Source organism: Apodemus sylvaticus, chromosome 9, assembly GCF_947179515.1.
Source record: "Apodemus sylvaticus chromosome 9, mApoSyl1.1, whole genome shotgun sequence".
Taxonomy (NCBI): domain Eukaryota; kingdom Metazoa; phylum Chordata; class Mammalia; order Rodentia; family Muridae; genus Apodemus; species Apodemus sylvaticus.
Genome location: NC_067480.1, coordinates 84,699,827 through 84,771,915, shown reverse-complemented (window position 1 = coordinate 84,771,915; position 72,089 = coordinate 84,699,827). Strand labels below are relative to the sequence as shown.

Sequence of the window (72,089 nt, the reverse complement as noted above, 5' to 3'; positions counted from 1 at the left end):
TAAATGCATATAACTACTTTTTCATAAAGTAAATTTACCCAAGTTTTAAAGAGGGAATCCTCCAACTTTTTCTTCATGGCACTATTTTTCACAATGAAAACAAGGTCACTTTAGACATTTGGTCACGATCATCTTCGGATGTCAGTCCAGTCGAGTAAGGCTGAAGGTCTCCTTCATGCTAACTCTTCTGATAGCTTACTGATGACATGTTTTGCTCATTTTAAACTAAAATATAAATTTATAAATATATAAAATATAAAGGATGGTGGACTTATTCACACTATATTACTTAGGGTTTCATTGCTGTGAATAGATGCCATGACCATGCCAACTCTTATAAAGAAAACATAACATTGGGGCTGGCTTGCAGTTCAGAGGTATAGTCCATTATCATCACTGTGGGAAACATGGCGGCATGCAGGCACACGTGGTGCTGGAGAGGTAGCTGAGAGTTCTACATCTGGATCCAGAGGCAACAGCAGGAGAGAGCAAGCCACTGGGCCTGGCTTGAGCTTCTGAGACCTCAAAACCCACCCCCTAGTGACACACTTCCTCCAACAAGGCCACACCTCCAATAATGCCACTCACTGTGAATCTATTGTGGTTGTTTTCATTTGAACCACCATACTTTATTTTCTTTATTTCTACATATCATTATAAGTTGCAAAGAAAATTTTACTCTCTGAATTCCTGAACAAGTATGTTCCCCCTAGCAGGAAGTAATGCATAAATCCAGCTAAAAGTGAGCATATGTGTAATGGGACTGTTAGGAAGCCAGACAAGCATTTGCAGACTTGGAGGCCATTGAGAAAGAACCCCCTTTTTATAGTCAGCTTTGAACCTTACCTTCTATTTCCCTAGTAACCCAAGAAAGGGGAAAAAAATCACATTTTCTTCCTTAAGATGTAAATTATTTGTATGAAAATGTGGGAGTTTCAGGGCTTTCTGAGGCCCATTAAGAGAAAGCTACTTTCTCCCAATCAGAAGACTGGAATCTCTGGGTACACATAGGACACCCTAATCTGTCTGTGCTTGTCAATCATCTGGCCAGGAGACCACACCCATAAGAAATCTGATTCCCTTGGAGAAGTAGAGAAGGGAGGATGGCTCTCCCTCTAAGGAGATAGTGTACTTGTCCTTCATGGAAGGCTCTACCTTGGAAAAACATTTACAGAACTGCTCCCAAGCCACGCTGCTAAGCTTGCCGACTTTTATAACTCAGGAGAGACTGCGGCTGCTCCTCTTGCTCCTTCTTTTGCATCCTGGTCAGTCATCTAACACTATGGGCCCTTTCACTCTTTCCATGACACTTTGGGCTTCTACACAGGTCAAAGTGACAGGCTAAGCACAGCAGGCTTGTAGAGAAGGAAGCTGACACAAAATTAGTTACCTTCTGTTAGCTTTATTAGAGAGAGCCCTGGGACAACGAGGGGGTGGCATAGTTGATCATTAAAGTGGGAAAGCAATTAGAAGGGCTATAAATTCCCACTAGAGATAGCCATAAAGGGAGAGAAAGAACTTTCCATCCAAAAACCTAGAGAGAAACTTCTTTAGAAGAGATAGCATAAAATGGGAGAATGAAAGAGCTAGCTCCCATGTGCAGCAGGATGGGGACTGTCTTAGGGTTTTACTGCTGTGAAAAGACAATATGAACAAAGCAACTCTTACAAGGACACCCTTCATTTGGGTCTGGCTTACAGATCCAGAAGTTCAGTCCATTATCACCAAGGTAGGAGCATGGCAGCATCCAGGCAGGCATGGTGCAGGAGGAGCTGAGAGTTCTACCCCTTCATCTGAAGGCAGCTAGAAGACTGGCTTCCAGGCAGCTAGGACAAGCATCTTAAAGCCCACGCCCACAGTGACACACCTATTCCAATAAGGCCACACCTCCTATGAGTACCACTCCCTGGGCCACGCATATAAAAACTATCACAGGATCTGAAGGAAGAAGAATACACACACACACACATACACACACACTGAAAAATCTGACTTGTATAGCTTTTATACAGAGTGGAGGGAAATTCCATAGCGCACGATTATGAGCTGAGGAAAACCATTCCAGCTAAGACCAGATTCCAGCTAAGACCATTTATCTTGCAACTATGACATCATGGACCTGTCAGATGCCGAGGGAATGGCCTGATTTCTGGGAGAGAAGAGGTGGGTATTGGTGATCTAATTCCCTCTTCAGCCATCCAGCTGTTTTCCAACTTCCATCTTTAAACATGCATGCTTTTTTTTTTCTTATCTCATGTACTATATCCTGACTGTAGTTTCCCCTTCCTCCTTTCCCCCCTCCTCCTCTCTCCCCCAGATCCACTGCTCTTCTGCTTCCCTTCAGAAAATGGCAGGCTTCCCAGTGATATCAACAAAACATGGCATAGCAAGTTGTAATAAGACTAGGTATAAACCCTTATATGAAGGGTGGACTAGGCAACCCAGTAGAGAAAAAGGGGGAGGGTCCCAAAAAACAGGCAAAAGAGTCAGAGACAGCTCCTGCTCCCACTGTTAGGAGACCCAGAAGAACATTAAGCTACAAGACCTTATCATATATGCAGAGAACCTAGGTCAGACCCATACCGGCTTCCTGGTTGTAGGTTCAGTCTCTGTGAGTCCCTATAAGCCCTGGCTAGTACATTTTGTGAGCTATTTTCTTGTGGCCATTTCTTTGACCCCTCTAGCCAAATAACAAGGAAGGCCAAGGGAGGATGTTTAAATCTCACTCATAAGGGGAAATAAAATAGACATCAGCATTGGGAGGGAACTGGGAGAGAGAAGGGATGGGAAGAGAATGGTTCTGGAAGATCAGCTGTAGAGGGAGCTCAGGAGAGAGAACTGAAATCAGTTGCCATCAGGGGAGGCATCTCTAGAACATGCCAGAGCCACAGGACAAGGATGATCCAGAGAGTCTGTGGTGGTGACTCTAGCTGAGATTCCTAGCAGTGAGAGATATGGAACCTAAAGTGACCATCTCCTCTAGCCAGGCAGTGACTCTCAGTAGAGCAATAAGGACACCAACCCACCCACAAAACCTTCAACTGAAATTGTCTACAAGATGTGTAGTAACAATGACAAAGCAGAGACTTAAGGAAGAGCCAACCAATGCCTGCCCCAAACTGAGAACCATCACAAAAGCAAGAATCAATCCCTAACACTAATAATACTCTGTTATGCTAACAGACAGGAGTCTAGCCTAACTCTCCTCTGAGAGGCTCTACCCAGCAGCTGATGGAAACAGTTGCAGAGACCCACAGCCAAACATTAGATGGAGCTCAGGGAGTCTTGTACAAGAGTAAAGGGAAGGATTGAGGGGTGCAAAGGGGATAGGGACTCCACAGAAAGATCAACAGGGCCAACTAACCTTGAACTCTGAAGGCTCCCAGAGACTGAACCACTAATTAAAGAGTAAGCATGGGATAAACCTAGGCCTCCCACTTATATGTAGCAGATGTCCAGCTTGGGTTCCCCAACAACTGGAGCAGAACTATCCCTGACTCTGCTGCCTGCCTGTGGATCCTGTTCCCCTAACTGGGCCACCTTGCCTGGCTTCAGAGAGAGAGCATGAGTTTGGTCTTCGGTGAGCTGATGTGCCAAGGTGGGTTGATGCCCGGGGGCGGGGGGGGGGGTTACCCTTCCACAGAGGAGAAGGGGGCAAAGGGGAGGGGCTGCATGGGGGTTGGGGGGAGCAGGGAGGAGGCAGGTACTGTGATGGGGATGTAAACTGAGTAAATAAATAAACACGTAAATAAATAAGTAAATGGGGGAAAAAGAATAATTTCATTGACTTCTCCCCCCCCCCCCAGTTGTGTTTGATTTGATCCTTGGTCCCTGGACTATCCAGCCTCTGCTTCCTAACACTTCTGAGCAGTGCTAGGCAAGGGCTCTTGTCCTGACCCGCAGGACAGTCAACAGGATCCCAGGACCACCTAAGAGAGGACGAGAGACAAGAGACTCAAGAGACAGACAGCAAGACAGTATTCTGATCAAGCTGTCAAACTTTATTGATTTACACACCGCAATATAAAGGAAATCAAGCAGGATTAGGGAGGGGGTATGAGGGGGCAAACATTGTCTCCAGGGAACAGTCTCTCAGGGGCAAGCACTGTCTCTAAAAATTGTCTCTAGGAAGTAGTCTCTCAGAATTTTCTCTCAGAATCTCATGACAAAGCTGGCTTGGACTTCAAAGAAGCTGGCAACTAAAATGATCACAAGGAGGTGAAGTGGAAAGAGATTATTATAGTAACCTAACTGCAGGTGAGCTCTGTTTGTTCTAACCAACATGAGCCCTATATGTGCTGACCAACTTGATATTTGCAAACCTGAAAGCTAATATTTCTCCTTCCAAAGGCAGACTTGAGTATGTAAGATGGCCGAAAGGAGGATGTTGAGACTTAAATGAGAATGACTCCTGGCAGGCTCTCTCTTGTGGCATGGGTCTCAAGATGGACCAGCCATCAGTTGGCCGCTCTCACAAGTTCTGCACAACTTTCCAGTAATCTCTCCAAGTATTCTATCTCTCCACCACCACCCACCTGATGCCTCCTGTCCATGCCCACAGGCTCCTTCTTCCACAGGATTCCCCAAGCTTTGCCTAATGTTTGACTGTGGAACTTTTGGGGGAGAGTTGGGTGAGTTTTGAGGACTGCTTCTATTTCCTTGGGGTTTTTTAAATTGTTTACCTGACCTTGTTTTCAATTTGATAAGTGGTATCTATCAAGAAAATTGTCCATTTTTGTTTAGATTTTCCAGTTTTGTGGAATACAAATTTTTTAAGTATGATTTAATGGTTATTTGGATTTCCTCATTGTCTGTTGTTACATTCCCCTTTTTATTTGATTTTGTTTTGTTTTGTTTTTGGATGTTGTCTCTCTGCCTTTTAGTTAGTCTGGCTAAGGGTTTGTCTATCTTGTTGATTTTCTCAAAGAACCAGCTCTTGGTTTTGTTGATTCTTTGTATTGTTCTCTTTGTTTCTAATTGATTGATATCAACCCTGAGTTTGATTATTTCCTGCTATCTACTCCTCTTGGGTATGTTAGCCTCCTTTTTTTTCTAGAGTTTTCAGGTGTACTTTCAAAACTTTAGTATGGGAAATCTCCAATTTCTTTCTTTTTCACTCATTTTTTTTGATTGAATATAATCTTTATTACATTTCAAATGGTAAAACCTTTCTAGGTTTTCCCCCTCCTCGAAAAACCCCAACCCCTCACCCCCTGCCTCCAAGTATATGCCCCTCCACCTGATCCACTCCCACCTCCCTACCCTCGATTTCCCTCTGTTGGGGCCTCTCTTGAGCCTTTACCTGGCCAAGGACCACTCCTCCCACTGATGCCTGACAAGGACTTCCTCTGCCACATTTCTGGCTGGAACCATGGGTTGATGGTCCCTGGGAGTCCTAAGGCATCTGGGTGGCCGACATTGTTGTTCTTCCCACGGAGCTGTAGACTCCTTAAGCTCCTCCAGACCACCCTCCAACTCCTCCACTGGGGACCCCACACCCAGACCAATGGTTGGCTGCTGGCATCTGCCTGTGTGTGTGTAAGGCTCTGGCAGGGCCCCTCTGGAGACAACTATGGAATTCTCCTTTTGGTATGCACTTCTTGATGTCCATAATAGTGTCAGGGGTTTGGTGACTGTTTATAGGATGACAATTTCTTTATGAAGGCACTTAGTGCTGTACACTTTCGTCTTAGCACATCTTTCATGTGTCCCATAGGTTTGAGTATGTTATACAATCATTCTCATTGACCCTAGGAAGTCTTTAACGTCTTTCTTTATTTCTGCCTTGACCTAGTGGTCATTCAATAGAAAGTTGTTCAGTTTCCATTAGTTAGTAGGCTTTCTGTTGCTTCTGTTGCTATTGAAATCCAGATTTAACCCATGGTTATCTGATAGGATACAGAAGGTAATTTTGATTTTCTTACATCTGTTGAGACTTGCTTTGTGACCCACTGTATGGTCAACTTTGGAGAAAGTTCAGAGGGATGTGCTGAGGTGTATTCTTTTTGTGTTTGGGTGAAATGTTCTGTAGATATCTGGTAGGTCCACTTGGTTCATAACCTCTGTTGTCTCCATTATTTCTCTGTTTAGTTTTTGTCTGGATGACCTGACCATTTGTGGGACTGGAGTGTTGAAGTCTCCAGCTATTTTTACTACAAAGTCAGTTTTGTTCGGTAGTAGAATGGCTACACCACCTTGTTTCTTGGCTTCATTTGCTTGGAAAATCTTTTTCTAACCCTTTCCTCTGAGGTAATGTCTATCTTTGATGTTGAGTCATGATTCTTGTATATAACCGAAAGATGGATCCTGTTTTTATATCCATTCTGTTTTCCTGTGTCTTTGCATTGGGGAATTGAGACCATTGATATTGAGAGGTATTAATGGCCAATAATTGTTATTTCCTGTTATTTTGGTGGTAGTGGTGGTGGTAGTGTGTGTGTGTGTATCCCTTCTTTTGTTTTTGCTGGTGTGAGATTAGATAATTCCTATATTTTCATGATGTAGTTAACTACCTTGTGTAGGAGTTTTCTTCTAATACTTTACTGTTGCAATTTGACTTTGTCATGGAATATCTTGTTTTCTCTATCTATGGTGACCTCAGGTTTTACTGGGTATAGTAGTCTGTGCTGGTATCTATGGACTTTTAGAGTTTGCAAGACATCTGTTCAGACCCTTGTGGGTTTTAGACTCTGCTTTGAGGTGTAATGCTAATAGGTCTGCCTTTATATGTTACTTGGACTTTCTCCCTTACTGCTTTTAATATTATTTTTTGTTCTGTAATTTTTGTGTTTTTATTATTATATGGTGAGGGAACTTTCTTTTATGGTCCAATCTATATGGTTTTCTGTAATCATCTTGTAACTTTATTTTACAGACATAATGGTTAGAAAATTTTTCTTCTGTGATTTTGTTAAAAATATTTTCTAGGCCTTTGAGTTAGGACTCTTCTCCTTCATCTATTTCTATTGTTCTTAGGTTTGGTCTTTTCATGGTGTCTCAGATTCCTGGATGCTTTAGATTTAACATTTTTGTACTAATGCATCAATTTCTTCTATCATATCTTCTATGCCTGAGATTCTCTCTGTCATCTCTTATAGTCTGTTGATAATGACTGCATGTATAGTTCCTGTTCACTTCCTAGATTTTCATTCTTCAGGATTCCCTCAGTTAATGATTCTTTTATTGCTTCTTGAACAGTTTTACTCATTCCCTTAAACAGTTTGTTTGTAGGATTTTTTTCTATTGGATTTCTTAGATTTCTTTAAGAGAATTATTTGTTTCCTCTTTAAGGACCCCTATAATCTTCATAATGTTGATTTTAGGGCTATTTTCTCACACTTCAGCTGCGTTGGGATATCCAGGTGTTGCTGGAGTGGGCTCTCTGCACTCTGGTAGTGATATATTGCCCTGTCTGTTGTCAGTTGTGTTTTTACACTGCCATCTAATCATCTGCACTTGTGATAAACATAGGTCTAGGTGACTATGTTTCTCTTTTCGAATGGATATTTTCTTCCTTGGTTTCTGTTTCCTCTTTGATCTTTTGGTCTTTGTGATAGGTATTTCTTGCAGCTAGTGTAACCTCTGTTCCAGCATGGAGTCTCTCTCAGAGTTGGGGGCTGGAATTCTAGCAGCTAGTTGGTCTTTGGTCCAACAGGGAGGTAGGGGTCTCTGTTTTTCTAACTGCTCTGGCCTGCACTTGTTCTAGATGTCTTGGCCTACACCTGAGTTGTACATATCTGCCTGAGGTATATGAGGTAAATAAATGGCCATGAGTTGAAAAGGAGTGTCACTGGAGATTATGGGAAGTTATTGAGGGCAAGAGTATCTCTTATTTCTTCTAACTGGTGTGGCCTTCAACTGAGCAGCAGATATCTACTCATGTAGGGATGGGAGCATGTCAGAGGTGGGGTGGATGGTGGGAAGGAAGGGGTGTCAGTAGCTTAAGTCTTGGAGGTCCTAACTGAAGTCTTGGGAGGGCTCACAGGAGGTGGGGCCTTTGCCCATTCTGACTAGCGTGGCCTGTACCTGAGCATCCTGTACTTGCTTTTGATCCCCAATCCACAAAAGTGTGGCTATCTCTCTTTCTCTGTTCATCTCCCTCCTACTGGAAGTTGCTGGGAATTACACCTGGTGTGCCCTGTCATCTCTCTCAAATTCTTAAAAACATAAATTATCCTTGTATTTCCTTAAATCTCTTTCTATTTTCCTTTATTAACAAGACTAAGAACTCAAAGGGAATAAAAGAGCCAACAACTACTGCAGGACAATAATGGATTATTATAAACAGCTATTAATACATTTATATAGCTGGTGATAGAGCGCATCGGATGAAGGTGACATGGACAAGCCGGATAGCCTGAGTTCAGTCATTAGAACCCACATGATAGAAGAAGAGAAATGATTCCTTCAAGTTCTGACTTCCACCGGCGCGCTGTGGTATGCGTTCATATATGTTCACATATATACATGCATATACAAAAAACAAATATATATATATGTAGTAAAAGCATTTAAAAGCATTCATAAATATTTATGCTAAAATATATAATGTTTGTGGTACTATAACATATAAATAAAAGCCTTAAAGCTCTATGGATGCCAGGAACCCAAATAAATACTCAGAGAAGGAAGTACCTCAAAAAATTCTAGATGATTTTATTATGGGTTATTTCCTTTTCCTATTCTCTTTCAACATGTCCAATATACCTCTATTGATTTTTAAATCAAAGAAATGTTTAAAGGGAAAAATTAAGACTATTACCTTTCAGAGAAATTATTGAAGAAAAAGAAAGTTCATCAAAATTATTTAGCCATTTCCCTAGTGGGAAGGTCACTGCAGCCACCCAGCCTGGAAGTCCTCTGCTAACTGCCTCCGCTGTGCCGCACAGGTGGTTCTCATGAAAAATGATGGATGTCAAATACCCACTGATTTATATCTCCTCACTAGTGTCCAACTACATATAAATAACCTTCATTTTTCAAACTCCAGAGAAAAAGCTCATCATAACTAAAATAGATATATGAATTTGTATTGAACTTGACATTTTTATAGTACAAATTAACAATAATGATTTTCACACATTTTCTGACTTGAAGTGAAATAAGTGTTTTACCAATAATTAAATCGCTATGTAAATTGGTAGCAAACACTAAAGAATTTTTTAATTAATGCTTTATGAGTATTTGTTATATCAACATGCTTTTCAGCCTTCGTGATTTCCTTTGCAACTGCTATTAACTGTGCCCAGCTGGCAAACCTATTAAATGCATTTAATTTGGATAGGCATGGTTCTGAAAATCACGGCCTCTGATTTTCAAAAGTCAAACCAATTCTAACACAAGTAGGTTGCTCTCACCCACATGGAGGGCATGCTCTTTAGGACTGTGCAGATGCAGAGGATTGGAGAGCAGGATGATCCAGCTGATCCCATTGACGTGCACCACGCCCTGCCCTCTCTGACTGCAAAATAGGCATGTTCTGCATGGACCTTGCACATTTACGAAAACTTATATACTGACTCTTTAATCGGTTTAAATAATTTCCAAAGATGAAAATTACCCAAAATGCATTCTAAACGACAAGTTATTTGTTTAATTACAATAATGAAAGAAACCAGAAGCAATAGAAATGTCCAATGCCAATATAAAACTGAAGCATACGAAAAAAATGCACCAGCTAGATGTGTCTTGTGTAACCATTGGAATAGGAAGTGTGAAAACAACAAATCTACATATGATAAATAATTTATAAATCTACAAATATAGAAAGTGTGTACTTGAAAAGTGATAAATTAATGCCTTTGAGAGGATTTTTAATTTTCATTATACTAACGTGTGTGTGCATGTGCATGTGCGTGTGCGTGTGCGTGTGTGTGTGTGTGTGTGTGCACGTGTGCGTGTGCGTGTGTGTGTGTGTGTGTGTGTGTGTGTGCAGCACATGTAGAAAACAATTTGTGGGAGTCAGTTCTCTTTTCACCATCTGCATTCCAGTGATCAAATCCCAGGTCACCAGGCTTCGAAACAAGCTCTTTTACCAGCTTAGCCATCTTGCTGTCCTGCTTGGAGGGTTTTTTAGATGTTATTTTCAGGAAAAAAAAATGTTATAGATTACTTTTCATATACTTCCAACTTTAAAACATGTAATTTTATCCTAACACTATTTCTTGAATAACAAAAAGTAGATGCACCCTGTGCTTTGGTGAATAGTGAAGTATTAAACCAGCTGGGTGGATTTTCTAAAAGCTCCACTGATTTGTGGTTCACAATGATCATTCAGCAACACTTATAGACACACACAGAGAAAAAAATCTTCTCGTCATGTAAGTGCAATACTAGGAATTTTTGTAAAATATTCTTCAATGGAATGACTATTACAATTAATAAACATATTAACATATTTCCTTCACTTTCTGGATAATGGAAAGGAATTGTCCCTTTACCTGTTTCTTGGTGTGTGTGTGTGTGTGTGTGTGTGTGTGTGTGTTTAGTAAGATAAAATAGAAACTAATTTTAGAGGGAAGAAAATGAGCATCTCAGGTTATTTGGGTTCAATACAGAAAGAAATAGAACGAGAAATAAGCCATTATAGACACTGACATTCAATGTCACACTTGCACACTCGGATCTTGTTTTGCAAGGACCAAGAATGTGTGAATATTGTCCATTTGTTGGCTGATTTAGAAATACTGAGCTCACGACATCCCTAGTAGCTTCAACTTTTTAATTGGATGCTAAAAAAATAAAAATCACTTGCAGTCTTCAGAAAGTTCAATATTATAAGTAAAAAATAATAAGTGAGGAGCTTCAGAAAGCTATATTTATATTAAATAGAGAAGACTAAATTGGCTTGCCAGAGAGAGGAGAGTGAATTACCTTTCTCAGAGTACCATGTTCCCAATAAATGTGTTTCAAGTCAGAAATTGAAATACAAATCACATAACACCTTTGTCTGTATGTCTGTCTGCCTGCTTGCCTACCTGCCTGTCCGTCCGTCTGTCTGTCTGTCTTTCTCTCCAAAGTGGTACTACTCTCCATAGCTTTACAAAGGTCAAGAAAAAAATTCTTCTATATTTTCCATCTGAGCTTGTTATTTTTATAAATGTTTGTCATGGCCTTATTATTGCTAAAAAGGTATTTTGTTACATTTTAAAGCTGTACTGACTTTTGGAAGTCAGCATGATCACAAAAATAGCTTTCAAACTGAAGCATAAACTGACATTGAATTATCTAGTGTATCTATAACACAGCATCTAAGGTCTATCTCAGTGTAACACAACCTGTGAAGTGTATCTTATTATAACACAACCTGTGAGGTCTATCTCAGTGTAACATGACCTATTTCAGTGATCTATTTCAACATAATACAACCTGTGAGGCGTACCTCATCAGTAACACAACCTCAAAGTCTATCTCAGTGTAACACAACCTGCAGGGACTATTTCATAATAATACAATCTGTGAGATCTATCTCAGTATAACACAGCCTATGAGGTCTATCTCAGCACCTTCTTGCCCAGGATCCTGGAATGGAAGAGTAACTATCATTTTCCTCTTGGTTTGATTCATTTGTTTGACATCAATAAAAGTTGGAGGTTTGGTGGAAACTCATAGAGAGGGCTTGCCTGTACTGGCCTCTTTCCTGACACCGTATGTCCCACTCTGTTCCTTGCTGTCAGGGTTTAGGGATTAGGTGGCAGAGTAATCATGGTCCAGAGCCCTGTGAATTATCAGTCATCACAGGTAGACGTGGAAATCGAAGGCCAAAGATCCAGCAAAGCATAGAACATTGCTATGCTTGGAAGCACCTCCTAGGGCAAACTAAATCAAGTATCCATTGGCATATGAGGTGGGAGAGTAGAGAAAATGATCTTTACTGTTGACTTTGAGTCAGGAGATAGTTATTGGAAATGGGTGCTGCAGTAAAAACAAAATGTGGAGAGGTCATGGGAGCGCCATGGGAGTGTGCTTCGTGAACAGCCTCGACTTGCACTAGAGCAGTAACAAGGTGATGAGCAGTGACAGTTCGGTGTCATGTCCCTGCACGACACAGACCCAATTGGGCAATTCTGAGTCTTCTTTTTGCTAGAATCATATATTTAGTCACCCTAACAACTCTGTGCTCTACAACTAAGACTTCCATACACATCTTTTCTGGGTGTTTCATGAAGAGTACAGAAGGAAGGGCATGTTTTATTTTGTTTTGTTTTTTTACAAAATTTGACTCCATTCTTTTTCATTTTGTTTTAATTTATGGTTCTGTGTAAATTGAGGAGGCTGGTCACGTGTGTGTTTGTGCCTGCACAGGCCAGAAGAGGACATCTGATGCCCTGAAGCTGTAAATACAAAAGGTTGCGAACATCCAACATGGGAACCAAACTTTGGTTCTCTGCAGAATAGCAACAGAAATATTAAGAGCTGAGCAGGCTTCTCAGGTCATTCTTTATGGCCTCAATTCAGCTAAAATTTGAACAAGCCCACTTGTAATGTGATTTATTTTATGTCCCCGGCTCATTAAAGAATCCACACTGGCTAGTCAGCTGAATCTTTGAGAATGCTTTGCTGTTAGAACTGCTTGACCCTCTGACCTTTAGTGTCACTTGCCCCTTGAACTTCTGGGAATAGGAGAGAATAGAAAAGCCAGCAGAGGTTTTCAGCAGAAAAGTAGTGTAGTCACTAAGCAGTGTGCTACAAAACCCATCAAAGTAGCTGCCAGCCCCTCCTTTCAGACCCAGCTTACATACAGCCTTGGTAAGATGTCCCCACAGGAGCTGTCCAAATGATGTCTCCTGTCAAAATGGCAGCACCAAGACTCCTCAGCCTGAAGTCATTATAGGAGCTGTTTGTGGTGGTGCATCTCATTTCCTGTCTTTGTCTACAGTGTTCAAGAAATACCACCACAGGAGCTATCCACAGTAGCCACACTCCTCTCCAGCATCCCCAAGCAGCTCCACCAAAATGGCATCTCAGTCAAAGCTGCCTGTAGCTGGGAAGGACTTCTCATTTTAACTCATGGGCCTGATGTAGGGAAAAGGCCATCAATCCCTGAGCTTCCCACAAAAAACCACCAATCCCTGAGCTCCCCAAACTCAGGACTTGAATCTACCAATCCTCAATCTGAAAAGCTCTGCCCCATATGAAATCCTATATAAGCCCTACCCATTGTCCAATCCCCTGCTCCCAGGAGGAGAGGGCAGCTGTCCAAGGATTTGTCCCTCCAAACCCTGGACCCTCCAAAAAGTCTCTTAGATTTGGTGCCTGGTGTGACTCATCAGAAGAAGTCAAGAAGCAATGAAGAGAAGAGAAGCGAAGAGAAGAACAAGGCCTGAGGCAGCTGAGCTCCTCAGCTCAACTGGAGGTCCCCTCCCCTGGGAGCTGCAATGGGATACCTTCTCCTCTCAGACCTGTGTGGCTCCCTGGCTTCTGAGTCCAAGGATGACCTTCCATCCGAGCAGAAGCTCTTACAGAGTACCAACAAGAGACTAAGGAAAGTATGGACACTACCAAAATCCAGTTTGGGGAACCAATGACTTTTATTGGGGATTATTTACAAGAATATGGGGGGGTGTTTTACTTACAGGAGCAGAAATGACTAAAGACAGCTGCATCACCAAAGCTTATGTTACCATTGATAATGTCTCGTGAAAACTGAACACCTGAAAACTGAACAACCTGCAGGAAGCTCAATAGGTGGAAGCACGCCCTTTGCAAGTAGCTCAGTTGGTCTCCAGGAAGCTTGTCTTATTCCTCTCTTCCATGTCAGCCATCTTTACGGCTTATATATGCATGGGGAAGGAAGGGCCTAGTGGACCTGGTCAGCTTCAGGGACTTCCTGAACTTATTTTGGGTTATTTCCTGAGCTTAACAAGTTTCTCTAAAGAAGTTCTAAATTCCCCTTCAATGCTCCCTTAGCATATTAGTATTATCCTCAACCTTAAACAACCTTTTCTGCATCCTCAGATCAAGGAAAATGCTGTACATTTGTGCTGTCCTTTCTCCCCCATGTCATTCAAAATCAGTCCTGTACTAATTACCATTTCTTTGACATACAAGATTCGGGACTCAGTTCTGCGAAAAGAATTATAAGAAAAATAAAGCAGCTCCTGTCTTGGGGCATTTTTATTTACAAGTTCTGACTCATTTTGATTCAGGTAAGTCAAGGTTTAAATTAGGCAGTCTCTGTTGGGCAAGTTATACTGATCCAAAAATGGACCGGGGAGAAGGGAGGTGTGAGAGGCATGTACAGTGATTCATCTCTGGCCACAATTAGACTTTCTCCATCACCCGCCAAGCGTCGACAGTCCTGAGTGTGGATCTGCACAGCCTCTGTTACAGGCTTCGTCGACTTCTGGTAATCTTCCTCAGTTACTGAACATTATTGATCCGATTTCCACACATCTCAATGTAATCAGCTTCTCTCCAGCGTCCCCATGGACACCAGAGACCAGCCTGACCTGTTAAATAAGCAGAGTTGATTCCTGTTAATATTTTCTCTCTGCTGAAGAGTTAGACACCACCAACTGAGGCAGCTTTTAATTTGTTCTTAAAATAGGACATATGAATTTAGATGGCCTACCCCTATGGGTCCATATCATTGACAGTCAATCAGCAGTATAATTGGTATTGAAAGGGATTATGGGATAGAGAAAGACTAGAGAAAAACTAGGTCAGAGGGCTCTGATATTAAATGTAAAACCTTCAACTATCCTTTGTTAGGCACTTGCAATTGCCAACAAAAACAGAAATACAAAACACAAATATTCAGCCCTCTGTATATTCAAATATGAACACATTTAAAAAAAACCTATCCTTGTCAGACATAGTGCTCCTGCTTGTAATATATACATAAGCCTCATTTAAAAAGAGATTTAAAATTCAAAATTCCTATAGGAAAATAACACAAGGAAATGACTTGGTCTATATGTTCGCATTTGTTAATATGCTATGAAAGTCAAATTCTACATCGGTAGAAAGTAAATTTCAATATTTTCCAACTGGGTCTGCTGCAAGGGAACAGGCTGCACCTAGAATTCAGTAGGAACACAAGGAATATCTACTGGTGAGGACAAACTCTAGAATCTGCCCTCTTAGGTGCCTTTAATATTCCTCATGACAATAATATAATAATGTAACAATGTAGCCATGAGAATTAGAAATTCTCCCTCTACAGTAATGTAGCACTGCTCCTGTTTACATTCTGTACTTCTGTGTTCTGGGGACAAGAATGTGCCTTCAGATTTCATTGTTATAAAGAGACACACAATCGGCACTACTTCTACATCTACATGACCTCCAAAAGACATCAGCCTAAGAAATTGGGTGGAAAAGACACTCTTGGGGTTACGCCTCATGCTCCGAGTGCTGGGAAAGAATCCGCATCATTATGTACAAGCACACCTTCCCTTAACAAGGATAGTCCATTCCCTGCATTCGGATTTCAAAACTGCTGACCTCAAACACACATCTCACCTCAAAGGGAATAACAGTTACTTTATTCTGAACCAAGAGTGAGCAGCCAGGAATACAGATTCAGGTTAGCCCAAATGAAAGGATCTCACAAGCCCATGAATTCTCCTTTCTAGTCTTTGTATCCTTGATGTTTATACTGCCCTGGCTAATATATCATAGTAAATCTTTTGTCTGTCCCTGTCTTAGTTAGGGTTTTATTGTTGTGAAGAGATACCAGACTACGGCAACACTTATAAATGATATTTAATTATGATATTTAATTGGGACTGGCTTACAGTTTCAGAGGCTTAGGCCATTGTCATCATGGAAGGAAGCATGGCAGCTTGCAGGCAGACATGATGCTGGAGGAGCCGGCAATTCTATGCCCTGACCTGAAGATAGCCAGGAAGAGACTGGCTCCCTCAGGCAGCCTGGAGGAGGCTCTCATCTACACTGGATGGAGCTTGAGCACTAGGAGTCCTCAGAGCCCGCCTACACAGTGACACACTTCCTCCAACAAGGCCACACCTATTCCAACAAGGCCACGCCTCCTAATAGTGCTGCTTTCCATGGCCACACATATTCAGTCCACCACAGTCCCCTTTATGTCCTGATCCCTCTTGCTTTAAAAATCACAAACTCCATCAGTCCAATTCATCATGTTCCCCTTCAATCTCTTTAAATAAATATATCCCCTTTCTGTTGCCCAGTCTCCAAAAAGAGCACTTTAAGCCTCACCTGGTAGAACAAACCTATAATGTTGGTTACTTAACAGACTGAAACAAAAGGATGACAAAGTTGAGGCCATCTTGAGCAACCTCATGAATGCCTGTCTCAAAATTAGAAAACAACTGGGATGGATGTGTATCAGTGCTGGAGCCCTTGCCTAGTCCCCACATTTGATCTCCAATAACCAACACTCCCACACACAAAATAATTCTCTAATTCCCTATTTGTCCCCCCAACCTGTGTTAACCAATGAGTTTTAATTCTATTCCTTTAAGTCAACAGAAGCTACCAAGAGCAAACTTTCAGAGACTGGCCGCCATCTCTGCCAACCCACCAGCACCAATCATAAGTGACTGGCTTTCTCCTTTTCCACAGCGTGATAGAGTATGAAGTTGGCTGTTTCCTGGGTGCTAGCTCACAGCTCTAGGCAGCTATTTTCCAACTGCAAGGAGTTTAAAGAACTTGGTTACAATGTGGTGATACAAAAGTTTTTACTCTTACTCATTAAAGATAAGCCTACAAAAGAAGGAAAGATTTGTAGCATTTACAACTGATCATGGCCCATAACTTGAATCACAGTTATATGACCAACTGGCTTAATGATTGACACAAGTTAGTAAACAGCAAAGCATTGCCTCCTGTAAATGATACCATTGGTCACATATTGTATAGAAGCCTGGATATCCAGTATCATGTAAAACATATCTGACATGTATTCTCTTCACGTTTGTTTGTTTGTTTGTTTGTTTGTTTGTTCTCCCCTTCTGATTTGTTAATTTTACATTGGGAAAAGGAACAAAGCCATGCTTGTAAGATGGCTTCATGGGTGAAGGCACTTTGCTGCCAAGCCTGACCACCTGGGTCCCTTCCCCGGGACCACGTAGCTGAGGGAGAGTTTTAAAAAGAGACACCTATAAGTTGTCCTCTGTCCCTGATAGGTGCTTCATGACACATTCACGGCCATTGAGACATGTGTACACACACACACACACACACACACACACACACAAAGAGACAGAGACAGAGACAGACAGAGAGAATAAATATTTAGAAAATTAAGAAGGAAATAAATTATATCAAGTCTACTCTATGAGAGGCAGAGAAATACCAACCTCCACATCATCCCTAAAACACCCATGTCTTATTCCCAGAAGCTGTAACTACGTTTCTTTCCTGGAAGGGAGGCTGTTTAATCAGATGCAATTAAAGATTCTGATATGGAGCAATTGTTCTGGGTGTTCTGGTCGACCTTGTGTCATCGCAAGATCCTTCAAGAAGAGAGAGGAGTCAGGAAACTGTACCTGCAGAAGAAGTCACTGTGACCAAGTGTGGGACAGCCTCAACCCATGCTGGGGCTGGAAGAGAGTGGACCAGTGGCAATAACATCGGGCAGACTCTGTAAGCCAGGGAGAAAAGGGGGAAATGGATTCTCCCCTTCAGGCTCAAGTATAAGAGCCCAGGTCTGCTAACCACCTTGATCCATGCAGTGAGACCCAGGTAACACATCTAGGTTTTAAAAATAATACATATTTTGTGTTCTAGCCTACTTAATTTATGACAATCTAACATGTATAAAGGAACTAAGAGACATACCACCTACCTATTGCCACATGCCTTACCACAACCTTGGCTGCTCCTGACCTAACCAGATAGCCACTTTCTACTTTAGTTCTCCCATGGATGGATATGTAATAAATTATAGTTTATTATAATTTATTAAATAATGTATTATAAAATATTTTCTATATTTATATATTATAATTGATTATGAAATACTCTAATTTATAATAAAATAATTGTAACAAAATTATAATTTATTAATTATTTGAGAAACACAATCCCCTTAAAAATGCAATTGCAATTCTTCACAGCGATTGAAAAAATAAAAATTTTATATGGAAACAAAAATGACCCAGTATTGCCAAATTAATCTTGGATAATAATAATAATAATAATAATAATAATAATTAAAAAAAACAACTTCAGGAGGTATAGACGTCCCAGATTTCAAGTTATACTACAGAGCTATAGCAATGAAATCAGTGTGGTATCAGCATGAAAATAAACTCATTGATCTTTCTAAACAGGAGTTAACACAAGTCATAAATGGGACATCATGAAACTAAAAAATGTTTGGCAAAGGATCACATCACTTGAGTGAAGAGGCAGGCTACAGAATGGGTAATCATCTTTAGCAGCTATTTACCGGCATAGCAAAACAAAACAAAACAAAGTGTAAACAAATTTTAAAATAGAGCATGAAGCTAAGAAAAAATTTCATGCCTATATAGAATGTATTTTAATCACATGCAGTCCCTACTCACATGGCTTGCTCACTCCCTGAGTGAAAACTGTGATCACCGTGTCCACGAAGGACCTGGGGCAGTGACTTCATTCTGCACAACCTAACCAGCCTGCAAAGGATATGAACTAGCAGTTTGCTACTGATGGTCACCTAGCCTGAAATATCCCTCTCCTTGTAACAAAGCTTTTACAGGGTTCGTTTTTTGTTGGTGGTTTGTTATTTGTTGTGGTTGTTGTTTGCGTGAAAGTTGATTCTGCGGAGCTTAACATGACCTCAGATATCAAAAAAAAAAAAAAAAAAATTCACCAACATTGACACAGGACATTCAAGCTCTCAGTAATTTCCTCTTCTACTCAGCAAAGAGTAACGTTAGCGCATTGCTATAAACGTAGCATTCTTAGTGTCTGGCCATCTGCCTAGAAAAGTAGACAAATGTCCATTTTTCACAAAGATTTGGGGGACTTGTTCTCGGGAGAGAAGAGAGGCATAGTTAGTTGGAGGAGGAGGGGACAGGAGGAAGGAGCTATGCATCAGCGGAATAGTAGCATCCATTGATCTCACAGGAGACTCCGTAGTCACGTGGTCCTTCAGAAGTGTAACAGACTGGGCAAGCCCCATATTTGCCATTTCAGTCCGTCATTTCTTACCAAGTGATCAGTTGCTTACGGGAAGAGGCAGTGTCCTTCGGTCCCTGGAGGACAAAGGATCAGATCAGTTGTGCGCCTCAGTTGTGCATGTCAGCCTCAGCTGCCATCTTCACTCCCTATATATAGCAGGGAGAAAGAGCGCCTTCATCCAGGAGAGGAGAGGCTACATCGCTGCGTTCCCAGCTGCTGTAGTGCTTGGTGTTGCACTTTGTCCACCTACTTCTACTGCACTAGCCTTTCTGATGGGTTTAGAGACAACAAATCGTTGGAACAAAAATCTGCCACATGACTGACATTTTTTAAAATATGAATAAAATAATCTAAAGTGATGCCGTCATACGGACCTTCTTTCGGTAGTACCTGCCAGGTATCTCACGAGTAATAGCCCCTGCTGCTTGAGAATCTGATTTCTATCTCAAGAATTCACAATGATTCTCTTCCGACTTACACAGAGAGAGGGGCGGGGGCCGGGGGGGTAGGGAGGAAAGAGAAGGAGAGGGAGGAGAGAGGAGGGAGGGAGGAATGATAGGGAGGAGGGAGAGAGGGACAATAGGGAGGAGATAGGAGAGGAGAGGAGGGGAGAAGAGGGGAGGGAGAGGGGACGGGAGAGGAGGGGAGGGAAGGGGGAGGGGAGGAGAAAGGGAGGGGGAGGAGAGGGGGAGGGGAGGGGGAAGGGAGGGGAGGGGAGGGGGAGGGGAGGGAGAGGGGGAGGGAGGGGGAGGGGAGAGGGGGAGGGGAGGGGGAGGGGAGGTGGGGAGAGGGGGAGGGGAGGGGGAGGGGAGGGGGAGGAGAGGGGGGAGGGGGGGAGGGGGGAGGGGAGGGGAGGGGGAGGAGAGGGGGAGGGGAGGGGAGGGGGAAGGGGAGGGGAGGGGAGGGGAGGTGGGGGAGGGGAGGGGAGGGGAGGGGAGGGGGAGGGGAGGGGAGGGGAGGGGAGGAGAGGAGAGGAGAGGAGAGGAGAGGAGAGGAGAGATTATTTTTAAAACATTAACAGCAACTGAACATCAATATTCATCTCTCTCACAATATTCATCTTCTCACCTTCCTGACCACAGATGACCAGTTAGTTTCCCGCTCCTGCTTTCATGACGTCTCCACCAGGACTGTCAGTACCTTCAAACTCTGATCCAAAACAAATAGTCCTTTCCTTAAGTTGCTTTGTCACATATATCATCAAGCAACACACTAGAGAGCAGACTTTATCCCAACAGCTTTGGTTCCAAGGCGGATTCACTAGTGTGCACTAGGGTCCAGACTGTTCTCCTTTTCGTTTGCAGATCCTTTGCCTGCTACTGTTGCCTTCCTTAAAAATCTGTGACCAGGCCATAAAACTAGAAGACTACTTAGAGACTACTGCCATTCCCAGTTAGTTCTTGCTCATGGGTCTAATAAAAGTCCTTGTATGAAAATTATCAGTTTCCTTTCTCTGGTCCCCACTACCAGAGCTAGGGTGTGTATAAAACACATCTCAGCGTGCCTCCTGGACTGAACAGCTACTGGAATCTTGGGCATTCATTCTCTAAGCTCCATTTTTCTAGAGAACACTAATACACAACCAGGCAGAAAAATATAGAGGGACCAACAAGGTAGAGGGGACATTTGTCAGGAGTGTGCCACACAAGCTTTTGAATAAATTTCCTGCTTTGACTATAGCATCTAGGGGACAAGCTTAAGACTGAAATATCTCATCTCTGATCAACCCAGTTTGCATCTCTCCTCCCAGGAGTGTATCTCTCCTGGCAGTTGTCATATCTGTGCACAAGTCAGTGCATAGGACAGTTAGTGGATAGGGTTCCATTCCAACTCTTAAAAACAAGGTCTATTTTAATCCACCTATTGTCGCCAAGTGTTTCATCATCTCACATTTCTACATGTTATTTTTTTTCTTTAAGAGGGGTGGTTGAAGGTTTGCAACACAAATATGAGATGCAGGGGAAAGCTTTTACTCCATGTTTGATTTTCCACCCAACTTTTCAAGAGATAGCATAGCGCTCTGCCCAGGGAGTGGCCACTGGTTTCCACAGACTTAGAACACCAGTGTAAATGGATAGCTCCCTGAACTATGCAATCAGGGTGTGATGCTCACACCCTGCCTTGACCCACAGCTTCCTTGGGGAAGGGCCTCTCAAGATATACGAGCTCTCTGTGCAGGATATGATAAGTTGGCAAAGAACAGATTGCAGCCGATAAACAATGAGTGTTGAAACTAGGCAATCAGGAGATGACCGGGTGTGTACAAAGTAGTATCTATCGCCTTACTTTGCATACAAAGGTATCTCAAGACAGTGGCATAAATGGGGTATGAAAAGCAAGGAGTGAATTGAATCCCTAAGCTTCCAGGGATTTGGTCCAGAGATTTAGGGGTAGAGTATGTGCCGATTAAGCAACATAAACCAACAGAAACAAAGCGTGGTTTGGAGACATAGATGACTATGTCAAGTCTCTGATGGTGTCCTGGGCATGCTATTGATCTACTTGTGTGCACTATTTGGTTCTCCTATAAACTGAATATTCAAATGCCTCATCATATCGTAGAAAGTGAAGAAGGTAATGGTTATGGAAATGGATGCTCCTGTGAAAATCACATTCTAGAAGTTTCAGCAATGTTACCTTTCTCCACCATGTTTGTGTGGAGGTGTTGGAATTAAAGCACTCATTCTCTCTCTCTCTCTCTCTCTCTCTCTCTCTCTCTCTCTCTCTCTCTCTCTCTCTCCCTCCCTCCCTCCCTCCCTCCCTCCCTCCCTCCCTCTCCTTCTCCCTCTCCCTCCTTCCTTCCTTTCCTCCCTCCCTTCCTTCCTCCCTCTCTCTCTCCCTTCCTCCCTCCCTCTCTTTTCATTGCTGAGGATTAAACTCGGGGTCATGGGCATGCTGAGATGTGTTTTATCCACACCCCTAGCTCTGGTAGTGCGGACTTATTAGAATACCAAAGTGTTCCATGTGTATTCGTTTGTGATTGGGTTACCTCACTTAGGATGATATTTTCCAGATCAAACCATTTGCCTAAAAATTTTGTGAATTCATTGTTTCTAATTGCTGAGTAGTATTCCATTGTGTATATATACCACATTTTCTGTATCCATTCCTCCTTTGAGGGGCATCTGGGTTCTTTCCAGCTTCTGGCTATTATAAATAAGGCTGCTGTGAACATAATGGAGCATGTGTCCTTATTGCATGCCGGGGAATCCTTTGGGTAAATGCCCAGGAGAGGTATAGCAGGGGATCTTGGAAAGGGGAAATCATTTGGAATGTAAACAAAGAATATAGAAAATAAAAATATTTAAAAAAAAAAAAAAGAATACCATAGTGTCTGCGGGACTCTGGGCTCACTTAGGACCTGTCTCTTCTCAGCTCTCCTCACCCCACCCCCACCCTAACTTCTCCAGCCTTTTGGCTTCCCTTTCCCCAGTTTCTCATTCCTACAAAACCCTGCCATTCTGGCCAGGCACTCTCTCAGTCCCCTCTCTTTTGGTCCCCCTCTCTTGCTACCCGGTCACCACCTCTCACCACCTCTCGTAGTCAGCTTTGCTTAACCATGTTCAGGAGTTCTTTCCCTGCTCTGAATGATTCCAGACGCCTAGGGCTGGACCCTCCCTCGTGTCTATAATAAAAACCTTTTCCTCAACTGTGCCTGGAAATGGTCGTGTCAGGACATGGAGGCGAAGAGGGAAAGCCTATAGAGTCAGGGTCTGGGAAGGCTGCCACCGGATGTCAGCAAGCAGTTTACTGGTGAAAGGGGCGGAGCTTCAGAGAAAAATCAAGAAAGCCCAGAGTCATGCAAATGACTTAGACTTTTGACCAGCTTGGGGGTGGGGGGGAAAGAGATAGAAAAGACAAAAAAGACAAGTGATGCTCTTCTGAGTTTGGAAAAATAAGGTGGGGGGGGAGCAGGCTGAACAACAGAGGCTCTGTAAGATGGGCTTCTTGGAAAGATTAGTACATTATCTCATTAAAGGGATAATTATTTTCCCATATATTTAGAATGGCATGAGGTATAAACTTTCCTTAGGAGCAGACTCCTACCAAGATGACTGACAGGCCCAGTTTTGGAGCAGATCAAAATATCTTTCTCCACCCAGGACCACAGGTAGATTCGACTCTTTTGGCCAGGAAGCCTGAGGAAGGGCAGGAAGAATGTTTTCTTTCTAGGTTAGGAGGGAAAGAAGAGTCAGGATCCAAAGACAGCCTTAAAGGAGAGCCCAATTCTCAATGCCTCCAAAGCTCCCAATATCTGTCTAGATAGTTAATACAACCCCCACATCCACAGGCTATCTTGGTTTGACACATTCTGTACAACAAACCGGGCTCTCCTCGTGGGCCAGGCTGGTCTGTTCTTAAGTCACCCACAAAGGATTGCTTGAGTGTCACTTGCCTTTCCAAAGAGTTTGCATCCTCCTCCTTACCTAAAACAAGCAGCTACCTCATCTATTCAAATCCTTTTCAGCCATTAGACCCAGGCTGGTTGCCCCATCTCTGGCTGCACTGTGCCTAGACACCTCTAACCACCTCAGTTCCTTAGAATGTTCTCTGATGTGCAATACACTCACTACAGAAAGTGCTCGTGCAGTGACTCAACATGGGCCCGTTTTTCCTCTCTCTGTTTTGGTTTGTTGCTGTTGTTTTGTTTTGTTTATGTTTTGTTTGTTGTTTTTTGGTAGTTTCCGTTTGGTCACAAAGCAGAGACTGATAAGAGACTGATTTCGAATCTCCAGGAAGAGAAAGGGGTCTTTAAACGTTTCAGCAGCGTCCCCAGGGGTCCCCAGCACACACGGTGCCATTGTTTGTGGTGGTCCACCCTGGTGTAAGCTCAGTTTTGCTAAAACACTCCCAAAATCTGGAATTTATTCTAGCTGGATGGATATTTTTGACTAATTTGAGGTAACATAAATTTTTCTTCATGGGGTTGTGTTGATTGCCTAGACAGAGATTGGTAGCCCTGTAAGGGGGCTGTAAGAAACATTGGGTAAACATAGGAAACTGCACATACATAAACCAAGCCATTGAGGAAAATAAAAAACACATACATAATACACACATTCATATACATTTATACACATATACCACCCAAATCATGCACATACATACAAACATATATATATATATATATACATAAATACAAATACAAACATGCATATACAGTATATATATATATATATATACACTTACACATGCATAGTCATAGACACATATGCACAAAGACCCATACACATATATTACACACATACATGCACATATATACATTAGAATACACATATGCACAAAGATCTGTATATATATATATCATACACATATATACACATACAAACATATTCACAGACACATGCATGTATATATCATATACACACATTCATACAAATACATATGCATACACAAGTGCATACACATACCTATACTTACACATAGACACATAATATACATATATGTATGTGTGCATATATGTGTATATACCTACACACACAGTAAGTATGGCCCCTTTTTTTGTTATAGATCTGGAGTTTGCTTTGAGAAGTAGCTGCTAAATTTTGCCATTAATATGAAGGAAGGTCACCAACTTTGAAAACCATTAGACAGCAACACCAGCAATGCATGAGTGGGTTGGCTTAGAGTACATGCTGAACTGAGTGAGCTTCTAATATTGTGTATATGTGCCTATAAGCACTCTCTTGTGAGTGGGTCTGCATTCGTGGGGGGGGTCTGCATGTGTGTGTGTGTGTGTGTGTGTATGTGTGTGTGTGTCTGTGTGTGTGTGTGCTCATGAGAGAGCGCGCGCGTGTGCACACACACACACACACACATTCTCTCACATATGAAGGTCAGAGAACAACATGCTGGAATTGGTTCTCTCCTTCCCCTACATGAGGTCTGGGAGCAAAATTCAGGTGGTTAAGTATGCGCTAAGCTATTTCTCCAGTCCCCTTCAAAGACTATTTGAATAATACCAGAGGGTAATAGTTTATAATTTATCATACCATCTGGTTTGAAACTGATTTTTGTTTCTAAACTCAAACTAAAAGTTTGGACCACAGTCCTACAGAGAGGGTTATTGTTGTGTCCAAAGATGTTCCCAAAATGGCATTGCTGGGGACAGTGTCCTAAACCTCCCTTAAACCACCAGGAAGCTCCCTTAAAGTCCTAACTACCTTTAGTGAGGTAGCTAGTTTCCGGTCAAACCCAACAGAGTATATCAGTTCAAAGACCCTACTGATTGTCACATAAAATTGTCTTAATTCGCTATGCCACAGCACCCAGAGCTGATCCTATGCCACAGTGCTACATACCCAAATTCCGCTGAGAAAGAGCTAGTCTCTCAGGAGTGCTGGCACACCTGTGAGCACAAGTAAAACGACCACTTCTGCCCTGAGGAACCTGCCCCAAAGACCTCAGAACACAGGAACTAAGGAGCAGCCTAGGACAGGAACCTTCTGGTTTCTGTCTACACCTGGAGCTGATCCAGTGCCACAGCACTTCATACCCAAATACCACCACAGAGAGCTGGTCACCCAGGATGCCTGCACACCTGTGAGCACAAGTAGCACCACCACTTCTGTTCAAATTCCTGGTCCAAGAAGGACCAGTCCAGAGTCATCAGGTCACAGGAATCAAGGAACAGCCAGGATCTTTCAGGTTTCCATCTGCACCCTGAAGCTGACCCTGCACCACAGCTCTCCATGCCCGAATTCATCCCGTAGAGAACTGGTCTCCCTGGAGTACTGACACACCAGCCTTCAAGATGGACAAGCCACAGTCAGAGACAGCAAGACCAGCCAACACCAGAGATAACCAGATGGAGAGAGGCAAGGGCAAGAACATAAGCAACAGAAACCAAGGCTACTTGGCATCATCAGAACCTAGAGCGAGCCCTGGATACCCCAACACAGCAGAAAAACAAGACTCTGACTCAAATCACATCTCATGACGATGATAGAGGACTTTAAGAAGGACATAAATAACACTCTTAAAGAAATACAGGAGAACACAGGTAAACAGGTAGACGCCTTTAAAGAGGAAACACAAAAATTCCTTAAAGAATTACAGAAAAATGCAACCAAACAGGTGAATGAATTGAACAAAACCATCCAGGATCTAAAAATGGAAATAGAATCAATACAGAAATCAAAAAGGGAGACAACCCTGGAGCTAGAAAACATAGAAAAGAGATCAGGAGTCATAGATGAAAGTATCACCAACAGAATACAAGAGATAAAAGAGAGAATCTCAGGTGCAGAAGACACTATATAAAACATTGACATAACAGTCAAAGAAATGCAAAATGCAAAAGGCTTCTAACCCAAAACATACAGGAAATCCAGGACACAATGAGAAGCCTAAACCTAAGAATAATGGGTATAGAAGAGAGCAGAGATGCCCAACTTAAAGGGCCAGTAAATATCTTCAACAAAATTATAGAAGAAAACTTCCCTAACCTAAAGAAAGAGATGCCCATATGCCTACAGAACTCCAAATAGATTGGACCAGAAAAGAAATCCCTCTCATCACATAATAATCAAAACACCAAATGCACAAAACAAAGAAAGAATATTAAAGGCAGTAAGGGGAAAAAGTAAAGTAACATATAAAGCCAGACCTATCAGATTTACACAAGCCTTCTCACCAGAGACTATGAAAACTAGAAGATCCTGGGTAGATGTCATACACACTCTAAGAGAACATAATAGATGGGAAACTCCAATACAAGGAGGGAAACTACACCCTAGGAAAAAAAAGCAAGAAAGTAATCTTCTCTCAACAAACCTAAAAGAAGATAGCCACACAAATATAATTCCACCTGTAACAACAAAAATAATATGAAGCAACAATCACTATTCCTTAATATCTCTTAACATCAATGGATTCAATTCTCCAATAAAAAGACATAGACCAACAGATTAAATATGTAAACAGGACCCAACATTTTGCTGCATACAGGAAATGCACCTCAGTGTCAAAGACAGACACTACCTCAGAGTAAAGAGCTTGAAAACAGTTTTCCAGGCAAATGGTCCCAAGAAACAAGCTGGAGTAGCCATTCTAATATAGAATAAAATCAACTTTCAACCAAAAGTTATCAAAAAGATAAGGAAGATCACTTCATACTCATCAAAGGAAAAAAATCTACCAAGAAGAATTCTCAATTCTGAACATCTATGCTCCAAATGCAAGGGCACCCACAGTCATAAAAGAAACTTTACTAAAGTTCAAAGCATACATTGTACCTCACACAATAATAGTGGGAGACTTTGATACCCTACTCTCATCAATGGACAGACAGATCATGGAAACACAAACTAAACAGAGACATAGTAAAACTAACAGAAGTGATGGTCCAAATGGTTTTAACAAATATCTATAGAACATTTCATCCTAAAACAAAAGAGTATACCTTCTTCTCAGTACCTCATGATATCTTCCCCAAAATTGACCATGGGTTACACAACAGACCTCAACAAATACAAGAAAACTGAAACAATCCCATGTATCCTATCAGATCACCACGGACTAAGGCTGGTCTTCAATAACAACAAAAACAACAGAAAGCCCACGTACACATGGAAGTTGAACAATGCTCTACTCAATGATAACTTCATCAAGGAAGAAATAAAGAAAGAAATTAAAGACTTTTTAGAATTTAATGAAAATGAAGGCACAGCCTACCCAAACTTATGGGACACAATGAAAGCATTACTAAGAGGGAAACTCATAGCTCTGAGAGCCTCCAAAGAAAAACTGAAGTGAGCATACACTAGCAGCTTGACAGCACACCTGAAAGCTCTAGAACAAAAAGAAACAAATGCACCCAAGAGGAATAGACAGCAGGAAATCATCAAACTCGGGGCTGACATCAACCAAGTAGAAACAAAAAGAACTATACAAAGAATCAACCAAATTCTTTGAGAAAATCTTTCTTTCCTTCCTTCCTTCCTTCTTTCTTTCCTTTGTTCTTTCTTTGTTTTGTTTTGTTTTGTTTTTTATCAAATACAGTCTAACAGGAGTCAAACTGGAAAAGGAATCTTCAGTTGAGAGAATGTCTAGCAGACTGTCTAGTAGGCAAAAGATCATTGAGTATTTTCCTGACTGATGATTTACTATTGCAAGTGCCATCCCTGAACAGCTGGAATAAGAAATCAGTCTGCACAAGATAGTAATTCTATTCCTTCAGGACCTCTTCTTCAGTGCCTGCCTCCAAGTTCATGTTTGATTTCCTGTCCTGACTATCATTCATGATGTACTGTAAGATATAAGATGAAATAAACTCTTTCCTCTCAAAAACAATTTTTTTCTCAATTCTCCATCCTTTCGCTCCTCTCTCTGACCCTGTAAGGGACAACCTTGGCAGCTTGATCCTCAGTAACCTTTCTTTCTAACCAAGGAGTGGTCCATTGTGGACTCTCTGAGCCCTTAAACACACAAAGTATTTTTGTTTTATTAAAAAAAAAATGTCACCCAAATGGCCCACACTTGGGACCATCTCTAGTCCTGTTGATGGCACTGAAGGTCAGTCCCATGGGAACGCCATTTGTCTCACCTTGGCTGGTTTGAAATTTAAGTGCACATGGCAAGACCCTCTTCCCAAGGCTTAGCCCGTGAGCTGTGGCTGCAATATTGCTGATACCCAAGAAGGTTGTGTTGCCATCAGAAAAGCCCATCTTGAGTGACAGCTCACAGGACCAAGCTCAGGAAAGTAAATGTATCTTATTTTAATTTCCAAAACAACACCCCAGAATGTCTTTATTTACAGTTGTTTAAAACGAAAACAGTCATAAACACTTGAAGAGTAAGACCTGGAACAGCACCGCGTCTGTCTCATGAGTAAAGAAGCTAAGACCCTACAAGCCAGGTTATTTTACTCAAGGATTACAATAGTAAGCACACTGAACGCCTGCCTGTTGTCCGTGCCCTACCAGGGGAAACCTACCAGGGGCAAACTGCAAATAGATACAGTGTCTCTCGTGTGTGATCTCCAACCCCACCACTGACACTGAATCTGACCCGAGACAACCACCCCCTAGACACCCAGGATCTCCTCACAGGGGGAGGATGTCTGGGTCCAGAAACACAGAGAACCCTGGGAATGGAGGAGGTACACTGAAAGCAGACAATTTCATAGGCTGCCCGTCAGCCACGGGCTCCCCAAGGAACAGTCCGATGACTTGCAGCTGGACTATGAAACTTTCTGAGGTGATGAAAAAGTCAGCCGTTGTGAGGTGAGAGGTTGCAGGTCAATCTTTTTAAAAGCCCACTCATCCACTGTGTGCCTTGGCTTGTTTGCAGAGTTAGGTGGTGCTCCTGGCTAGAAGAGAACGTTGCTTCATTCCAGGGACATTTGTGCATCTTTCTCTTGGAGGCCTCTCCATCCCAGCAAGCAAGGCATCTCTGGGAAATAAGCAACCAGGACAATAAGGCCGGAACACTTGTTAGTGCAAAGAACTTAGTTTGAACCAGGCAATAGTCTAGGGCAATGACTGATTCTCTGCCCCCTTTAGGGACGACCCTTTCACAGAAGTCACATATCACATATCTTGCACGTTAAATATTTATATTAAAATTCATAACAGTAGCAAAATTACAGTTCTGAAATTTCAACGAAATAATTTTATGGTTGGAAGTCACCACAACATGAGGAATTTGTCTTAAAGGGCCACAGCATTAGGAAGGTTGCGAACCACTGTTCTAAGAGTATTATTTTGCTTATTCCTGAAACCATCCTGAGAGGGATGTGTTATGGTTACCTGCTTTACAGAGGTGGAATTGGCTGAATACTACACAGTAGGCCTGTGTTATCCTGATCCCTTGATCCTAAAATAAACTAAGAAATCCTCTTTTCTTTTCCAGGTACGCAATTAAGTCTTTAGAATAACCCCAGTGCTCTGAATTTACGTTTATGTTGTTTTCTTCGATTTCTTGCTCAATAATCGTATTTCCATTGGGGAATGAACCCTGTCTCCTTTTAAATGCGCTCCAGGTTTTAACAAAGATACCCTGGAAGAAATCTCACTTTTGTCAAATGGCCTCTGTGTCTTAAGGCCTGCTTCGCATATGACCAGCAGAGGGCGCTATGCAGCTACACCCTCCGTAGAAATACCGGCCACTTCTCTGTCTTCCCCTGATGTGATTCAGAACCCCACCTGAAAACAAAGCACCCCGGTTTCAGATCTCGGTTCCCTCACTGTGGGTCTCAGGACAGAGCGTCCTCAGCTCTGAATTTAAACCCAATTTTTACGTGAGGTGACGAGTAAAAGGAACTTCCATGAGCCTCTACCTCATACCGAATCCAGTCCTAGTCACTGGCCACTGGAGCTCAGCCCCATGTTTTAGTCTGTAACCTTGCATGTGGTTTGAGAGCTACGCTACTGCCTTTTCTGCACGGTTTCACCACGCCCTGGTCTGCACCCCACGCCCTGGTCTACACCAGTACCTTGTGATTGCCAAACAACACCCAGTGTGTTTCTGTAGTTGGACCTCTTCCCTCTCTGTTAGAAGCCACCCTTCCACCCCGCCCCTGATCCTTCCCACACCCCCAACCCTGTCCCCTCCCCCACCCCACCCCCATCCCCACTCCCACTCCACCCCCACTTCTTGGTGCCACCAGTTCTCCACTCAGTGGACTTCAAAAAACATCAACTACTGTGACTTCCAAGTCCCTCTATACTGATGTTTATTTGATCCCCAACTTTTTTCTGCCACAGTGCCAACTGCTATTCCAGAACCCTTTTGATACCATGTATGTCGTCTAGGTGTAAATTCACAGGCCCCAATTACTGAGAAAATTCAATATGGTTAGAGACACCTGCAGAGCATACGCCAGGAAAGATTCTAAACTCAGTTCGCTATCTACCTCATAAGTTCAAAAATAGAACTGAAAATCAAAGAACAATATAGAGTGGACCTCGTGAGCAGGTTCGCTCTCCCAGTCGCCCAGCCTTTCTCTAGTACAGATCTAAGCCTTCCCGGACTCCGGCATTGTGCATCCCTTGTCCTGTTCTCACAACTAAGCAAGTGTGCCCCGCCAACTGGAGAAAGGGCCTCAACCACTGCTGTCCTCTCCAGAATGGCTGAATAAATTTTGTCTATTAGGTGCGATCCATTTGCGTTTCCTTTATAGAACCCAAACTCATTCATTAATCATATTTAATCTGCTTAGTTTTGGGGACAATTTGGCAATTTTGTGGGGTTTTTTGGGGGTTGTGTGGGTTTGGTTTTTGTTTTTTTGTTTTTTGGTTTTTTTGAGATTATCATTCTCTTAAAGTGCCAGTGTTTTAAAATAGCATTTTTGTGATGGAGTGCTGTTATATAATTTTGACTTTACATTTGCATTTTTAATGTAATTTGGGGAGGAATACTGAACATGAGTCCTGGATGATACTAATAAACTAATAATTGCAGAGGTTTAAAATCCAAAAAAGAATTCCTAGAAGTCTCCTCCTGTGGACGGGATCCAAGAAGGTCAGTGTCAACTAAGACCTTGCCAGAAAGGCCAGCTCCGATTTTCTATCAGGGCAGATTACTTATAAATAATAGAGTTCATTATGCTATTCCGCATATGCATATAATGTCACGTTCAACCACTGCCTTTTATCCTTGTTTGAATCTTTCCTGCGTCTTTTTGTTTGTTGTTTATTTGGTTGAATTTCTGCTCTTCTCTTGTTTCTGTGTTTTGGTTTTATTTGTTTGAGACACAGTCTCACTATATAGTGGTAACTGGACTAGAACTATGTAAACCAGACTGGCCTTGAACTCCCAGATATCTGACTTTTAAAAGGAACCAAAGCATGTGAGCTTGGCAGATGGCTTAGGGCACCGTACCTCAGCACACGTCAGGTCACAGCATCTCCTCACCAAGGCCACAACACTGAGGTCTGGTCATAGACACTCCACTGACACAGGTATCAAAGAAAACTTTTTCCATTTTCATTTTTGTGCCAAGCTATAAAGAAGAATTGCTCTTCTGATGGTCCTGTTATCCTGTTCCCTCATCCAGACTTCAGTAGTCCTTAGTGGTCACCAGCTCACTCACAAGTGGCCCAGTGACACTCACATGTAAAGTTTCTACTTAAGTTTTCAATACTCACATTTTAGTCTCAGCGATTCAGTATTCTGGATCCATTGGCTGGACTTAATGACACCTTCTAAATAGGGGGAAAGTAACAGAGTTTACAATGGGTAATGACACTGGCAAAAAAACTATGTATATTTATAGATTAATGTTCAAGCTGCCTAAAGATAATAGTGCAAAAATAAAACTATGAAGAGAAATATCCAAATTGATGCTTCCACAAAGGATTGAATTTCTGTATTTCACTGAATATAACATGACAAGGGAACTTGTGGTCTTTGTTTTGCTTTTTTAAACAAAAACTAGGGATGGAGAGATGGCTCAGTGGCTAAGAGCACTGACTGCTCTTCTACTCAATTCCCAGCAACCACGTGGCAGCTCACAACCATCTGTAATGAGATCTGGTGCACTCTTCTGATGTGTGTCTAAAGACAGCTGCAGGGTACTCATATGAATAAAAATAAATAAACCTTAAAAAACAAAGACTATTTATAAATATTTATTTTAAATAAAGACTATTTAAATAAAATTAGTCAGTTAACATACCATCTATGAGCCAGGCGTGGTGGCACACGCCTGTAATCCCAGCACTTGGGAGGCAGAGGCAGGCAGATTTCTGAGTTCGAGGCCAGCCTGGTCTACAGAGTGAGTTCCAGGACAGCCAGGGCTACACAGAGAAACCCTGTCTTGAAAAACCAAAAAAAAAAAAAAAAAAAAAAAAAAAAAAAAAAAAAAAAAAGACACCATCTATCTTAAAATTGATGAAATGTGAAACTAAAAGTCAATCTTGGAAATAGACATAGATGATACTTATCAATATATCCAGAAAGTCTATTCCCAAAGCTCTGGGGAATAATCTACTGGTTGAACAAACAAATTGTAACAGATGTGGAAATTTTGACACTCTACTTGTGGCCTTCAAAGACATATTGTCCCCTTTAAAGTCTTCATTACGTCATTATGTGCACTGTTATTCCAATCCAAGGAAATGTGGTCTACTAGAAAGAGTCCTGGACATGGAGGATGGGCAGACTTTGGTTGGCATTTATTCTGCTTCTAATAAGATGGATGGCATTGCACACACATCACTAAATTCTCAGCTGAACTCCTCACCTGTGAAATGAGGAGGTTAAACCAAAATCTCATTTTTAACTCAACTCTCATTTCCAAGATCCTAAAATTTATAAATCTCTGGTCCTGGGTTCATCTCGATGGCCCCATGTCAAGCTACATGCACATGCTAAATTCCCTTCAAAGGTATCCTCTGCTAGCTTTCCATTTCAGTGCAACCCTCCTTGTTTGTGAAATGAGAAATGAGTGATTCATTTTGCTAACAAATTCTGAGTGCTGGGCTATGGCATCCATCTCTGCATGTGTAGACCCTGACCCTGACCCTCCAGTGGTCACTAAAAGGGACCTTACCTCTGCTGTCCTTGATTTCCCCTTCAATGAAGATACCCGCATCCTCAGAGCATCTCGTATCTGAAAAGCAATGACAGTTAGTGCTCAACAGATGCCAACAGAGATAACAGCATTCCAAAGTATAGACACATGGACCAGAACAGTGACTCTGGCCAGAGAAACGTGAGGTGGCTCAGTTCAGCACCTAGCAAGAAAGTAGACATAGATAAAAGTTGAAACATGATTACAGCAATCCACAGAACCAGTTTCAAATTTTAGTCATGGTTTCTGCTCTTTTTACCAACAATATCTGGTTGCAATCTCTATTTCTATGATCATAAGCAAGCCAGAGAATATGGACGTCTTTTCTTTCTTCCACACAGCTGATGCCCTGAGCTGTGCTCCCAAGCTCAGCAACCCTACACTCACTCCAGTTAGAACAATTTCTCCCTCCTACTTTCCTCAGCCACACAGAATTGGGCAGAGCAAGGAATGAAGCAAATTCAACTTACCTTGTGATCCATAATGGTTCCAAACAGCAAGATGAAAAAGCCCTGTGGTAAATTCAACAGAATCATGAGGGACTGCTTCTCAAACAGTATCCCGGTTTTATTTTAACCCTCTTCCTCTACCCTTGTCCTTGCCCGAGATAAATTGTGTGTGGGTAAGGGGGTTGCTGTTGTATTTATTTGTTTGTTTGCTTGCTTGCTTGCTTGCTTGCTTGCTTTAAAAGGTTGCTCTGTCCTGCCCCTAGCTGACACCATTTGGATCCCGATTGCCCCACTGTTACATCAGTTTCTGAAGATACTTTTGCTGGGTCAAACTTGGTTTTTATAGTGGAGTATCCTCTACATTCTCAGATCCTACTAGAGAGGAGGAGAGAATAAAATCATTAGTTACCAGAGTAACATTCAGAGTGGGAAAATTAAGCATGATTAGTAGCTCACACCTATAATCCCATCACTCCAGAGGCTGGGCAAGAGAATCATTATGAGTTTGAGGGTAGCCTGGGCTAAAGAGTAAGATCCTTTCTCACTTTTTTTTTAAAAACAAAACAGGGGTCCAGAGATATGGATCAGCAGTTCAGAGTACTGGCTACTCTTGCAAAGGAGTAGCCAGTTCCCAGGGCCCACATAGCAGCTTCCAACCGTATGTAACTCTAATCCAAGCGATCTGCTGCCCTCTTCTGGCCTTCATGGGCACTGCATACATGCAGGCAAAATATCCATACACTTAAAAATCAACAATAAAGGGAAAAAAACTTTTTACTTAAGGCAAAAAGAGTGGAGAAATGTATGTCAGTCAAGAGCTTTTGAGTTTAAAAGGGAAAGGTATTTAATGCTTTCTCTGTAAAGCAATACAACAGGACGAGTGAAACGGTGGGGTCCATACTTAAAGAATGAGTAAGACACACGCTTGACCTAAGCGGGCATTTCTTTAGAGTCTGTGCTGTTCGCACTTCGTGTGGTGCCTCTAAGTTCTAGGGACAGATCAACTGAAACACTTCGTTATTGTATTGAGTAGTTACAATATTTAAAGCAAAAGCTGGAAAACTTTCTTCCAAACACCAGACAGTCAATATTTACACTTTTCTGGCCATCCCCCTCAGCTGCAACTACTCAAATGTGTAATTCTAGCTCATAGTGAGCCCTGAGGAAAACATAAATAAACTGGCATGGCTATGTTCCAGGAAAACCCTATTACAAGAACTGGCAGAAGGCTGAGTTTTCGTAATCTTAATTAAGTGTAATTAAGATTGTGAATCTGACAGGTTTTCTATTAGGTAGAGAAAGAAATCTGATTAAGTGATAGCATGACCAAAATCTGAGTTTTGGATGAAGAGGGAGAGCAAAACAGCGTTCACAGGGACCATCTTGTCAGAGCGTGCATGCTGCAGTAGGGAAGGACAGGGGAGCTCATTCCACATCTAAACCCTTATTTTACCTGATGAGGAAGTCAAGACCAGAGGGAAATGCCCCCCCCTCAAAGACCAGATAGCATAGGACAAAATTTGTATATAAATAGCAACTAACTTTTATGTCACAGGAAATAGCAAGAAAGAAGTATAAGAATTCCTGATTGGTCAACTTCCAAAATGAAGGTCAATGGTAATCTCTTTATACTACAGAAAATATCTATTTCGCTAAGTTCCCTGGAGAAGGACCACATTATGCTTATTTTGATCAGGGAGCAACTTTTTATAACCTTGACCAAAGGACAGTCATCTATGTAAGAAGATTAACATCTGACTTGGTAGAAAGGACCCAAGGTCATTGAGAGAAAAGGAAGAACATTGCCCTCCAGCCAGTGGTCTGGTCAAATAACTCCAGGCTCACCCATGGTCAAGTAACTCACACCTATAATCTCAGCACACAGGGGCTGAGACAAGCAGACAGTTACAAGGGTGAGGCCACTCTGGCTACAAAGTGAGATCCTGTCTCAAAAGGAAAACTTTTTAAAATGGGGGCGGGGGAGGGGCCAGGTGAGATGGCTTAGTGGGTGAAGGCCATTGCCACCAAGCCTGATGGCAGAAGTTCAGTCCACAGGTAGATCTGCATAAGAATTGTCACCTGTAAGTCATCCTCTGGCTTCCACATGTAATCTGTGGCAGGCATACAACCCCACACATACATGCAAGCAGAGTGTGCACATAATAAACAAATAGATGATTGATAGATAGCAGATATAGATATATATAGAGAGAGATAGCAGATATATATATAGAGAGAGATAGCAGATATATATATAGAGAGAGAGCAGATATATAGATATATAGATAGATAGCAGATAGATAGATGATAGAAAGATAGATACATAGATACATAGATAGATGCATAGATAGATAGATACATACATACATACATACATAGACAGATACATAGATACATAGGTAGATAATCTTAAGTGGTGAAACATTATCAGTGCAAATGGGAGAAACTATATTCAGACAGCCCTGAAATAAAGGAAGAACACTTGGTACTTTTTAATGGTAAATAAATTACAGCGATCCTTTGATGTCTAGCCGGGAATACCAAGCAAATACAAATATAACTTACCTGGAAAGCATTGATCAAGGCAAAGATTATATGGAATGCTAGATGTGTGCCTACTAACAAGGTTGTTAGACCAAAACCCCAGGTCAGTCCCAGAAGTGGGGTGAGGATGGCAACATTTTTGCTGATCCTGAACACGATGGCCATATCCTGCGATTTCGAACTGCCAATCAAGGGCCTCTGCGTGTTGATAGCAACTGCAAGAACCACAAGGAGATTCACAGCCACGATGGCCAAGGCTGGAATGGCAAAAGCAAAAAGGGCTTTGGTTTGGTTCCAATTAAGCCAGCAGGCGTCTTTTCTGGTGTAGCCTTCCCCAGGCTCTGTGACAGTAACTGTGATGACGGAAATCACAAGGGGACACCCATAGCCAATGGCAAAGCCAATGGCCATCATACGAGACTTCATCATCCTGCGGAAAACAACCAGAATTCCATAGACAATGAGCAGTGCTTTGAAGAGCATCCAGAAGAACAGGGCGAGGAAGAAGAAGTGGCAGAAGAACGTCACGGCCACACACCACTTGTGATCCTCCTGAACATTCGCACTAAAGTTGGAGCCAATGATGAACCACACATTTGCGGTCAGGAGGGACACAGCAATGTTCACGATGCACACGTGGCGCATGTAGGATATCTCTGTCACCGCCACCCGGGACCAAACGATGGCTTCGATGACCAGGCAGAGCACCAAGCTGAAGATGGAGACGCTGAGTCCAATGAAGGTGATACGGTTGAGAATCGTGTCCTTTACAGGCTTAGAAGACATGAGAATAGAGAAGGACATCACAGCGTTGGTGTGCCTGCACCGGCATTTCACTGTGCTGTTGATGTCTGCCACCACTGTACATGGGCTCTCATCCCACTGCCTTTTCTTGGGATCCCAGCTGACACACTGGCTGCTGGTGCTCTGGGATTTATTGATTTTATCAAAAGTGAGTACGATTTCGTTCAGACCTTCTGGCAAAACCAATGATAGGATCAGATCACTTATGGGCTTTTGGAGACTCGTATTTGGCTGATGGACTTCTTTTAGAATGGCCCCCAAAGTTGGAAAAGCTATGGCAATGGCTTGGGAGGCATTGGGCGACAGCTCCCGTAATGCTTGCCTGGGAATTTCAATCACCACTAAGACATCTTCCGTAGCATTGAACCTGGGTACGGAGAGGCTGAGGCTGTTAGAGATACGAGAGCCTTTTGCCTGAATAAAGAGTTCATCTACGATGCTCTCAGGTTTACCTTGGATTTGGAGTTTCTTGGCGAAAGAGTTCACTGACTCCAACAGATCTGAGCTGGCATTTTTGTTGGGAATGTAAGCCCAATTTGAAATGGCAGTGGGGCCAAGGATGTGGTTGGCCACTTTCCCATAGTTCTGCAATGGAAACAAGTCTGTTAGTGTAAAAAAATCAATTTCTAAAATCTGAAACTTTGGGAAGATCTGATTATTTCATCTTATTTGATTCCTGCCTCTTTAAATTCTCTACTTATTGCAAAAGTGTATTAGTAAGACTAACAAAAGAAAATTAAAAGGCTATAAAGAATACATTGTCCTGGCTAGTTTTATGTCAACCTGACGCAAGCTAGAATAATCTGAAAGGTGGGAACCTCAATTGAAAAATGTGTTTCCATAAAATCCAGCTGAAGGGAATCTTCTTAATTAGTGATTGATGTCAGAGGTCGCAGGCCATTGTGGGTGGGGCCAACCCTGGACTGGTAGTCCTAGGTTCTTTTTTTGTTCTGTTTTGTTTTGTTTTGTTTTTTGGATTTTGGTTTTTTGTTTGTTTTTTTTTCCAAGACAGGATTTCTCTGTATAGCCCTGGCTGTCCTGGAACTCACTCTGTAGACCAGACTGGCCTCAAACTCAGAAATCCACCTGCCTCTGCCTCCCATAGTGCTGGGATTACAGGCGTGTGCCACCACTGCCTGGCTCCTAGGTTCTATAAGAAAGCAGGCTGAGAAAGTCATGATGAACAAGCCAATAGGCAGCATCCCTTCACGGCCTCTGATCAGCTACAGACTCCAGAATCTTACTGTTTCATCTCCTGTCCTGGCTTCCTTCAAATGATGAACTATGATGTGGATGTATAAGCCAAATAAATCCTTTCCTCCCTAACTGGCTTTCTGATCATAGTATTTCATCACAGGAATCGAAACCCTAACTATGACAGCAGTTGAGGGCATTGTCTGCTCTTGTAGAGGTCCCAGGATCACTTGCTGGCAGCCACATAGCAGCTTATAGCCAGATCTGTAACTCCAGATCCAGTTCTGGCCTCTGAAGGCACTGAACACACATAGTATACAAACTTACATCCGGACAAAACACCCATACCCATAAAAAACAAACAAATCTTTTGAAAAGGATATATATCGTATATACACATTTATATTATATATATATGTACATGTATATATGTATACATAATATGCATTATATATGTGTGTGTATAAACATGTATCTATAATATACATTATTATATGTGCATATTATACATGTGATATGTACATGTATATTATACATATATATGAAACATATATGTATCATGTATTAAATATACATATATGTTTATTATTGGATCTGAGGAAGATTTTCACAATACAGAATGTAGAATTAAAGTTCCATACAATGTGAATGATTGTCTTATGGAAGAAAGTGTCTGTGCATTTCATGACGAGTTTAAGAACTACTATATGCATACCATATCTCTATATCATTTAGTAATAAACCCTAATGCTCAAGAGCACATTAAAGTCTCTGAGAAGCTGACCCGGGTCTTGCTGGGATAGCTCTCAATTAGGAGAGCACTTGACTAATACACATGTACTTCTGGGTTCCCTTCCCAATGCTGCAAAGACCGGTGGGAATAATGCATGTCTGAAATCCCAGTACTGGGGAGGTGCAGGCAGGAGGATCAAAAGGGCAATGTCAGCCTCAGCTATATAAGAAGTTTGAAGGTAGCCTGGGCTACAAAAAAAATTGAAACCAAAAGACCCATCTTAGGGTAACACATTTAACTTTTAACACACAGCTTGTAACTACTGTTATGATATACAACTCCCTTCTAAAAATGAAAGTCAAATAACGTGAACTACTAGGGTAGACCTGGTCTATGGCCATTGCTCTATCTAATATCTAACATTCATAAAGAACACTGGACAGAAATGTCTGCTGCTATTGCTGTGGTTGTTGTACATTTTACCCTGAAAAGGAGATCTGAAACTGTTAAAAACTGAAGATTTAGGAAGACTCGTATCTGTGTTTGATGAGATTAACTTTTTAAGTACCTTCATTTTCTTCCAAGTCACACCAGCATGTATTCCAGAGGTTTGCAAGTCTGAAGAGATGTTTTTTAATAACTCTACTACGAATGCAATATTTCCCGATGTAACTGCAGAGGATTTCACAGCATCAACAATGCAAACGTAGTCCTCGGGGCAGTACTTTCGGATTCCTTGAAATACATTTCCAATATGGACTGGTGCCGCATTGCCAATTAAGTTCATGGGGAAAAGAGAAGATGAGGCCAAGGACAGACTAGTTGCAGGATGTGTGCGCTGTGTAAATAACAATAACAGCAAACATGCATTAGATGAAAGGAACTAAACAACACACAACCCCCATGGGAAAAACAGGTAGCCACGGAGGAGGCCACAAAAGGACCTCACTTGCTGAGAATAATTTAAGGCAGTCACAGAAGGCTCTAGTGACCCTGTTTAGAATATGCTTTCAGAATAATGGCTTAAACTGAAGTGTTTGTGTGGGGGTAGGTGTGTGTGTGAGTGGGTGTGGGTCTGTGTGTACACGCACTAGTGTTATGTATGTACACACATGTTCATGTGTATACATGTCATGGGATGGTGAGTACCCTTACCTGTGTATGCACAAACGGACATCAAAAGTCAACATCAGATTTGTTCCTCAGTCAACTTCTCCACTTCATAATTTTTTAAGATTTATTTTATTTTTAATTATGTATACCTATATGCATCTCTGTGTGGGTAGGTACACATCAGCGCAGCTGCCCGGGGAGGCCAAAAGAGAACATTGGCTTTCCTCAGAGCCTCAGGCAGTTGTGGGCCTTCCAACCTGGATGCTGAGAACCAAAGCCTGGGCCCCTGAAAGGGCAGTAAGATTTCTTAACCTCTGAGTCATCTCTCCAGCTCTTTGATTTTTAAGATGAGGTCTCTCGCTGGACTCAGAGCTCCTTGTTTTTCTAGGCTGGCTGAGCAGCAAACACAGGGCTTTCCCCAACACTGCAACTCGGGAGCTGCAGGAACACAGGGCATTTACAGAGGTGCTGGGTTCTGAAACTACGCCTTCACCGTTCCTGGCATGGTGAGCCCTTTACCCACTGAACCATCTCCCCAGTTCTTTAAGGCAAATTCTACAGAAGTGGAGGGAAGGAAGATGCAGGTGGAATTTCAAAGGAGAGTTGTTTGAGAAGGTTAGCTGTTCAAACACCACATACCAAAGAACCGCAGGAAAAAAAAAATGTACATTTCCCCAATTGTAAGTCAGTTGACCATTTCCTGTTGTTTTTACCTACACTTCTTCAGAAGTGACTTTGAATAAACAAGTCATTCCATTCCTTCATGCCTGTCTCTGCAGTGACAGGGACTTCACCATGATTGCCTATGCTGAGAAAGCCACACCATCCACAATTCTTTTATAAAGCCACTGCTAAATACAAAAGTGTGGGAATGCATGCCCTTCAGTGGGACTGGAGAGACAGAGAAAAAACAGGGTGCAAAGGAGAAGAGGTATACACGAAAGATTTTTATCATAATTGAGACAAGTAGGCGCCATTGAATTCTTATTCCTTCCGCGTTCTGTTTTAGTGACAGGATTGAAAGCACTAGAAGAGAAGTCATGTTTAATTTAATCCCAGGCATCTTTAGTTGATTAATTAAAACAAGAGGCATCTAAATCTAACGGTAAAGCCAAGCCTACAGCTCTGAGCCATCGTTTGCAGGTAGTTTAAGTAACTGTTACTCGATTTGTTTGACCTCTCGTTTCCAAGGTTTTGGTACGATCACATTTCTCCGCTGAATTCCTCAGCCAAGGCGGGAACTGATTCTTTAGGAGAGGACTAGGAAAATGTCGGATGAGAGGTGAGTACCTCAGTGTGAGGGTAAGGAAAGACACCATGAGGCGGGCACAAGCCACCAGGAAGCTCGCTCCAAGTCCAAGCTTGAGACTTACTGCCCTTTAGAACAGAGAGAAATGAACGAGCACCTCCCCTCCCCCAACCCTGGAAGGGTTAGCTCCTGCCACCAGGAACATATCAGAGCATCACCTGAAACAAAGCATCCACAGAGAGACTTGTGCATGTTTCAATGGTTTTTTGCCATTTGTTTTGATTACATGTGAATACGATTCCTCCACGGAAGTTCCAAGGACAGCTCTGGTTACAGCTGGAGGAAATGCTGCATGGCCCATCACATTTCCCTGAAAACAGGAAGAAAATAAAAAAAAAAAAAAAAAAAAAAACATCAAGTCAGAGGTCAAATTACCATTTTCAGACTCTGGCAAATCCATCTAGTTCATTCTGGGACTTTATGAAGAGTTGGCCAAGAAGATGATGTCAAATTGCCTTTTCAGAGACAAGAAACAGCTGTGTGATTGATGGTGAAGCTAGTGTCCAGGCAGAGAAGCAGAAAGAGGGACCTCCTGGTGTTCCAAACCCATACTGAGACCCCCCCCCTCACAGGCAGGAGAGGACGAGACACTGGGGAAGAGAGTGAGAGCTTTAATACTACAGTGGTTCACGTGAGAAATGTCCCTGTGTGAGCTCATGTACTTAAGCACTTGGTCCTCAGTTGGTTGCATTGCTTGGGAACATTATGGAACTTTTAGGATGCAAAATATTACTGGAGAAATTATATCAAGGAGGACAGGCATTGAGAGTACATAGCCTCACCCCAATTCCGTGTTGCCCTCTCTGTTTAAAAATGTGACCTCTCTGGTCCCCGAGAGGTCTGGTTGCCTGCTACCATACCACCACCACCATTATGGGCTCTGCCTCTGGAACCAAAAGCCAAAATAAACTCTCTCTTGTAGTTGTGTGTTTTCTGTATGCTCATAGTTTTCCTCCCGGCCCCTGCTCCCGGAATAATGTCTCGAAGACTCAAATATATGTACAATACCTAGGCCAAAAGCTTTGGCTGCTGCCCAACTAGCTCGTAAGTTAATCACCCTATTATTCTATTTTAAGTTCTGCCACGCCACGAGGATGATTAGCTGATCCTCAGTTTTTTTTGCTGCAGTCTCCCCATCACCATTCCAAGGCCAAGCTCACACTGTCTATCCCAGAATCCTACTCGCTTTTCTCTCAATCTCTCTTTTCTCTCAATCTCTCTCTTTTCTTTCAATCTGTCTCTGTCTCTCTCTGTCTCTGTCTCCCTCTGTCTCTGTCTCTCTCTGTCTCTGTCTCTCTCTGTCTCTGTCTTTGTGTCTCTCTCTCTGTCTCTCTCTGTCTCTGTCTCTCTCTTTCTCTCTCTCTCTCTCTCTCTCTCTCTCTCTCTCTCTCTCTCTCTTTCTCTCTCTCTTTCTCTTCTCTGCTCGAACTCCCACCTTTTACACAGTGTGCAGGAGACTCTTTCTACATTCTCTTCCAGAAGTTACCATAGGTCGTGATGTTTTATCACAGCAACAAATGGTAACTAATACCAACGCTGAACAGAAAACATGCTTGCTTTTGTGACTAAAAGAGAATTGATAGGTACACAGAGCAAGAGTCTTTGAACTTTTTTGTATAGAGCTATACAAATAGAGGTGGTAGGTAAGATGCAAGGGAATGCTCATAATCTTAATTATCCTTTAGGCACAGGCACTTGTCATTAGTCCTTGAGGTTCCTTTCTAGATAGTCACTATGAATACTGAATTAGTACTGATCTGCTGTTCTAGAGGAATAAAGGTCCTCTGGGAATGCACCCAGGCCTCTTAAACCACTGCACCATCTCTCTAGCACCTGCAGAGTAAATATTTGCAGCTTTCCTGCTCTTGGTCTCTGTCATCTACTCAATGACCATTTTTATTGTGAAAGCAACTAAAGACAAAATGGGAGTGGACATTGCCATGTTCTGATAAAACTTCGTATTTACAAAAACGTGTGGTATGTCTACTTGGCTCACGGGTCAGCATGGGTTATAAGCTTCAGAGTTAAATAATGAAGCCATTGAAGTACTTCTGGAAGAACTTCCAAAGGATAGTGCTCATAGAACAGGGAGAGGTAGATGAGAGCCCAATGTAGTGATGCACCCTTGCAATTACAGTACTTGGGAGGGAGAATCAAGAGTTCAAGACCAGCCTGGGCAACATAGTGCATTTAAGTTCCAAGTTAAATAACAAAAGCCTAAGAAAAAAGGAAAAGGAAATCAATGAGGCGAAGTTGTGTTGAAAGATATTACAGTGTTAAAATCAGTAAAAATGGAAAAACAATTTGTAAATAATGTAAGAGTACCACCATGTTTATAACTCCACTCCCTGGCAAAGGAAGTAAGTAGGTTTGTATGTTTTGTTTGGTTGGTTATGTGAGGAAAGAAAAGCTATCAATGCTGGTAAACACAGAGAATTTATAAGACGTTATTATTGAATTAGAAAGCCTGGGGCTCTGGAGACATGTAACATTCATCTCCCTCTCTTCTCTTGTCCCATTTTCAAATGAACAAAGACTGTGGTATAGTTATACACACCTTGTGTTGGTCTAAACTCATGCTTCTGTAGAGATATTTGAAATTTATCTTCGTCCTGAAAAATATAAATTCCCAGAACAATGTACTGTGAGATGGTCTCTCTCAGTGCAACTGAGAAGATCCATATAAAGATAAAGAGGAAAGGTGGTGAGACTAGGAAGGAAACTGTCAATCCACTGATGGGTCTGAGGGAAGGTGCTAGAGAGAACACAGGTGAGGACAAACTAACCCCTAATGATGGCTAACCTGGAAATCACTTGAGCTGGGAAGGTCAAGTTAGTGGATAGGGTATGTATATCTCTTATAGTTTTAAGGATCCTGAGGGAATACAGAAGTGGCAATTACACTATCAAGTCTCTGCCCGTCTTTAGTGAATGGATGGAATACAGCTGAGGAAAACCCCAGGCTCCGTGAATACATCCTTAGAGGGAAGAAAGGAATAAACACTTAGAATGTTCACTGGGTAACAATAACCAAATCATGAATCTTTTATACCAATAACCAAATCATGAATCTTTTATACAAGGAAAGGAGTATAAGTATTACCTTGAAGTATAAATTTAGTTATGATAAAAAAAATTACACATGATAAAGCAAAACACCTCCCAGAACTAGCAAGACCTAAAGTAAGATCTGAATGTAAATTGTTCTACTGGCAGCCTAGGTCTTTCTCCTCTGGACAGCTACCTGGATGCAATCTCTGTGGCTTGCAAAGTGATAACCACACTGAACTGTTGCCTCCTGGACCATTTCCTGTCACCTCTTAACTCTTGCTGTTGTTGGTTTTGTTTGTTTTGTTTTGTTTTGAAAATTACTATCAACAAGAGTGAAGTTATGATCATATGAAAAAGTACTTTAATTGGCACGTTAGATACTTTTCAGATATCTAGACATCTAAGGGAACTGAGGGATTTCTCTTGGGATCACACAGGGAGAGATCAAACTTACTTTTCTGTGAGTCTTGGTTTTAGAATGAGAACATTCTGTTGTCAGAAAAAACACTAAACAGCAAACCATGGCAACCCAAGGCTTCATTTTTCACACATGGGGATCTTAACCTGCAACAGAAAAGCAAGAAGGTAAATCCAGCTGAGGGTGACAAACTCACTTGGACTACTTTGCACAGAGCAGGGTGAACCACTTTCTAAATCGACCAGAGAGACACACGTGGTGTGGCCAGAGTCCTGGGGAACAGGAAAGTCAACTGAGAAAATTACTCCATCAAGTTGGCCAATGGACAGGTCTGTGGGCGTTTTCCTGATGGATGATTGATAGAAGAGCCTCTGTGAATGGCTCCACCCGTGGGCGGATCACAGTTTGTATAAGAAAGTAGGCTGAGTGAGCCACTGAGGGAAATCAAAGTTCCTCCATGGCCTCTGCTTTCATTTCCTCTTCTTGTCTTTCATCCCGGCCCAAGCTTCCCTTCAGGGAGGACTGTGGTTGGGAACTGAAAGGCCGATAAACCTTTCCCTCCTCTAGATGCTTTTGTCCAAAACATTTATCAAAACAATAGAAAGCCAACTGGGGCACTGGTCAAAGCTGCATTCCTTAGGAGAAGAGTCATTCCAATTTGCAATCTAATTAAAATGCAAAACAAGGTAGCAGCCTTGGCTTCACTTGGGTCTCTCAACAACTGCATGGGGGGTGATGGGGGACGAGGCACTATCCCTGAATCTGTTGCCTGCCTGTGGATTCCTTTCCCCTAACTGGGCCACCTTATCTAGCCTCAATAGGAGAGGATGTTCCTAGTCCTGCAAAGACACCAGGGTGAAGTGATACCCAGGGAACCTCCCCATTCTCAGAGGAGAAAGGGAGGGAATGAGGGAGGGGTTTGAGAGGGAGAACTGGGAAGGAGGGGTCCTTCAACCAGGATGTAAAGTCAATAATAAATAAATAAATAAGTGGAAAAAAAACTTCAATCACCAAATGATCTTTTACTGCAGCACACAATAAGGCGTCCAGAAAAATGCATGCTCAAATAAATTCTAGTCCCTGTTATTTACTCCACAGATTTCTTTTTCTTTTTTCTTTCTTTCTTTTTTTTAATTAGGCAATGTGTACAACAACAAGTAGTTTTTGCTAATGCAGTAGCATTCATGATTTCTTTTTTTATTCTTCTCTCACATTACATCCTGGCCACAGTCCCTCCACCAAGACTATCCAAGCCTGCTCTTCCCCAGATTCACACCACCACTGCCTCCCCTCTAAAAAGAGCTGGACTCCCAGGGACGTCACTCAAACAGCCCAACCAGCTACAATAAGACCATCACATGTGAGGCTAGGCAAGGCAAGCCAGTAAGAGAAAAAGGATCTCACAAGTAGGCAAAAGAGTCAGGGACAGCCGGTTGTAGGATTTGCTGAAGAAGGCAGAGACAGGAGGATCACAAGTTCGAGGCCAGCCTGGGCTACACATTTTTCAGCTGGGCGTGGTGAATCCCAGCACTTGGGAGGCAGAGGCAGGTGGATTTCTGAGTTCGAATCCCAGCACTTGGGAGGCAGAGGCAGGTGGATTTCTGAGTTCGAGGCCAGCCTGGTCTACAGAGTGAGTTCCAGGACAGCCAGGACTATACAGAGAAACCCTGTCTCGAAAAACAAAACAACAACAACAAAAAAAACCCAAAACAAACAACAACAAAAAAAGAGTCAGGGACAATCCCTGCACTCACTATTAGGTTTTACACTCTTAAGCTTTTACACAAGAACACCAAGCTACTCAGTCATAACATACATGCTGTATTAAGTTATACAACACTATATGCGTGGGTATGTGGAACCTGCAAGTTACTAAAAGTTTTATAGAAACAGTATCTTTGACACTGAGTATTGTAGTAGGGAAGGTCTTACACCCTGCATTTGAATAGTAGGAACAAAATAGGTTGGACTGTCAATGAAAGTAAATAATACTTAAAAAATTATAGTTCTTGTTATTTTTATGTTTGTGTGAATATCTTCTTTTGGATTTGTTGAAAAAAGATTACTTTCTTGTGTTTAGTTCCCCTCCTTCTGTTGGAGTTTTTCATTTACTATCCTTTGTAGGGCTGGATTTGTGGAAAGATATTGTGTAAATTTAGTTTTGTCATGGAATATCTTGGTCTCTCCATCTATGGTAATTGAGAGTTTTGCTGGGTATTCTATGCTGGGCTGGCATTTGTGTTCTTTTAGCGTCTGTATGACATCTGCCCAGGATCTTCTAGCTTTCATAGTCTCTGGTGAGACGGATGGTGTAATTCTGATAGGTCTGCCTTTATATGTTACTTCACCCTTTCCCCTTACTGCTTATTTTTTCCTTGTTTTGTGCATTTGGTGTTTTGATTATTATGTGACATGTGGAATTTCTTTTCTGGCCCAATCTATTTGGAGTTCTGTAGGCTTCTGTAATGTTTATGGGCATCTCTTTCTTTAGGTTAGGGAAGTTTTCTTCTATAATTTTGTTGAAGATATTTACTGGCTCTCTAAGTTGGGAATCGTCACTCTCTTCTATGCCTATTATCTTTACATTTGGTCTTCTCATTGTGTCCTGGATTTCCTGGATGTTTTGGGTTAGGAGCTTTTTGCATTTTGCATTTTCTTTGACTGTTGTGTCAATTTTTTCTATGGTATCTTCTGAATCTGAGATTCTCTCTTCTATCTCTTGTATTCTGTTGGTGATACTTGCATCTATGACTCCTGATCTTTTTCCCATGTTTTCTAGCTCCAGGGTTGTCTCCCTTTGTGATTTCTGTATTGATTCTATTTCCATTTTTATATCCTGGATGGTTTTGTTCAATTCCTTCACCTGTTTGGTTGTGTTTTCCTGTAATTCTTTAAGGAATTGTTGTGTTTCCCCTTTAAGGGCTTCTACCTGTTTACCTTTGTTCTCCTGTATTTCTTTAAGGTTGTTATTTATGTCCTTCTTAAAGTCCTCTATCATCATCATGAGATGTGACTTTAAATCAGACTCTTGTTTTTCTGGTATGTTGGGGTATCCAGGGCTTGCTGTGGTGGGAGAACTGGGTTCTGATGATGCCAAGTAGCCTTGGTTTCTGTTGCTTATGTTCTTGCCCTTGTCTCTCTCCATCTGGTTATCTCTAGTGTTAGCTGATCTTGCTGTCTCTGATTGTGGCTTGTTCCTCCTGCAAGCCTATGTGTCAGTACTCCTGGGAGACCAGTTCTCTCTGGGAGGAATTTAGGTATGGAGAACTGTGACACAGGGTCATTTCAGGGCTGCACATAGAAACCTGAAGGATCCTGTCCAGAGCTGTTCCTTGGTTCCTGTGACCTGATGATTCTGGGATGGTCCCACTTGGACCAGGAATTTGAACAGAAGTGGTGGTGTTACCTATACTCACAGGTGTGCGGCACTCCTGGGAGACTAGCTCTCTCCCAGTGGTTTTTGCATATGGAGTGCTGTGGCACAGAGTCAGCTCCAGGGTGCTGATCCAGATTTCTTTAAAGCAATATTGATCAAATTTTCTAGGGAGTCTGGGAAGATGGCTTAGTCACACCTGTAATCCCCTACCATCAGAAGGCTTACAGGCCAACCAGTCTAGCAAATCATCCAGTCCCAGATTAGTGAGAGTGTGTGTGCATATGCACAAACCCACAGAGAGAGGAGAGGGGAAGAGCGAGAGGGAGAAGAAGAAAGGAAGAGAGAGAGAAGGTGAGGGGGAGAGGGAGAGAGAGGGGGACAGAGCTATCCAGCTACTGTACACAAGATCTCTAGTCACTTGGAAAGATAGAACTTGAGGTAAATTAGAGTACAGACTTGCCTGCTAAGCAATCAAGTGCTAGGACTCTCTCTAGTCAATGAAAGCCCCGGCAGGTAGTTATCTCTTCTGTGGCCATGTCTGCATTTCTTGCCTTTTCCTTGACAATCTTTCAAAGTCATATGCCCAACAAAGTGCCATCACAGCTTTGAAGTTTTACCATAACACTTTCATGAGGCAATTTAGACTCCTTACTTTCAGAAATTTTTCCTTATAATTTTTCTCTTAGAGGTGCAGACACAGAAGAACAAAAACAGCCTGGATTTGGGAGACAGAACTGGGTTCCAATTTCCTGTCTACTTTTTAGAAGCTGACCTTACCTAGCCTGTTTTTCCACTCATTTTTTAAGGTAGTGTAGATTCATCCTACCAACCACCATTTAGCCTACTGGCCAGAACCTGTACTAGATAAGAGAGAGTAAAAATAAAAGAGACTGTATGTGTTGATTACTTTTCTGTTGTTATTATAAAACATAATGACCAAGGCAACAGAAGAAAGTATCTAGTTGGGTTTACAGTTTCATAGGGATAAGTCTATCATGGTAGAGAGGTGTGGCAACAAGCATCAGGTACTGGAATAGGAACAGGAAACTGGAATCTCACATCTCAATTGCAATATGAAGCACAGAGAGTTAACAGGAAGTGGAGTTCCTACAAACACTCAAAACCAGTGACATACTTCTACCACCAAGGCCACACCTACCTAAACCTCCCTAAACAGTTCCACTAAACAGAGACTAAGTGTTCAAATGTTGTAGGCAATGTGGGTAGGAGAGACATTCTCATTCAAACCACTATACTGACTGTCCTTTCCCTAAAGGATGCTGTAGGGACTACAGTACAGACAAGAGTAAGATCACACACATACTGCAAGGCTGGGTAGAACCAAGTTCTCGGCAAGTATCAGAGCCTTATGCTCTGCTGCAGCTCTAATCCATTCATGCTCATGAGGTAGTCTGTAACCTGGGAGCTGATAAAGCCCAGTCATCTGGTCTCAAACGCACCCTGTGGAGACTGAGCCCTACATAGGCTTTTAGGGATCCTGGAAGCCATCAATGGAAAAAAATTCAGGTACTTACAGGACATGTTTCCACATTCTTAGAGTTAAAAATTCTGAACCAGGAAAAGGGGGAAAGTACTTTGTTTTATAACATCATCTTGAAAAACAAGTCTGACCTGTGTGATAAAAACTTTAAGACTTTGAAGAAAGAAACTCAAGAAGAGATCAGAACATAGAAAGATCCCCCAGACTCATGGGTTGGTAGGCTTGACCTTGTAAAAATGGCCATCCTACTAAAAGGAATCTATGGAGTCAATAGAATCCCCATCCAAACTCCAACACAATTCTTCACAGATCTGGAAAAGACAATTTTCAGCTTCACATGAAAACACACACACACACACACACAAACACAGAAGAGTTAAAACAATCCTGAATAACAATAGAACAAAGGGAGGGATCACCATCCCAATTTTGAGTTGCTCTACAGTGTGTCATAAAAACAGTATTGGATTGGCACAAAAACAGACACATCAATTAGGGGAATTGAATTGAAGGCCCCAGACACACCTATGGATACCTGATTTTTTTTTATAAAGAAGACAGAAATGCATACTGGGGGAAAAAGACAGCATCTTCAGCAGATTGTGTTGGTCAAACTGGATATCTGCATGTAGATGGATCCAAAAAGACCCATACCCTATCACCCTGCACGAAACTCAACTCCAAATGGATCAAATACACACCATAAAATTATATACTGAACCTGATAGAAAAGAAAATGGGGAATAGCCTTGAACTCATTGTCACAGAATATGACTTTCTAAAAGGAACACTGTCAGCACAGGCACTTAAATCAACAATTTAATGAAACTGAAAAGCTTCTGCATGGCAAAGGACACTGTCATCCAGACAAAGCAGCAGTCTACAAACTAGAAAAGGATATACCAACTCTACATCCAATAGTGTGTGTGTGTGTGTGTGTGTGTGTGTGTGTGTGTGTGTGTGTGTGAGTGAGTGTGTATATGTGTGTGTGTGTACACATTTGTGAGTACATGGGCATATATGTTCAAAATATGTAAAGAACTCAAGAAATTAGATAGGAAAACAACCCAATTAAAAATGGGGAACAGCTACAAACAGAATTCTCAAAAGAGGAAATTCAAATGGCTGAGAAACAATTTAAGAAATGTTCTCCTTAGCTATCAGAGAAACACAGGTCAAAACTACTTTGCAATTTCATCTTACACCCATCAGAATGGCTAATATCACAATGGCTAATAAAAACAAGTAGCAGCTCATGCTGGCAAGAATGTGGAGTAAATAGAACACTCAATCCTTGTTGATGGGAGTAAAAACTTAACCAACCACTACGGAAATCAGTATGGTGGTACCTCAGGGATTCCCTCCAAGATCCAGCTATACCACTCTTGGACAAATACTCAAAGGATGTTTCATCCTACCAGAGACACTTGCTCAACCATGTTCATTACTGTTCTATTCATAATAGTGATAAATTGGGGGCAAAAAAACCCACCCTAGATGTCCTTCACCAGAATATTGGATAATTTGCACAATGGACTATTACTCAGCCATTAAAAGGAATGAAATCATGAAATTCACATAGAACTAGAAAAAAATTATCCTGAGTGAGCTATCTCAAGCCCAGAAAGACAAATATTGTATGTACTCACCTATATGTGGATATTAACTGCTAAGCCAATAATAAACAAACCACAATCTATAGAACTACAGAGGCTAGGTATAGAGTAGGAAATTAGGGGTGGACAGATAAATCTTAGCAAAGGAAAATAGAATATATAGCATGGATTGATATATAGATGCTAGGAAGGTAAAGAGGGGATTTGGAAGGGAGAAGGGGAAACAAAGAGAATATGGAGAGAGACAACTAAAATTAAGGGTCAATTGAGGGGTAGAGTGGAAACTTAATACAGTTGAAGCATCCTAAAATAGATACATATATGCAGGTGACCTAAATGAAATTACCAAATAACTGGGGAGAGAGGGCCCCAAACAAAGCTTCCAGTACTGTCATTGGGTTACACCTAATTGCATTGTTGGCCAAAGGAGTCTCGTGGGAATCTTCAAACAACCCAGGCTGTTGCCAAGACTATAGGTTGCTATCCATAAACTGACAGCAAGTCCTACTGCTGAAGAAAACACTTACATAATTCATTGAGCATGAAGAAGTAGGGCTGGTGTCTACATAGAATCTTTAACCCTACGGGATAGTGTCTTTGGTACAGGAAGATTACATACACTCTGTGCTATCAAAAGAGAAACATAAACATAAACACCAGCCCAGCTATAAACAATGCTGTCCTGCCTACAAGGTCTACATGGGGCCACAAAGCTTGTGGAAGTAACCAACCAATCTCTGGTTTGACTCAAGGCCTACTCCACAAAATGGAATCCATACCTAGCACGTTTTGGGTGACCAAGGTGCTGAGACTAGAAAGTCCAGGAACCTGGGGTAAAATTAAGTGCTACTGTTCTTAAAAACATAAAGTAGCAGAAAAATGACTCCTAATGACACTCTGATACAACTATAGGTCAGTGCCTTGCTCACCAGCGAAGCTTTCTGGGAACAAATATGGAGACACACAGACAGACATTATGCAGAGAGTGGAAGACCATGTAACCCTCAACCTTAAGGAGAATCTCTCCATTGAGAAACAGAGTGGATGGAGAATACCAGGAAAACAAGGCCTTCTAAATCAACATGACCAGCGCTCATATGGTCTCATAGGGACTGAGGTGGCATGCACAGGCTGAGATACCTGCAAGGCTCTGGGCACGTGTCATGGCTTCTAGCTTAGTGTTCCTAATGGACTCCGAGTGTGTGAACAAGAGGGTTTCTCATTCTCGTGCCTTCTCTTGGGCTCCTTTCATTCCATTGGTTCATTTTGTCCAATTCCAATGTGTTAGGGTTTTTCAAATTATATTCAATTTTATTATAATAAGTTATTATATTCAATTTTATCTTTTATTTTTATAAAAAGCCTTGGAAGCCTGTTTATTTCCTACTGCGAGTCAGAAAGGAGACAGATCTGGATGGGAGGGAAGGTGGGGAAGAAATGAGAAGAAGAGAGGGAGCAGAAACCATAACTTATTACAGAGAAACATAATACATTATGTGAGGACAAAACTATTTTCATAAAGAAAAAAACTAAAGTCTGAGAAGGGAAACAGGAACAGAAGGAAGAGCATCAGGGGAATAGAAATGGATCTGCAAGAGCACTGGGGTTGTGTGTACAGGATTCACGTGCAGAATTCTCCATCTTGAAATGCACGGATGGAAAGAAGCCCAGGTGTCTGATTGGTGCATGGAGTGCTGAGCAGTGCCATGGTAGACATTGTGGTGATGTCAACCACCACAAAACAGAATTCCAGAGGAACCTGGATAAGTCATCCTAAAGTGCCCACACATTTCACAGACACACCTCTGACCCTCAGATTTTGTTACCATGATACAATAAGAAAGAGCATATGTTAAGAGTCAGTATGCATATACAAATACAACTACAAATGTGTCTATAGCTTTCTAAATACAAAGCTGAAAAAGAATAAATTTTTGCTTTAAACATTTTATATAAAAACATTTACACACATGCACACACACACACACACACACACACACACACACACTGCCATGTACCCTGATGTATCCAGTATTTTTATCTTGTGGGCTACTTTAATCTACTGGGTATCACCTCAAGCACTGGTTGTGACCCACTGTAGCAAATTTATAAGCTTCTAACACATTATCTCCTGTCAGGTAGAAGACAGACATTCTCTGTAAGGTTGATTGCCATTGTCAGGGTTTCCTTTCATGGGCATGGTTATTTTGTGGCTATTCTGAAATCTCTCTCCCAAAGTATGTGTATCAGAGATAAAAGATATACCCACTCAGGATCAAATGCGTAGAACAAATTCTGAAAAATCAACAAAGTCTCCCCAGTAGAGAAAAAAAAAAAGAATGAGAAATGTAGGAGCTCTCACCTATTTGTACATTTTTCCATGGGAAAAAACAAAACACCTACTTAGGAAAGGCCTTGGCTTCAGTCCCCAGTGTATGAAGAAGAGACAGAGAGAGACCCTAGTGCCCTGTGAGAGAAAACAGAATGAACAGGGTTTCAACTGAACAGTATGACAGCAGCGTATATGTACATGTAGGACAACTGCATATTATCCACCAATTATTTCCCAGCCATTTGCAATAGGTACTAAGTGTGAAAGAAAATAAGTGGCCACTGGCTTCAATAGTCTTTAACTTTTCTGCCTGTTTTCCTCTGGCAGATAGTATGGGTCTTGTGTCTATTGGATCAAGTCCTACACTAGGATTCTATGGAACATTAGTTTCATGATACACAAAGATGTTCCACAATCAAATCAATTTAGGGAACAAAATACACTCCCCCAGACTCCCTCTTGCCCCCAACATGGAATGAGGCACACATATACACATGCATAAGGCACAGAAATTCTTTAAGTAAAAATACTGACTTGCCCAAATTTTATCAAAATTACTTCAGCTTCATTCCAAAAAAAATGCTTCTGGGGTTGAGGAGAGACTCAGAGATGACTCTGAGGTTAAAGGCACTGGCTGCTCTTTCAGAAGACCCACATACAATTCCCAGCACCCACATGGCAGCTCACAACCTTCTGTAGCTCAGGTCCCAGGAACTCTCTTTTGGCCTCTGCAGATATGATATGCACAGGGAGCAAAGACATATGTACATGCATAACATCCGTATATACTCCAAAGGTGCCTAGAGGGGATGTGGAGATGTCTCAGGAGATAAGAGACCCTACTGCTCTTGCAAAGAACTCAGTTCAGTTCCATGTACACATACCAGGTGGTTCACAACTGCCTATAATTCCAGCTCCAAGGATCTACCTCTGAGGACACCTGAATCCATGTATGCATTCTCATACACAGGTATACACATAATTAGAAACAAAAAAATAAATCTTTTTAATGCTTTTGGAATATATGAAAAAATTACATATACATAATATATACATATACTATATACATATACTATATACATATACTATATACATATACTATATACATATATATATATATACACACACACACACACACACACACATATATATATATATATATATATACATATACATATATATATATATATGCTTGGAGGAAAATACACTTCACTCTCCACTCTCTAGATTTGAAGCCCAAGTGTATTTGTGGGACATCCAGCCATCTCTGTCCCTATCCCTATCCCTATACCAATATATATGTTCATGGGAGGCACTTACATCTTTCACACCAAAGCTCTGGAAAAGCACAAGAAAGAAGGACAGACTCAGAAATGAAAACCAAAGTGTAAACAAGATTCCAATGAACTCTAGGTTGAGGTCATCTATGGCCATGACACAATCTACTTGAAAAGACCCTCCCTCTGGTTTCTATACTAGCCCGCAATAAGGGCAGATCCACACATTATTCCCAGAGTGAATATAACAAGGTACTAATTTCAGCAATAAAAGCAGCTGAGCCACCTAGTACAGCTGCTTCTCAGGAAGTGTAAAAGTACTTGAAATGCACTCCGGTCGGTCTCTCCTTCCCTCCAGAGGAGCTCGCCTGTCTCTGCTGATGGAAGCGTGAATTGCCCTCTGCTATCCTCCTCTGCTTCTCATGCAATAACAAACAGCAATTCCAAACTGCCAAGGGCAGCCAGGCTCCTGTTGCAACCTAGTGATTACAGAGAAAAAATAACATGCACTGGCCTCAAAGGTTTAAGGGGGAAAATGCAGCTAAATGCACTAGCCAGCCCAAAGTGGGGTATCTAAATAACTATCCTGCCCTCCCAACCAATTCACTGTCCTGGACATTGTGCACACTCTACAGCTGAGCACTAATCACAATGGGACAAGAGAATGTGAGAGAAAGCAAGTGACAACTAAAAAGGAAAAAATGCATTGAGTTGCTATTAGTTCAGAGGTAGACATCTGATCTTTATCCTCCTCAGTCAAGTCAGCATCCATTCATAGCAGGAAAACACTCATAGAATAAATGAATGGGTGAATGAATGAATGATGCTGCAGACTAAATGGGTGAATGAAGATTTTTGCCCAGCAACTGAGAGTTTGGCTCTAAGACCACGAGAAAAATCCCCTGTCCTCAAGAAGGTCCTCAGTAACCTTCAGACCCCAAAATCCTGACATACATAGGTCTTTTTTAAAAAATGGCGGAAGCATTTGCACAAAACCTCTCCCTCATGTTACACCACCCCAATGCTTTGTCAATGGTTGTTATTCCATGGGGTTCAGGAAATAATAATGACATCAGGGCTGTATGTGGTCAGTACAAGGCTCCCCTGCAGCCTTCCCATCTCTGATTTGAGACGTGGAAGTGGCGCATACAGACAGAAGAGTTTTATATGCTCTGCCATGTGAAACTCTCAACACGTTCTGGAACCTGGCGAGTTTGCTAGAAATGTTCTCCCTCTCAACAGGCCTCCATTTTGGTTGCGCTTCCTGGCACTGATTTAGAAAGAAAGAAAGAAAGAAAGAAAGAAAGAAAGAAAGAAAGAAAGAAAGAAAGAAAGAAAGAAAGAAAGAAAGAAAGAAAGAAAGAAAGAAAGAAAGAAAGAAAGAAAGAAAGAAAGAAAGAAAGAAAGAAAGAAAGAAAGAAAGAAAGAGAGAGAGAGAAAGAGAGAGAGAGAGAAAGAGAGAGAGAGAAAGAGAGAGAGAAAGAGAAAGAAAGAAAGAGAGAGAGAGAGAGAGAAAGAAAGAAAGAAAGAAAGAAAGAAAGAAAGAAAGAAAGAAAGAAAGAAAGAAAGAAAGAAAGAAAGAAAGAAGGAAAGGCCCATGAGGTTTCATACAGGAAGAGATGTGGGGGAAGGAAGGAAAAAGAAAGGAAAGAAGAAAAGGGGGAAGAGAGAGGGGAAGGCAGGGAAGCAGGAGGAGAACACAGCAGCACTGATTGTGCTTGTGTCTCTGTGCTATCTCCATTTTAAGATAAGGATCATAAAACCTTGACCCTCTGCACAGACCAGAAGAGCCCTATGTTCCTGAACGGTTCTCCCCGTCTGTTCTATCTTCTCTGTACTCAGAACCCAGTTTCTGAGTGAGATATAATTCCAAACCCGTCTGTCTGGGTCCTGGAACTCGTCCTGTCACTTGCTGGATGAAGTTACAGGATGAGTCACACACACCGAGATACTCCTCACCAGTCTCAACATGCCTGGTGAGAGCTGGCATCGGGCTCCCCAGGAACAGGTCAGGCCAAGAACTGTCCTGTAGACCATGGTGAAGGACCACCATGTGAGCCCTCGCTTGTCGGTTCTCTCCTCTCCAGAGATGTACACAGTGTGAGAAGGGCACACATTCCTGCTTGGATACACAGCAACTGACTCCATACCCCTTGACCCATCCTACTGCCTTATGGGAGTGACTAATTCAGAAACGTTAACTGGAGAATGAGGAATTCAAGAGTGAGGTGTGTGTGTGTGTATGTGTACATATGTGTGTACGTGTGTGTGTGTGTATGTGTGTGTGTGTGTGTGTGTACACGTGTGCATTCACCTAAGCCTTGAATAACAGTATATTTTACTCTATGCATGTAATTAGAACTTTGATTATAACAACAGATGGCTAAGTGAGTTGTTTATGTCTTGATCTCAATCACTGAATCTACAGACTCACTTTTACTGACTTACTGGTTCTTTTCAGCATGGATGAGGTGTGGAGCCTTGGTGGAAAGACATCTACAGAGAACTACTAGAACAGAATCAGACCCACCTCTTCTTGGTTGTTTTAAATAATTTGCCCCCATTGCTTTGTAGCTGGATTCCAGTGCTGGTTGCTCCCAAGAATCTCAAAAGTGCAGTGTTGGAAGGCATTTTCATTGCACCCACTATCTTAATACTTTAATAACTATAACATAATTATTACTGCTGGTGATATCTCTGTTCTAGGAAGGAAGCTCACTAGAGTACTGTCCCTAAACATATAGCCAAAAATAATAACACCCAACGAGTCAAGAGCCCAAGTCTCCTGCATCCAGAGCACGGGCCTGCAAGCTGCCCACGCTGACCGCTCAGACCAGAGGGGTGTTTTAGGAAAGGTTCCAGCAGTAACAGGAAGTAGCGTTTTCCTTTACCTTGCTGTAAAGACAATTTGGCAGGTTCACAAGGGGAAGAGAACAGAATGTTCAAAGTTTGCATTCCATCTAAAGGAAAGTTATCTAGCATGAACTCAGTGCAGAGGCTGTAAGTTTGGTTGCCTGACAGGGTGTTTTATATTTTTCACTCCGGGGAATGAGCAACTCTAGTCTGACAGATGACTCCACGAAGAAAAACAAATATCAAATAGGCACACTAACTTTGAGGTAGTCGAGTTTTAAAAAGCATTAAGGAGGGGAGACCCTATAGAGTCAAGCATTCCAGAAAACACTAGCCCAAACCACAGATTTACTCTGTTCTGGAACAGGTGCAGAAAACAATTAGCTCCTTATTTTAGGAAAGGCCGTGTACTCACGCATCCAGGAAGCAGATCTAGCAGCCCAGAGACCGACAGTCACCTGGCAGGAAAGTCAGCATTGAACTCCCTACCATGGTTCCTCACCATCACGTGGCCACGCCGGAACCCTCCAGCCCCCTTCAGTGATAGCTGCCCGACTCCATCTTTTGAAAAGGAAGTCCCGAAGGCCCCGGTGAGAAGCAACTGCCGGTAATGAGAAGCCAATGTGACCACGGCAAAGCAGCACACAGCTTCAAGGATTGTGTAAGGCTGTGATTCACCCCACAGTGGGTCTGTGAAGCACGCCTAAGAGAAATTACAGGTTTCTCTTGTCTGAAGCGAATCCATTAAAGTGAGTCACTTGTTTGTCGTTCAGTTCTTCATCTTTATCTCCGATGATCACAGGAGAGTCTGTGTTGTATCTTCCCTGGTGTAATTAGAACAGGGGTGACAACATGCAAACCTGTGCCACCATTGTTTATGGTTTTAAAGGGCTATTGTTGCATTTTATCTGTACCTATGAATTTGGAGAAAACCATACTGAGAAAGTGGCCAGGAAATTATGAGCTTAGCCCCTACCTCGGCGCCGGAGGGATTTGTGGCTTGCTCTTTCTTTTTTAATGTATCTGTCTTATTCATGTGTGTGCCTGGATGTCAAGGCACGTGTGTAAGTCAGAGGATGACTTGCAAACATCATGGGACCTTGGCATCAAACTCAGGTCATCAGGCTGGTCAGGCTGGCAAAAGCCTTTCCCCATCCAGCTATCTTGCCAGTCCTGTTTACTTATTCTATTATTTCTAAGCAATGAGATGAGAACTTCCTTTGCAGCCTCTCCATGCCAATGGGTAAGGATGAGCCAGAAAGTATAGTCTCCACCTGCAGGAGATTTCACCTGACTCAGCTTCAGTTTAAATGGATCTTGCTACCACCACCAGAGTTCCACATATTCTAATTCTAATATCTCTTCTCTATAAGCCTTCTTCTTCCAAGAGCTACTGTAATTCCCCACTTAGAAGTCATAGTGGGGCATGGTAGGAAGGTGGACAAAGGGAAATAAGTTGTTTTATGTAACTTACAGCAATGTAGGTCAAGGAAGCAACATTTGTAGAAATGGGTCAGTTCTATGTAGGTCACTCATTAAGTACCGGGTCAAATTTGAAGAAACAGTCTCAAGCGGTTGTGTAATCAAAGAGTTTTATTGGACATACATATTTTACTGAACATATTCAATGTGTGAGTCACGTGGTTGCCCTATCAGCAAGCAGAAGGACGTTACAAAGTGGTTATCAAATGTAAAGCCAAGCTGTTCCTAAAGACTCACAACCGGAGCTGGGAAATAAAGAGAAAAACAAGCAAACCAAAGAAACAATATAGCACAGCAACCACTCGGGAAAAGAGAACAGCACAGTTTGTAAATGTTCTAGGAAATGGTGTTGGGGAAAATCAGTCAGGAAGGACCCCTCTGAGAAGGCAAAAAGCCAAACCAGGCTTGGATATACCCCAGAACGAGTGGGACCACAGGGTACGCACTCTTCCTCAAGAGTAGAACGAGGCATTCCAGTCGGCAACGCTAGGGAACAGGCTCACTCCATGGGCCTCAGGAGGCTTGCCTTGCTTGCAACCCTGTTACACAGACAAAATCAGATGCCTCGTGGTTTTATTTAGAAGTCAATGAACTTGTTCCCACAAGATCATCCATTCAAACCAATGCCAGAGGCCAGAGTTGGATGTTTACATGTAGATGTGGATGTGCCTGCATGTGCTTGTATTCACCGGCACTCTGATAAAAGAAATTAACATTTGGATGAGCAATTTCCAAGTCCTATTATAAGTAAGTACTTCACTGCTTTTGAATTATCACAATAACCATAGGAGGTAGAGTAGCTTGTCCCTCACTTACAAATGAGGAAAACAAATTTGAAAGAATTAAAGTGATTTTTCCTGACTGGATTAGCATACTGCATGTGTCTCAATTACAGGTCACACACAAGTCAACTTAGGCCAGACATGTCTGTTGACATCTTTCAAGATGCCTGCCATGTAGATTCAGGCCTAGACTTCTACAAGGGATTCCCAGCCCCACCCCAACACCCAGAAGGCGAGTGCTTCTCTGAGCATCCTCGGGCCTTTCTTGGTTAGTGACAAACCACCTGTCACACAGAGTGAGTGTGCCTGAGTTGAACGCTTTCAAGCCAGACACATCTGCTCAACACCTAATACGAAAAAGCAAAGATGCTCTTCCGCTCTCTCCCTGTGCTCAAGAATTCTCATCCGTACACTGTAAAATAAGTAATCTTCACACATGTCCACTCTTCAACCCATTTAGCCACAGGAGATCATCCACCTTGACTTCATTACACTGACCATAAACAAGTGATACTTCATGATGTTGTAGTATCTGCACTGAGGGAAAGCCAGCAAGCAGCACAGTGTCCACACTATCTTTAGTTAGAGAGATCGGGCGATATGTTGGAGTATAACTAACTAAACTGCCTTTGACATATGAGAGGGGTGCTCTGTCCCAACATACGCAACCCCACTGGGAAGACAACTCTTTCCCCAGCTAGGATATCCTGTCCCGTCTCCTAGTAGGCCTTCCCTGCACCTGTACCTCTTAGCCTTCCCTACTTAGAGGAAGTTTTCTTTTAGGTTTTGTCAACTGTTGTGTGGATGGTGGGGAAATGGCTGAGTGGTCAGAGGACTTATTGTATAACCATGAGGACTTGACTTCAAGTCCCCCAACCCCACATAAAAATACAGGGACAGCCATGCTGGCCTGTAGTCTGTGGGTGGCAGCAGATACAGGATGCCAGGCTAGCTCCAGATTCAGTGAGGGTCCCTGTCTCAGAATAAGGCAGAGAGTGATGGAGCCAGACACCAAATGTCCACTCCTGGACGTCTAGAGCACACCCACACACATACAGACACTACCCGCACACGAGCATCACATCCATTCTCACACACAGAGAGAAGAAAGCCAGCTACTCACCCACAGAGTGAGCCTCCCTTCCCGTTTTGTGTCTTGGTTATGGTATTGCTCATTGTCTTGTTTTTATTTATTTTATGGGAGGGGTATTTGATTGCTTTATTAGACAAGATCTTTAGCTTTGGCCTGTCAACCACTAACTGTGTAAACTAAACCAAGGTGGCCTCGAACTCACAGCAGCTCTCTGAGTGTCTGAATCCCAAGTGCTGGGGTTCTAATAGTTCCCACCATGCCTAGCCTCCCATCTGTAAGAGAACATCAATAACACTGGTTTCCCTGGGATGGCTTGGGATGCATCTTGTGCCCCTTTGTCTTTAACCCCTGCTGTGCTTCAGGAGCAGCTGCAGGTTGCTTGCTTTGGAGAAGGCTTCTATCCTCCCCCTACCTCCCCCCACCAGCATTGTTCTCTGTTGGGTGATATCTGCTTTGAATGTTGAATGTGTTTTCACACCACTAGGAACAGTACTGTACTTGAAATATGATATTTCCTCTTCCACATCCAAATTTCAGAAACCTCCCATGTCTGAAAATGTAAGCAGAAAGCCCCTCAGAGGCCCCATGCTCTGGGAGAGAAAATGGAGCACGGAAAGCCAATAAAGTTGGCTTGTGACAGCAGAGCTGTGGCTCAGAGTTCCAGGCTTCTGTCCCATCATGTCCGATTCAAACACTCTATGGTTTTCACTTGGTTCACCGGCAGAGAAGTTGCATTCAAGTCTGAGCCAGGCTGACCATCTGATCAATTGCCTTTGACCATGAAAAGGTAGAATGTACTGACAGATGGATGCCTTCTATACAAGAACCAGTGGTGAGCTGTTTAAAGTCAGTGCAACTGTTGGCGACCCTTCTTCGGAGGCCTCCTTTAGAATCCCACACAGGGCATCCTAGGCCACCTTTGCTGGGATAAGCAGAGCTCTTGCCCTGAAGATCAGTGTGACCCAGCAGTATGACGATGGAGGCACCTGTGAGATCCTGTCGCTATGTCCCACTTTATCTTCTTGTCCCTTGGGGATGCTTAGTGTGTTGTATATAGGTTTGCAGTTGGTAAGCAAGATGTGATTAAAAGCAGAGCAGCGTAGAGAGAGAGGCCTTCGTGCTCTGCACATGTCACTGCCTCCATCGGCACTGCAGTGTGGGAGGTGTCCTTCAAAGTGCCCAACGGCAAGAGGACAGGAATTACATGCATGCTTCCTTGGGCACTGCCGTTCCAGGAACGAGCAACCTTGTCGAGAACAGAAAAATCACAGCTTAAATATACAAGTCGCAAGATGCAGATGCTTCGCACTTGCCTGCTGATTTAGCTCTGTAGAAACCCCTTTGGCAGAGCCCAGCTTCCAGGTGGACAGTCTCTTCCCCCATACACTTCTTTGGCACACAGGGAATCGTCTTGCTCTGTTCCCTACAGCTCCTGAGTTGCAAGCCTTGCTTTGATTAACATGATCTACTTCATTTTGGGGATGGGGTGCGACAAGCTCTCAGGCAGCACAGGTGAGAGCCTCAAGTCTTTTGTGTAACTGATGATGACCTCGAACTCCTGATCCTTCGGGGCTTACAGATGCATGTGTTATACACTACTGGGCCCATTTCCTTTGAAATATAACTCCTCTCAGAACAGAGCCATTTCTATCTATGAGGTCTTGGGCTCCTGTCAAGGCCCCAAAGGCTACTACTAGCTAGAGCCTGGGTGTATGGACTAGTGGGGTGGGAAACTCGCTTTACATACCACAGTGCCTCTCTCTTCATCTCTCCATTCCTCAGTCCTCTGAGTGAGCCTTGTGTGTACATCACCCTTTCTGGATCATTCTGCATTTCTCTGGGCTCCCTACTTACATCTCATCCTCTCTACATCTACCTCCCATAGCTGTGAGTCGTCCCATTTGTCTGTGTCTTTTACCCTATTGTTCTAGAGCCTGCACAGCTCAATACCTAGTTGGCTCGCTTCCAAACCTGAGTTCACTGCCCCTCTACGTGGCTCTAAGTTCCTTTCTCCTGTGGCTTGTTTCCCTAACATTAGTCCCTGTGACTCTGTCCAGCTCCTACATCCCACTCTGAGGCCTCTTCCCAATATTGTCAGTCATGGTTTCTTGACCTTTTAAGACCAGCGAAAGGAAAAGGACGACAGTAGGAGATGTGGGGGACATTGCTGATGCGAGATGTCCTGACTGTGGAAAACAAGAAAAGAAATGGTGCTGAGGGAGACTACTCCCCCTCCCTAAGCACCCCCAAGACAAGTCCTAAGTTTTCTCAGACATGCCTTATTGTTTCAGTTACCCAAGGATTTAAAAGTTAACAAGACAAGAAACCAGAGCATTTATTTCTAATTGTAACTCAAGAAACGTCAAACTCATGAAGCATACTTAGAGTGTCTCTCGCTGCAGACTCACCGTCCAAATGTGAGGGATGCATCCTGGCTTGTTAGCTTGGCCCTTTGGTAGGATGACAAGAGAATTCAGATGAAAGGTCCTGTCAGAGACAAAATATAATTGTGTTTATCATTACTAGTCAGTCTGCAATTATCACAATGATTCCAGGTGCAGAGAGAATCTGAGGTGTGGCAAACTGTTTTACCCTTTCACATCACCCACTCCTTTCCTGATCATATTAAAACTAACACATAGTAACAGGCTAGTCCAAGGGTCCCTTCTCCACCAGTGCCTAACAGGAAAAGTTCCCTATGATGAGAAGAGGAAGAGGAAGAGGAGGAGGAGGAAGAAGAAGAAGAAAAGAAAGAAAATGAAGAAGAGGGGGAAGGAAAAGAGGAAGAAAATGAAGAGGAAGAGAAAGAAAAGAAAGAAGAGGATTAAGAGGAACAAGATGAAGAGGAAGAAGAAGATAAAGAGGAAGAAGAGGAAACAGATAAAGAAGAAGGTGAAAAAGAGGAAGACGAGGAGGAAGAAGAGGAAAAAGGAAAAAAATAAAGAGGACGAAGAGGAGGAACAAAGAAAAAAGAAGCAAGAAGATGGGGGAAGGAAGAGAAGATGAGAAAAGAGGAGGGGAGGGAGAGGGGGGAAAGGGGAGAGAGAGTGGAGAGAGGAAATGGCCTTGATGTCCTACACTCTTTCTAACAGCTGTTCTAGTAAAATCCTCAACATTAAACTCCCTCGGGGGTTGGAGAGATGGCTCAGAGGTTAAGAACACTGACTGTTCTTCTAGAGGTCCTGAGTTCAATTCCCAGAAACTACATGGTGGCTCACAACCATCTGTGATGGGATCCAATGCCCTGTTCTGGTGTGTCTGAAGACAGAGACAGTGTACTCATATACATAAAATAAATAAATGAATATATATTTGTATATATAAAACTCCCCCAACCACACCTTTGTGATGTGCACGTGCCAACAGATCTTTGGGCTTTGTTTTAGACATGTGTTCTCTAAAGAGGCAAGATATTTACCCTTTGGTAGATCTGTGGCTACATAAGCATAGGCTTAGCTCAACTATAAAATAAACACAAGCACATATATTGTCCTGGGGGTTAGGGACCTGGGACTGGTCCTGTCCAGGTGGGTACTCAGAAAGGCAGGTTAAATCTGGGCTGCAGAAGGTTGCTACCAGGGATTAGAGGCCTTCAGAGCAGAAGAGAAGAACATGGTAATCCTACTTCTGTACTCATGTAAAGGTGTGGAAGCTAGCAGCCTAAATGGCCTAATGCTGCTGAGCAGAAGGAATAAGGGGAGGGAGATGAGGGGTGACTGTGTGTTGCACTATGGTCAGAGGCTCTTAGCGCTTGCCACTTCCTAGAATCACTGCAGAGTTTAAAATAAATGATAGGCTCAAGCCTCAAGAGTTTCTGGTTTATTTTCTGAGTGAGGCCTGGGCTGTGGTTTGGTGTCTTTGGGGTTTTTGTTTTTTGTTTTGTTTTGTTTTGTTTTCTCTCTCCCAAGATGTTTCTAAGGTGCAGTCAACATCAAAAACCACTGGCCCAGATCATCAACAATAATAAAGGGCTGTGTGTCTTTCTGACTTATGGAAAAAGAAAAACAAACAGAGATGTAAAGAAAATGACTGTTTTCTTAGACATCGAAGGCCAGAATTTCCCTATGGTGGCCTGAATGGACCATTCTGAAAACACACAAAGAAAGGACCAAGGCTAGTACTTTGGGAGGGATTTGAAATAATCAGGCCAAGTCAGAAAAGAGAGTCTGTGGTGGTTTGAATGAAAATGGGCCCTGACAGACTCATAGATTTGAAAACTTGGTCGCCAGGGAGTGGCACTATCTAAAATGATTAGGAGGAGTGGTCTTGTTGGGAGACGCATCTATTCTCAGTAAATTTGCCTCCCTGGGAGAGAATATAGAGAAGTCAGGCACCACTGTGGTATAGAAGACCAGGGACTCAGGATGTGACCAATGCTTGGCTAGGAATAGAAAAGAAGAGAACGGGAGAGAGGGGGAGAGAGAGAGAGAAAGGAAGGAGGAGGAGGAGCAGGAGGAGGAAGAGGGGGAGGAGGATGAAGAAGAGGAAGGAGAAGAAGAGGAAGAAGAAGAAGAAGAGGAGGAGGAGAAGGAGGAGGAGGAGGAGGAGGAGGAGGAGGAGGAGGAGGAGGAGGAGGAGGAGTAAGCAGGAGGAAATAAGTAAAAAGATATGGAAATAGGATGTCATGCACTCAGTCATGGGTGCCCAGGTACAAAAATCTGCAAGGCCAAGGACAGACAGACAGTCAATCAAAGCTACAGACCGCCCTTTATTGTTGGGTATGTTCCTGAGTCCCTTTTGCTGACATATAAACATTTCCAGGTCTTCCCTCACTCTGAACAGCCCTGCATGGCAATAGAGCTTACAAGTCATAGAAAGAGAGGAGGAGTTAAAGGCACAGTGCAGTCCAGTTCCCACAGGATGACTGGAGCACCTCTGCCACATCTCTGAACTGGCCCCTCGCAGACCTCCACTTGGGTAGCCATGGCAACTGCATCCTTGATAATGAAGCTCCTGGGAAGTCCTTTGTGGAGAGCTTCAGTATGAGTTTCCCTGGGATTTTCACACTTTGCACAGGACCCAACTGACCAGGATTAGAGAGAACCATGAGGATGCCTTGGAAGCCTGAGATCCTTCATCTCTTCATCATTCCTCCTTCTCATCACCCACCTCCTATTTCACGGTTCAAACCCACCCCACAGCACCCTCCAAATTGCCACCCCCTCTTTATACATTTCAACTGACTTTCATCTTCATATTTGGACATCATACTCCCTAAGAATTCTCAACAGCCCAAGGACACACCCACCCAGGAAAAATCCACCAAAAGGTTTTACATTGTTTCCTTGGAAAGAAAGAAACAAACAAAGAAAGAAACAAACAAAGAAACAAAGAAAGACAGAAAGAAGTGTTTACCTCGGATACTCTGGAGATCCATTTCGCAGATGCTACTCGACTCTTTAAGGCTTCTCTTATCTGGAAATTTAACAGAGTGAGTTAATCATTAAACTTTTATAAGAAGTTAACAAGGAGTCTGGACCTGACAAATACTGCAGCAAGGATGGCCAGCTGCGTGCTTTTGGTGAGATCAGTAACATGGTAGAGTGGGCTGGAGAAAATTGAGGGGCGGGAAGAACAGGAGAGATGCAGCTGATGAAGAAGACACATGTCCTAGGTCTTAAACATGGACCCAGTGGCTAGAAAGCAAGTTCACACAACCTCCCAGATTCTAAAGACAGCCTTGGTATTGTTTGTTGAATTAACGAAGTATCTCATCACATCTCCTTGTGTGTCAATTCTTCAAATCTTTTATTAAGGAGAAAAATGTATACAATGGATACATTTGTATACATTTTATCAGTGGGTCAGAACTAAGAAAATTATTGATGATGATGATTTTATTACTTTACAATACTTTTCATATGGGTCATCTCATTCTACAAAGTAAGTAGCCTTGAAAGATATTGCTTATATATTATTAACAATGTTATATTTTAACTTATTTTAACAATAGATATTATTGTCTCCCTTAATATTGTTGAGGAAAGTGACACCCCAAGACTCAGTAACATCCAAAGTTAATCAGCTACACAGATAAACACCCAGGACTTGGATTCACATCCATCAACTGTAGATCATCCTGGCTTCCTCCCCAGGTCTCTCTCATTTCCTTTCCCTTTCTCACTTCTGCAGTGGTAAGGGCTTCTTTCCAAGCCTTGGCATATATTGTCTTTACACTAGCACCTGCAAATACGCTTCAGCTTGGGGAGACTTCACCCCTCCCTGAAGATACAAAGTCTTTGCTGCAAGTTTGTAAAGAAGCAAAATGCTCCCGGGGGTCCACTGGGATCTTTAGGGTCCACTGGGATGTTTGAAGCCATCGCTTCTACTGGCACTCCCTGCTCTGATTCTTTTTAAATCCTGTGTTTCATAGTGAACATATTTACTTTAAACATTAGTAGTAAGTGCCTTTTGGAAGCCCTGCTCAGTTTTCAGCTGATCTTAGGATTTCAAGAGTCCCTGTTTATATTCCTTTGCATCCATTAATCGTGTCTGTTTCTGTGACACTTTGGCATCTGTCCTTCACGTTGTCATTTTAAATGAAGAGATTCTGATCTTGACAAGGGCTGCATAGCCTGGAATTCTTTGTGAATCTCACAGCACCTGACTCTGGCACACAGAGTGGAACTTCTGCTGTTAATTGACTCTGTGAATTAGTTATGGTACCACAGTTACCAGTCTTGTAACCCTGGCAACTACAGCTGTGGGATAACACAAATGTTTTCTGCATGTTTCCACTTATACAGTTGCTTTACAGCTTTTTTTTTTTAAATCTGGGACTCATGAGCACTGTGGAGCAAAGCATAGATGTTCCTCGTGGAAGGGGGCTTGCACCAAAAAGCCCATATTAGGCTCAAAATAGCTTAAGTCACCATTGTACTTGGTATAATTATCTAGGGAACACCACAGGTTTGTAACACCATGGAGTGTGGGCTGTTTACCATGGTAAGCTCATAGCTAACTCAGAGTTCTGGCTCAATGCCACTGCCCAGTCTGGTGAGGGAGTACCATGCTATGTAATGCTAGCCCAGGAAAAGAGCTCAGGCCAAACAGAAGTTTCTGCCAAATATGCACCATTTCCCAGAGTTATAAACCCAAAGGTGCAGGAGTTGAACTGTTGTAAGCCTGAGACGGTCTACACATAGAAACGTCAAGTAGAACTCTGTTTCACCTCTAAGTAACTTTTACCTCTAAGTAACAGAATATCTTGGTAAAACAATGAAAGGACACTTCTTTTAACTCCCATCACAACACTTTTGATGTTAACTTTAATAACATCAACAGTTTAAAAAATATTTTTAAAACCTTTAATTTTTGTTTTCCAGTTTTTAACTTTGTGGATTAGGATTGTTTACCTGAAGCTATGTCTCTACACTATGTGCATGCACTCTCCCTGAAGGCCAGAAGAGGGCGTCAGATCCCCTGGAACTGGAGTGACTTGTGGGGCCAGAAAACCCTGCAACCTGAGCCAGCCCTGAGAGCGAAAATCTTGTCCTGAGACCAGCAAAAGGAAAATAGCTTCCTCCCTGCTCTGGGCCTGCATGTCCCAGTGTGTGTGCCCTTGCGCCCCCCCACCCCCACCCCGCCTCCACCACCCTTGAGGTAGTCACATAGCCTGGTGACACCAGTTTACAGGTTAAACTTCCTTTCTCCTTATAAGGACATGTCCAGCAAGCACCTGGAATTCCTCTTCATGCAAATGAAGCAACTCCCCACCTCCCTGGAACCTTGGCCCCAGCCAATGATGTATACTCACCCAGAAAACTCCTACCCACTCCCCAAAGTTTATATAGCTCTTGTCCATCTCCGACACCACATAATAAAGAGAGCCAAGCCGTTTCGCTGAAAACCGTCTCCAGAGAAGGCTGCTCATCTCAGCCTGCCGCGACCCGCGGTCCTGCCTAGCCTACCTGTCCTGGCTAAGCCTCACTCCTCCAGTGCAGCCTGGTGGGCAACATAATTGGTTACCCCAAGAAGAGAAGCAGACCCTGGGCAGCCGTGATTGATGTGTGAGCTTTCGAGTAAATGCTATGAATTAAACCCTGTAGTGTCCATCACTGAGTAGTTGTGCACTGGGGGCTATTTCTAGTGTACAGCCTTCAAACCCAAGAGACATCCACCCAAAACAATATTGAGAGATTTAACTAATTCCATTTCTGCCACGGGAAATCAGAATGGGATCCTGGGCAAGCTGTATTTTTGTCCTGAGTCTCCTTTTCCTCATCTGTGAGACAGAGAATAGAAGTCCTCTGGATTGTTTTGGGGCTTAGAGCTAAAGTGCATGAAATGTGTATCTTCAGAAGAGCTTGAAAGATGGGAAGACGTGCATGTGACGTGCATTCACAGAACCGTGATGAATCTGGAAAGATAACTCAGTGGTTAAGAGCATTGGCCACTCTTCCAGACCCTGTATGGAAGTGCACAACCTTCTATGACTCTAGTTACAGGTGATCCAGCACCCCCTTCTGGCCTCTACAGGCACTACACCTACCTGGTGCCCAGACATTGGTTCAAGCAAACCATCATATATGGAGGGAAAAATATATAAAACTTCAACCCTTGGTCCTAGAAAGGCTGGATGCTGCAGTGTAGGGGAATACCAGGACAGGGAATGAAGAGAAGGCTGATTGGGGAACAGGGGGAGATGGCTTATGGGATTTTTTGGGGGGGTAAGGGGGAGGGAGACCAGGAAAGGGGAAATCATTTGAAATGTAAATAAAGAATATATTTAATAGAAAATAATAATAATTAAAGACGACTGATGCTCTGTTTTAGGTGACTGTACAAATGACTGAGGTCAAAGGTCAATGCTTTCTCCACGAGTCAGTATTTCAGGCCAAGTACTCAATACAGGAAATCCAAGAATTGTTTGCATACAGTACCTTTGGATCCAGGATTGTTCCAAACAGCAGGATAAAGAAGCCCTGTGAAAGAAGATCCAATTATAATATAACGGTGGTAAAAATAACAAATAGCAATATTCCTCACCTCCTTTCTCTTCTGGCCATAAGAAAACACTTCTCCTGACCTAGTAGTCTAAAGACACAATGTCTACACATTTGTCCAACAAGCATTGTCTAAAACAATGGCAAAAAAAAAAAAAACCCTGTTGTTCAAAGACTTGTGGCCACTGCTCTGGGCAGCTGCAGAGATGAAACAAAGCCTCTTGCTTTATGCAGGGACATGGCTAGAAACTTCAGGTTTGAGTGACATGAAAATGTTTCTCACTTATCAGCAGCTATTCCCCTGGGAATATAACGGTTCAAGAAAGAGGTAGAGGAGGTGATAGACCAAGCAGTCACGCTGTCAAGACACTTCCACGGCAGCGAGAAGATCAGGAGTGCTCAGCTGTTTAGAATCTCCTTACATCACGCACGCAGAGGAAGACCTCACCAGTAGAAAGACAACCATCCTCCACAGCTACGATCCATTTGAGGTTTGCTTTTTCTACTTTCACCTTTCCACTAAGAATGACACAAAATCTCCGCCTCCCCCCCCCCCACTCCCAGGAGAAGGAATTGTAGGCAACAGCCCCATTTTTTTCCAATGAGGAGAAGAAAGTTCAGAAACCCAACTTTTAAAATGCTGTAGACAGCGACAACATCCCTTAGACACACTTCTTGGATGCTGAATGGCTTAGGCAGTAAGTGGGTGGAGAAGGAAAGGAAGATGCTGTCCTTCCCTGCGGGCACTCCCTTGCTAAATCATTCTCAGTTTCATAACTGAATGGGAGCCCAGTCAGAAGAACAGAACTGGCACCGTAAAAATGTTACAGGCAGTTGTCAAGCTGTTGAGAACAACAGCCTGTTGCCACCACAGTTTGGTGAGAAGGCAGCTGGCAGCTGGAGTGTGACAGGCACTAGTGAAGCTAGGCAGGTGGGTCATTCATTCCTCCAGGGTGCACCTTACCACATAGATAGTCATTATAACCCAAATACCCAAGCTTGCTCTGCATGGAGATGTTATCAGATTGTTTGTTTATGTGAGCTCTTCTTTTAGAAATGCTTAAGATTGTTTAATTTCGCTTATTATCAAGGTGTGTGTGTGTGCACACATACCCATGTATGTATATGTAGTTTATGTACATGTAACTGCGGGTGCTAGGACACACATGTGGAACTCTGAGAATTGTTCTTGGGGGCAGTTTTGGCTGTGTACATTGTTGAGTCAAGGTCTCTCTTACTCCTGCCTTGTTGCATACTCCATACTAGCTGGCCACGAGCTTCTGGCCTTGACTACCATCTTATGGGAGGAGGAGGGCTGAGTAACAGAAGTTCACCATTCCATCTGGCTTTTTACCTGGGTTCCAGGGATGGAACTCAGGGTTCTCAGACTTGCACAGCAAGTGCTTTTACCTGCTGAGCCATCTCGCCCTCACACTCATAAGCCTACAATGACCATTAACTAGTGTGAAGATGTCATTGCCGACACAAAGTATTTTTACAAAGTATTATTCCTGTAAAGATGCTTAAAACAGACACATCCCAGCCTGTTTGGGTATTACAGGTACATTTGAAAAATCAGAATATTAATGAAATTGGCCCTGGAA

The 72,089-nt window shown here is 42.5% G+C and overlaps 1 protein-coding gene across 1 annotated transcript; it reads right to left on the bottom strand.

Moving 5' to 3' along the window:
- Positions 1-32,195: 32,195 nt before the first annotated feature.
- Positions 32,196-45,351, bottom strand: Adgrf4 (adhesion G protein-coupled receptor F4). Its single transcript, XM_052193737.1, has 8 exons — positions 45,265-45,351; positions 44,317-44,371; positions 41,918-42,069; positions 39,906-40,175; positions 36,628-37,995; positions 34,084-34,125; positions 33,593-33,652; positions 32,196-32,243 (listed from the first exon to the last, which is right to left on the bottom strand). The coding sequence occupies exons 1-8, from the start codon at positions 45,349-45,351 to the stop codon at positions 32,196-32,198; spliced, it is 2,082 nt and encodes a 693-aa protein (XP_052049697.1).
- Between the last annotated feature and the right edge of the window lie 26,738 nt (positions 45,352-72,089).

What these genes read in the sequence shown, in the direction of transcription:
- Adgrf4 (XM_052193737.1), bottom strand. Translation starts at nt 45,351, where the DNA reads ATGAAGCCTTGGGTTGCCATGGTTTGCTGTTTAGTGTTTTTTCTGACA. An exon ending in TGAGTTTAGACCAACACAAG is followed by an intron (nt 42,070 to 44,316) that starts GTGTGTATAACT and finishes TCCTGTTTTCAG; the next exon opens with GGAAATGTGATGGGCCATGC. An exon ending in CTGTGGATGCTTTGTTTCAG is followed by an intron (nt 40,176 to 41,917) that starts GTGATGCTCTGA and finishes TTATTTACACAG; the next exon opens with CGCACACATCCTGCAACTAG.